Raw genomic sequence first — 72,089 nt, 5'->3', positions numbered from 1 at the left:
CCCCGAATGGGCATTCATAACTGTTTATCCACTTGCCCAACGATCGTTGAGGAGGAAGGATCCTTTTCAACACCACATCTCTTCCATGCTACCCACGAGGTCGCACTTCTCGGTTAAAAAACACGCTTCATTTACTGGGTACAACTGCCCCACGACAAGTAACTGTCGAACTCTTTTCTCAATCAGGCTCAACGCGTCATACCGAGTCCTCATCCACTCGCCCTTTTTCAAGTTCTCAACCATCAGGACTCTCCACAATGAGATCTAGCCTCCAGCAGGCAATATCACTTCCATCCCATACTGAATGAGGAAGGTGTTGCCCCAGTAGATGCACGTATCGAGGTACGACACTCAGGATACCAACTTCGTACTCAGCCACCATCGTTGGCGCTTTCAACTGTTATCGGGGAAGCACTAGCTCATTCACTTTAAACTCTCCCCATCAGACATCAGAATCCGTTCGGATTCAGGGTCAGGCCCCTCCTCCGGGATCGGTCACTCTCAATCTTTCGATTTGAGTACCTCGAGATGTCCTCATCAGGGACTTCAAACTTCCTTGGTTGAGAATCATCGATGGGTTGTTAGGCGAGATAACCATACAATACCCTCCTCTTGATTGCTTTCTGGGAGGTATACCGAATATCGTATTCGGTCGACATCATTTGCCCTCTCGCAACCCGTCCGGTCCATGCTGACTTCTCACGCACATACTTGACCAGATCCATTTTGGACATCCACAAAGTGGTATGAATCAGCATACACTGTCTCAATCGGCGAGCAGCCTATGCCAAAGTACATCAAGTTTTTTCGAACAGTGAATGTATTGTTTCATAGTCGATAAACTTTTTGCTTAGGTGAATTGCATGCTCTTTTCGACAAGACTCGTCATGCTGACACATACACACCTCGTAGACCCCTTGAGGGCTGTCAAATACCAAATCAACATTTGTTTCTTCCAAGGAAGGCATCGGAATCAGAGGTTCCCGCTACTCATTTTTTTATCTTTCCATGCCCCTTGGCAGTCACCATTCTACCTGATCATTTGATTTCTTTTCTCTCTTTTTTTTGTTTGTTTTTGGTTCAGGCGTTTCTTGCACTGTTCTTTTTTTTTTTTTTTTTTTTTTTTTTTTTGCAGGATCGACCTCGATTCCTCTTATCCGCTCATAATAAGCCTCGATAGCTTACCGGACAGCACTCCATAAGTGCACTGATTCGATCTCAACGGTCTGAGTTATCTCTACCTGTCAAACAACTGGATCAGGTCCACCGGATGCCCCTCTTCTGCTTGGGACTTTGTCATCATGTCATCAGCATGGCATTCGCTTTCACGATGAGTCATATCATGAAACAAAGTCACTGTAGACCTTCGATCCGTGGCGCCGGTTTTCTTCTTCACTAGAGGATAGTCTTCTCTCGATGGTAGCTCGTGCCCCACAACATGGGTATTCCACCCTGGTGTAGCTTGATACAACCAGGCGCACATATCAACCTGCTCTTTTAACAGGGCTACCATTATGTTCTTGACTTGCCTCTGAAGCAGCCTCAACTTTCATTTCCCTTCTGACCTCGGCGGTACTTGGGATGACAATCTTGACCCGCTTCTCGTGCGGTTGAATCACCTTCTCCTCCTGTTTCAACAACCTAGCTAATTCCAGTAGATCACAATCTTCTTCGCCTTATTCTTCGGCATGATAGCTTGGATTGTCGAAGTCATATAGAGGTGTAACCAAATTGTTATCTATGAGATCAGGAGGGTAATCACTTTTGTGGTTGGAACGAGACAAGTTCAAAAGGAAAACGAAAAACATTGCCATTTTTATTTTTTAAACTGCAAAAAATGAAAAACAGGGAACACCGCTTTTAATCACAAAAACATCCATTTATTACTGATGCATAATGTTGCAAAATGAAACATATGAGGTGGCCCTTACAATGGACCATTACGTTTCGGGCAAAACGTATGGCTTTCATGCAAACGACAATTGAAACACAGAAATACTACACTTCCGGATGAGCGACAGTGATGCTTTTGGAGGCCTTCCAGTTGCCTGGTACGCACGACTTTATCCACAGCTCTAGCTCGCGGTCGCGGTCGATCTCTTCACTCGCTGAACAAGCCTGATCAGAATTCAGCATTCCTGCACTGACGAAGATGTACGGTGGACGACGTCCTCTGTTTGGTCTAGACGACTCTTGATCTGGATAACCAATCCCGAACATGTCTGCCTTCACCACTATGTCAATGATCCTTCCCCAGCCTCGGGCCTCTTTGTTCTTCACCACCTCTAGAGCTTGTTTATAAGAAGAAATGGACAGCTTCTTCTCTTTCTCAACAACAACATTCTCCACCTTGATGGTTTCGATTGCTTGACTGGGCATTTCAAATTTTTCACTGTTCATTTCCCCTTCCTTCATCCCCTGGGTCGTGTCTCTCATCAATCCCTCTGTGGTGACAGTCGCACAACAATTATCAACAACAGGGAAAGCTCCATCCAGCATCAGAGGTTTTGAGACCACAGACGTCGGGATTTTTAGCTGTTCTTCCTCAGTCACCCCCACTTCTCTTTTGTCCTTTTTCACCACCTTCATCTTTACAGGACCCTTCCTGGGTACAAGGTTGACATCCCCTTTCATGATCTGGGCCAAGCTGATGGTCTTGGAGTCCACCATGTCCTGGACGACATGCTTGAAAGCCCTACAACCCTCAACACTGTGCCCGGGTGCCTCAGAATGGAACTCGCACCTGGCATTCTCATCATAGTATGCAGGCCTCTTCTGTTGTGCTATGGGAATCAAAATCCTTGGCCGGACTAACCCTAAATCCCTCAATCTCCTGAATAGAAAGGTGTAGGTCACAGGTGGTTCCTCGAACTGACGTTCTTCTTTATTCTTCTTCACCTGGCTCCTAGCTCTCGGTGCCTTCTGTTGAGGTGGTGGTTGTTGCGGTGGTACAAGTGGATTACCGACAGGAGCGGTTACAGCAGCAGCATAAGGATGATAACGATCCCTACTGCGTTCTTTCTTTGCTGGCACACCTCTTGAGTCAACCTCTTTTTTGAGCGGACCACTACCAGAGATTTTCTTTGCTACAGAGTCAGAGGGATTTGTCACTTCGGATGATGGAGCTTTTCCCTGAACTTTCTCCTTGATCATCCAGCCCTCAATCCTTTCCAATCTCTCGGCCATGGCTTTCTGCCCCAAGGCAAGCCCTTGCACAACACTGAACAAATCTCTCACCATCTCTTTCAGTTCGAGGATATCGGCGTTGGGAGGATCCATCAGCTCGGATTTGTTGCCCCTAGCAGGATATCTGAGCAAACAAGCTATGCGCACCGGTTGACACCTACAAAATAGCAAATGGGTTAGTATGACTCACACATGCAATGTCTGTCCGTACTAGGAATATTCTGTCCTTAGATTTTGGTTTCACAGAGACAGATAAAATTTTATCAACAATGACATCTGGATGTCTCTCAACCTGAGTTTCAATTAAAAATAATGGACCCTGAGTACGGACAGACATGAGTTGAATGCAGATGAATGCGATGCAAATGCATGAATGCAAGTTACTGTGCCACCAATTCCTCTGAAGACCCATCACTTCTCTGAACCAGTCACATCTGTGGGACAAAGTCACCATAAATCCGACTTGGGGAGTTCCGAAATAAACGGAACTGGAGATTACATCACTATCATCACAGGAACATCCACTGAACGGATGACAATCGGATCCTCTGAACAAGTACTCTCAACTCAACCCGGGGATCCGAAATAAACGGAACCCGCTGATAAACCACGGACAGAACTCCGGCATCCCAGAAATAAATGTCCATAATTCACAGTCATCATTAGTGCCAAGAGTCACCAACAAGTCACCAACAAGTCAGCAACAGTACCTGTAATAATCATCCCCTCCCACTCACGGGTGTCATCTAGGCCAGGGTAAGGTCGAGAGAAACGCAGGATAAACAACCCTTTCAAGAATATCATCCTGTGCACACCCGATGTATGCACCGATAATACCCCATCAGAGTCTGAACTGCTCGTGATATCAATGTTCCGCTAAGTGGCGTACACCACCCGCTTCCCATGAATCACTCTATTCCTAGGTTTCCTAGATTGCACTCATAGCCTGGGTATTGGGCCTTTTACCTTGAGTATCACCCACCCCCAAACAGAGAACACACAGCCAACACAGCAGATGAATATGAATGAATGCAAACATTAATGCACACAATAAATGCAAACAATAAATGCACATATATACAAATGAATGCAATAAATAAAGCAGCATATAACAACCAAGGCCCTAACCTAGAGAGCGCTAGGAGAGACTCGCTTAGGGAAGAAGGACCAGCACAGGTCAACTTCTCTATGATTGTTTTCCCCAACAGAGTCGCCAGCTGTCGCATTACGCGAAAAACCGGCGGGAAAACAAGAACAACAGAGCCGCCACCGTGCGTTATTTATCCCAAAAGAGGGAAAGGAAACGCTCGAAGTAAACCTAGGAAAGAACATGGTCTCGCGACCAAAGAGGATGGATTCGGGAGTCGGTTATGCGAAGGGAAGGTATTAGCACCCCTACGCATCCGTCGTACTCGACGGGATCCACGCACAATAGGGAGGAAAATGGTTGCTAAAACACTGCTCAAATAAACATCTATACAGGCTGAAAGAGACACAGGATTACAGACAAGACTGACTCGGCAGGACATCGCGTCCTGGGCCTACTTAGTCTATCAGGCATAGACATCAGAGTCGAAGTAGTTCGGACTGGGGAAAACGACACATGCTCGCTAGGATGTCGCATCCTATGCATACGTATCTCCTTTGGACGAAGGAGAATCAGAGCATTCGTAGCTCGGCTAACACGCACACAAACAAACACAGGCAAAGGCAAACGTGGAGCCTGAATGCCAATTGCTGGACTTACATCAGCATCCGAACCAAAACACACACAAGGAGGCAAACGTGGAGCCTGAATGCCAATCACTGGGCTTACATCAGCATCCGAACCCAACACACGCACACTGGAACCCGAATGCCACTCGATGGACTTACATCAGCTTCCAAGCACACAACAACACAAAACGAAGACACAGACAGAAGAAAGGTCTCGATTGCAACTAGGGCAAGAGAAAGGGGAGGTCTCAATCGCAACGAGGGCGAGAGAAAAGCATTAGTGTTAGTTGTTAGTCAAACTCGGCAAGACATCGTATCTCGTGCCTACGTATCTCATCTGAACATGAGAATCAGAGTTGCCGTAGTTCGGCTAAACTATTCCTGTTGGTTTGTGTTTTTTAAGTGGATAACGTCACTACGCAATCTACCGGATGCTCGACCTTTGGAGACTTACTCACCTGTAGTAGAAGGAGTGGACGTATCCTTAAGAGGGGATGATGTTTGTTTGTGTTTTAGGAAAGCTCAAGCAAGAAAGGAAGTCCTATACGAAGGAACCGTGCTACCTTAATTGACATGCAAACGAGACTACGCGGAGTCTAGCAAACCTAGGGGATACAATCACACCACACAAACATATACAGCATGAAGTAAACACACCAACAAGGGGCTCAACCATCAAGGCTAGGCTTTAGTCGAGGGGTCATATCAACCTCAACAAACAAGCCTCTGTATCGGGGTCAGGTTAGCTCTTAACCTTGCCATTGAGGGGCTAAGGTGAAGCCAGATGAAAGGTGATGAGGGGTGTGCCTCATTGCTTCTATCTCAAGTCAGAGAGAGCATCAGACAAGGGAGCGTGGGTCCAGAATGGGGGGACCCTTCTACGCTCAAGACATAGACTCGACTGTACAATGTACAAGATCTTGGGCTTGGATCTCAATGCTACAACCATGTAATGGGAGCAAGGAGAAGACTCACAGAATAGTGGGGGATAGATTGCTTATCCCTACCTTCCACCAATTGCCTCAAATGAGGACTTTCCCTGCTTAGGACAAATATAAACATACACAAGCATTGCCTCTTAAGGAGGACTTCAGACAATGTGCCCGGCCCGGTAACAGCCAGGTCTCCAGACTACATGAAGAAGAAGGTTATATACCTCAATGCCAATTGCTTATAAGCAAAGCAATGCAAGTTCTTAAGAGAACTGAGCAACTAAGCGTACCTGTACAAAAGTCAAACAGAATCAGCATCCCATTCATAATCAGACAACAATATAATGACCAATTAACAATCCCAATGATGTGCACAGCACAAGTCCATGTGGACCAACATCCTACAAAACAGCCACATTAGTTTACAAGTATCAAGCAAAACATCCCAAATGTGAAACAATACCCTTAAGCCTTAACTCCTTAACCTGAAAAGCCACAATCACATTCAAATGTAAGTAACATGACCACTAGGACTAGCCTAGGGTCCAAAAGAAGGAAAAATCCTAAAACAGCAACCAATTCATGATCAAAGTCAAGCTATTTCAATTACAAAGGGATACCAATTGGTCCCACACCCTAACTATGCACACATTTTATTTTATGCAACATGTGAGGCAAAGTGAGCAATGTTAAACCACATATGAGCAATCAGCAAGATCACATCACAAAAAATACCAAAACAGCATGGAAAATTCCACAAAAATTATATCCTAAACAGAGGACATTCAACAAGCTACATGTCAATTTTCATACAATTTGGCCTAGTGGAACTATGGGAATTAATTCAACACGACAAGGCATGCAAAAACACAATCAAATGAAGCTACAAAATGTACATTAACTTCAATTCAATGGTAAACAGTGACATTACATGGGAAATTAGTAGGACCAAAGCCAAATGAAAGCTACACATGTCAGGAACTATTCTACCAAATTTCATGGTCATATCATTCATCATGCTCATTCTATGCACAAAATAAGGCAAACTAGTTCAAAGGAAGCACTAAGCCTACAAACAGAACTATTGCATTCAAATTCACATTAAAACAATCCCAAAAATTCTCAAATAATTTAAACCTAAATAGGGGATATTCAAGGTCTACCATGTCAAATTTGAGCTCAATTGGGCAAATGGAACCATGTCAATGAAAATCAACAAAAACAGACACAATTATAGGCTCCAAATCACAACATCAATACATGCTTCCACTTCAAAAATTCATAACTCAATGAAAACAAAAAAGAAACGGTTGAGATCAAAACAGGGAGGTCCTAACAGGTGTCTACTACAAGCATGTCAAATTTCATGATCATACAGTACCATATGAGCATTTCACAATGAATCTACCAACCTATGTCACACAAGCTTGCAAATTCAATCATCAGAAATGAAAAATCATGATCAATTAGAAAACACAATGAACAATTCCACAAAAATTCACAAAGGATCCTAACATGTTAATGAGCATCCATGCCAAATTTCAATCAATTCTAACAAGGATAGGTCATGCTAAAAAATCCAACAAATTGGCATCAAGAGGTGTGACACCAATTGTCACACCTAAGTTCAAAAATTTGTAACTCAAAGACCAGGTATCAAAAAATCAAGAAGTTTACATGGAAAAAAAACCTCAGCCAGTCAAGAATCATCACAAAAATTTTCAGCCATTTATTTCACAATATAAGGATTTCATGATCAAATTAGTCTAAGGTATCAAAATATACACATGTGGAAGAAACCCTAGGTCAAATGAAAAATATTCCATGCACAACTTTGACCAATAGGTCAAAAATCATCTACACTCAAAGACAAAGTCAACAAAATTATTTTCACAATTTTCTGATTTTTCTATATTTTTCGGTGATTTATTGAACATGTTATGTATTTTTTTACAAATTTTTAGGATTAATTGAATTAAATAAGTTAAATAAAGGAAATGGCATTTTGGTAATTCTTTGCGCGGGGGCGGGTAACAGCGAATTCAAATTTTCAAAACGTTTTATGGATCAAACGACTCAATCTCATCATCTTCAACTCACAGATTTTCCAGAAATATGAACAAGGCTCAAGAACACGCATTCTCTAAATCCTAACCAAAATGAACAAGGATACATCCGTTGGAACCGCACGAGCACGTAGAACACGAATCTCAACTCCAATTAACCTAACAATCACTAAATCATGCAAATCAATCGATCTAGGGTTTTAGATTCAAACTTCGAGTTACGATTTCTAAGCCTACAATCAACCATTTGCAATTCTAAGAGTATCCTCGTGATCTACATAATATTCACTACAACACGCACATAATCATGGATCGAATGGTGAGATTCGAATCTGGAGGTACCTGGAGCTCGCAGTGATGAGATCAATGGAATTGGCGCGTGTTTTGATGAAACAGAAACAGCATGGACTCGTGGCAGCAGGATGTGAAGCTCCAACTCACTCAATTGTACTCCTAATGCTCGGATTCGCAATTCACCATGGATGAACCTTCTTTGGACAGTTGCAAATCGTGAATCTTTTGGAGCCAATTCACCAAAACAGTCGAAGAAGATGTGGAATGGAAGTTGCAGCACGAAGAATTTCTCCAATTGATGAAGAATTGAGAGAGATCCAGTCCAATTTGCAATGATGTGTTCTTGAGGAAAATTCAGAAAATGGAGAGAATTTTGATCTAGATCTGTGAAACTGTGGATTCTGTTATGTTTAGGAGATGTTTAAGCTTATATACCATGCCACTAATCCATGATTAAACAAGTGATTAACCAAATTGGTGTTTTAAGCAAATTGCATTTTTCACTCAAAATGGCCAAAACACCCTTCCTTCAAAACAGTCCATGTATCAGCTCAATTTTGGTTCAAGCAAGTCCAAAATACCACATATGATGTGTAGAAACAATTCTCCTTTCCATAGGCCATGTAATTTGCAATTTCATCATGTGGTAGAAAAATGCCTAATTATGCACTTTCATTCTTCAAGCCAAAACTCAAATTATGAGACCTAGCCATGAAATGATGGTTCAAACACATTCTAAATGCCATTCCTGAAGTGTTACAAAGAGTCCCATCTCAAAATTCCAAATATTTTGACATTTGGACAATTTTGCCCCTGATCCAATTTAACAGTCCAGTTGAAAAGTGACTTTTTGCCTTGGCCACTTTTGGAAAAATCCAATGATGCACCCTTGAAGTACATGTCAAATGGAGTTTGTGCATATAAAGAACTTGTAATTTGGACCAACCATGTGGTAGTTATGGCCTCCTGATTACGGGTCTTTTCTGAAATTCACTGAGCCATATTTTGCAAACCACACATTGGATTTTCAAGTTCTTGGACTTTTTGGAAAGGTGAGAACAAGATCTTCAACTTTCATGTTGGACAAAATTCCATTTGAAGCTTGTATGATGAAGTTATCTTGAGGAGAAAAAGTTTCCATTTTGGGCAGCTGAGATTACAGGTCCACTTGCCATTTTGGGAAACTGTCTGTCTGAGCTCAATTCCTTCAACTTTGGTCTTTGAAATGCCAAATGAAGTTTATATGGACATGAATGAGGCATTTCTAACCAATTCCAATCATCAAATCACTGATTAAATGCACAGTTGACCACAATTGACTTTTGTTGACTTCTAGGGTTTCTGGTTGACTGAACAATGACTGGTGACTTCTGAGCATCCAATCTTTGGCCAAACCACCTCAAAATGATCCTTGGACCACATGAGCTTGAAAAATCAACCCTAGGGCTTTGTCCCAATGAAAATGGCACTTGCTTGCTTGATTGACTGATTCTCCCGATCAGTTTGTCCTGATTCATCAACTGAGCTTGCACTTGGGCATAGGGACAATGCAATGTTATGCAGTGGACATTGTTAATGCTATGACCTAGTATGAAATGAATGTATTCAATGGTAGGGTGCAAATTTGAGGTGCTACAATATAGAAATGATTAAATAAGACCCAAGTAAGACAATGACCATATTCGTGAAGCTACACAAAAAACACATTCATATACCTTCCATTTCTCTCATGTTACAACAATCTAAACTCTCTCTTTTTTTCACCATTATTGAATACAAACTCACACACACCTACTGCATACAAAAGACCAATGCAAACTTATGGTGTTTGGAACATGAACAAACTTGCATCCATAATCATCAAACTTTCAAGCACAAGCTCAAACACACTCCAAATGACATCAGTTTTCAATCAGAAATAAAAAACCTTACATAACCATACAACATACAACATTCAGTGATCAAAACCATACACAAAAAAATAACAAAAAATGATTTTCAACAAGGTGCTCATGAACACCATATAGTGCTCATTTGCCCTAAACAACATTAATCAACATAATGCACAAAATGTAAAACTCAGTTTAGAAAATGCCCTAATCAAACACCTGAAAATACAAACTATTGAGAGAAATACCTTCAAGGTGACGGTAACGATGGAGAAGAAAGTGAACAGCGACGGTGGACGCAGATAACTCAGTGAACGTGAACGCAACAGCAGAAAAAGGCGACGACGACGACGACGGTGAGGGAGGGAGAACGAACGGAGGACGAGAGTAATCGCAGTAGAGAGAAAACCCAGTTACGTAAACGAAATAGCATATAGCGAGGGAAAATAAAGAGACATGCAGTATATGTTATAATTTTAATGTTTACTAAAGGGGACCTTAGAGGGCGCTTGTGTAAAAAAAGCGCCCTCTAAAGGGGGCCTAAGAGGGCGCTTCTAAAAGCGCTCTCTAAGGCTTTCCAAAAGCGCCTTATAAACTGGAAATGTACATGGACTTAGAGAGCGCTTTTTCAAAAGCGCCCTCTAAGGGTACCCTTAGAGGGCGCTTTCATAAACGCGCCCTCTATTGGTGTCCCTCCATTTCCTCATTATTTTTTGGCTTCACTTTAGAGGGCGCTTTGTTACAAAAGCGCCCTCTAAAGTGCGCTGTCTATTCCAGTTGTTCGCTCCTTATTTTTTCTCTTCACTTTAGAGTGCGCTTTTGTAATAAAACGCCCTCTAAGGTGCGCTGTCTATTCCAGTTTTTGGCGTAGTGTTTGTTTAAAAATACTCTAATAAAGACGTGTATTATTATTATTATTATTATAAATATTTATATCATTAAAAAAATAAAACTCATGAAATGATGACAATAAATATAATACACCATTTTTTAAATCATTAAAGAAAACCGATGAATGGATGGACTTGAGTTACACACTTTGGTAAATACAATAATAAAACTTTATAATGGTAAATATAATATTTTGTGTAAATACATATTAAATAATTCACTAATTCAATTTTTTCATAATTAAGAATTATTTATATTCTAATTGCATTATAATTTAGAAATAATATTTATTTATTAATATGAAAATTCTATTTTACACCTTTAATAATTAATTTTATGATAATTAATAATTAATTGAATTCCATTTTCATTATAATTTAGAATTATTAATCAATATACGTAGTTTAGTTATATATTATTATTATTATAAATACTCACATTAATTTTTTTAAAAATAAAACATAGGAAACAATCAGTATAAAAGAGACCAAATTGTACATCATTATATTCATCCTTATAATTAGTCATATTTATTATTTTTAATTATCAAAATATTATTCTTCATATTGTTTTTAAATTATATATAATAAATGAGTAATTAAATTATATTCAATCAAATGTGCATCTTTTTTATTATTAGAAGAATTATTTTTACACCTTTAAAAACCAAAGACAAGAGAAATATTTATAATTTAATATATATATATATATATATATATATATATATATATATATATATATATATATCTTAATCATTATCTTAAATATTAATAAGATTAAATATTTCTCATTAAAATTGGTATAAATAAAAACAAACATTATTAAAAATAATACTCATGATCAATTTTATTAAAATTAATCCATCATCATTTAACATATATTACAGTTGAACTTTGTTGCCCATTAATTAAAATATCAAAATAAAATTGATTTGAACCATAAAAAATTAAATTAGAATCTATAGAAAAACAATATTTATTTGTAATACTAATAAAAACCCGAATCTTGATAAAATATTTACAATAAACTATATTTAAAGTTGTTCTCAACTAAATTCAATAATATAAATAATAAATATTTAAATTTTGTATTATTACTGAAAATTTAAAATTAACAGCACATAATAAAATGTTACAAAACTAAAATATTTTCTTTTTATAAATACCGTAATAAAGACGTATATTATAATTATAAATATTTATACCATATTTTTAACAATATAAGATATGAAATAATGACAATAAAAATGTTCATTTATTACTATCACAATTGCATTCATTTAACCGCTTAAAAACTATAAACATAGACAAACAAATACATTGTGGTCATAAGAAAAGTCATAGGAACATGCTGTCCTTATAGATATCCATCGGAAATGATTTACTCATATCCATTGAAAATGATTAAAAACTAAAGGTTTATTTGCTATGACTTAGCAATTACAAGACCAACTTTATGGTACAGAAGAACTCAAGCAATAAAAACACCTTAATGTTTCAAGCCATGGTCCCTACGAGAGATAGTTTTTTCAAGCTTAATGTTTTACTTGATCATCTAGGTGTTTCTTGTCTTTTGTTTGGTAGGCTTTTAAAGTCATGTTCCCATTTTTTTTTGTTACTTGTGAAATGGGAACGTTGTTGTGGTATAAGATTATCAAGCTGTTAGCTTGATATTTTCAATTCGCTTGTGTGATCTATTTGAAAGCTCATATTGACCTTTTTTAAGGTAAGTATATTACCTAAAAGAATAATGAAGAAAATAGCATTTTTCTAGCTTGGAAATGGTAATTTGATAGGTCTATGACACAGTAATTTGATAGAAAATAGCATTTTCCGCGAAGGATCGTATTTTTTCAGATGCTACACATAGTATATGAGTCTGTTTGTTTTAGCTTTTAAAAATGCCTTTTCTTTATATTTTCAAAAATAGATTTTATAAAACCGTTTTTAAAAAAATTATAAATTTTTATATATTCATTTTTTTTAAATTGAAAGACTAATTTTGACATCCTATAATATAAACATCATTATTAAAGAACAAAACATAGTCGAAATCATAAATTTTTAAAAAAGTGATATTTCAAGAACGATTTTTATGAAAAGCTATTTGAAATAGTTTTGAAATTAAGTGATTTTTTGAAATTTTAATATCCGAAAAAAGACTAAATAAAATGATAAAATAACTAAAATAAAATTTTAAGAATAATTGTTCAAACCAAATGTTCATTTGAAACTTTTATAAAAAAATTATTTATAAATATTTTTTACACATGATTATATTACACTATAAAAATCATTTTAAAAAAAAGACAAAATAATCCGGCTCATATATATTCCATCAATAAATCTAAAGTGGATTATAATATATCACTTCTAAAACCAGCATTGTTATGAATAAATATTTGTTGGCATTTATTGGTAACACAAGAGAAACATACATATTTGCCAAGAGATACACACATATTACAAAGTGGGGATAATTAAAAAAAAGTGAGATGATGAAACCCCAGTAGCCACAATTCACATCAATATTAACCTATACTACCCCCAAGGATTAATGTCTTGATGATTTTTACTCTTAGTACGCGAGGCTAAAAAAACAAAAGGGTAGTGTGAAATGTATCGCAAAAGCTTTATAGTTGATGATGATGGAAGGAAAAGGAGTATGTATAGAAAAACGACAATGATAATAAATATCACTGTCATAACCAAAAACACATTGGCCAACCAACAAAGTTTACTGATGACAGTGTATAGACCAGCCATGAAAGCCAAAGATAATGAAATGAGAGCGATTCCAAGAAGTGGCATCACAATCTTGAGAGTGAAAGTCACCAATTCATTTAATCCAAGTGTTGCCCAAAAGAGTATGACTGTAGCACTAATAGAACTGAACAATGATATTGTGATGAAGATGATAAAAAACTGAAACATTGCATGTTTTAAGTTATGCGCTTCTCCTTCTGCTTCACCTGGAACGGCTAAACATGCTGCTACTGATGTTGTGACTATAAGGGTTGAAACAATTGTGAGGTTTTCTAATCTGTCCTTATATATTTCTGAAGCTTTTTCTTTTTCTTTACTCTCTTTCTCACTTTGTTGGTTTTCTTTAACATGGTTTAAGTTTTTGTCTTTACTTTCATCATTCTTTCTTTGTTTAGATTCAATAGTGGGTCTACCTTTCCTTGAACTTTGCTTTGCTCCCGCAGATTTGAGTGCGGTCCATGAAAGATGCTGTAAATATTACAAACATTAAAAATTGCTAAGTATTTTTATATTATAATTTGTTAGTGTTTGAGAATAATTAAATGAATGATAAAACTTGCCTGTCTCAAAGATGATTTATCAAGCTCGTAATGTGAACTAACAATGTCAAGAGCCGTTTCATTGTTTTTGTTAACCAAATCAAGATCCACCCTTTTGTTATTTTGGTTAACTAAGTAGTATACAATTGTGGGATGCAATGATCTTGCGGCCAAATGCAAAGCGGTATCTCCATTTTTATCTTTTTGATTTATTAGCTTATGATGTTGAGGAATTTCACTTTCTAATATGTAGCGTACTACCTCATATTTTCCATGCTTTGCTGCAATGTGAAGAATATTACGCTCATGTGAAGTGTCAAGCATCTCTGTTGGATCTGGACAATATTGTAACAACTTGTTTACTACTTCCACATGGTCTCCGTAAGATGCTAGATGAATTGGAAAATAGCCATATTTATCTCTTTGAATTGTGCAACATTTACATAATCCAAGTAATAAATCAACACCGTCAAGGTAACCTATAGATGCAGCATAATGAAGAGGAAACCTATCATGTTTATCCATTGAATGGATCCAAGTTGGCTTGTTTTTTATTATCATCCTCAATATTTCTGAAACATAAACATAAATATTAGCTAATATTCTCGTATATTATCATCTAGCTATGTAAATATGTAATTACATACCTTGATTATGAATCATTATTGCTGCTATCAAAGGTGATAATCCCATTCTCGTATTATCATTCCTTCCACACTTTTCTAATATTACTTCAACAACATCTGTGTTTCCATTTTCGACTGCAAGATAAAGTACTGTTTTCTTTTCATGATTAACAATATCTGTCACATATTCATAACAACTATTTGACAATGATTTCCCAGAGCAATCTTCAGTTTTATATTCTTCACAAACTTTGAAAATCATATTCCCAACAATATTTCTCTTGTCACAAAACATTATCTCATGAAACATAGTGTTGCCTTCACCATTCTCTAGTTTCACAAATTTTAATAGATCCTTCATGTTGGACTTGTCATCATAAGCATCTTCCAAACTTTCATTTTGATTGTAATTAAACCATGCTATTTTTATATCATGCCGTTCAAAATTAGTATAACCTTCAAATAGCTTTTTAATGGTTGAGATGCGTCCATTTCTTGCAGCAACATGTAATACACTATCCTTGTTTTTGTTCAATTTGAACAAAAGTTTTGGAGCACGTTCAATTAAAAGAGTAACAATCTCATCATTGCCATTCCAAGCTGCAATATGTAGCACACTGTTTTGCATAGGGGTCTCAATTTCAGTTAGATTACAAGATTCATCTAACAAATTCTTTGGACCTCCATATACCAAGTGATATGCTTCACTAATCAAATTAATTTGATTATCAAATTTGCAACATTTTTCATTGACATGAGTCACTTCAGAGGGTTCTGTTTCAATTTCCAATTCCTTTTCATCCAATGGTTCACTCATAGTCCAATCGTACGGCATTTTCAAATCCCAACCTGTTGATGAAAAGATTGTATATTGAATATTTTCAACCCAAATTTCAACATCTTAATGAATATTTTGATGCAAATTCAAATTTATCTTTTGATTTGTATGATAATACTCATTAAGTTCAACATTGTTATTTGTAAAAATAAAAACATTAAACACTTTTGTTCCGCTAAAGATATTGCCAAGTGCCAACAACACATTATTGAACATATATACTTTTTAACCTTCTTTTGAATTATGTGACTTCGATACGTATGAGGAGATGCTGTAAATTTTAAGCAACCATACAAAGAGTGTTAAAAATTATATTGATAATATTATGGAAAAAATACATTTAACTAAATAAAATCCACACTCTTAATTACTAGATCCCTTGCCTGGAAATTGGATACTTTAAGGAAAAGATAACATTTAAATATGTATTTGATTTATATTAATATACAACTTCATTTCAGTCTGTTTGTCTTGTTTGCTTTTGATTCTTACAAATATATATATGTTATGTTATTTTTAATTATAGTTTTTGTTTTATTAATTAATTGTTATAATATATAGAAGATGCATGAAAAATATAAAATAATTTTATATTGATATAGTATAAGTGAAAAGTATTCCTCTAAGACATTTTAAAATTAGTTATTGCACGACAGTATAAAGTTTTAAGACTAAGTATTGATTTTATGTGTATAACCAGATAATAAAATGCAGAAAATGTAGAGTTATAATGAATTAAAATTAAATGACAAACCAAAATATTCTCTGAACTGCTTCAAGCTCGATCGATCGCTATTGTATATTGGTTGCTACTGATGACCATCAAAAATATATCTATCTATATATACTATTGTAATTGATTCTTTAATGTTCTTTACTTGTGTATGGCCTTTTATTTACTCTCTCTTTTGTTCTAGTTAAGCTTTTCCTCTGCAATTAAAGAACAATTCTTTTCTCTTTTGGCAATAAAAGATATATATCCTCCCTTTCTTCATTAGGAAGGACGAAACAATTTTGCCAACATAATAGTCACCACTGTGACTTTCTTGTGACTGTAACAGGCCAACATCAGTAGAGTTAACAAATTATGTTCATTGCATGAACATATGGTACCCACTGTGCCGTCGTAAGTGGCGATGATGGTGAGAAGGAGGATTGGATTCTAGATAAACACTACTACAAATAATATATTTTACTATAACGATTTCATCCCATGTATTGAAAAACTAAGGTATAATTTATTGACGCGCCATATTTTTTTCTTTTAAAAATATGCTATATATTTCATCTGTTTAAGTTGAAAATCGAGGGTTAAACTAATTCAGGATATATGTTTCAAATCCGAGCAACCTCAGTTATGTTTTTATATCATTAAAAGTTCTGTCTTCCTAAATATTTTATTTTTAATCCAAAAATAAGGCACTTTTCATCTCAATTATGTTTTTCAGTTTTCGTTGATATATATATATATATATATATATATATATATATATATATATATATATATATATAATATATATATATATATATATATATATATATATATATTATATATATATATATATATATATATATATATATATATATATATATATATATATATATATATATATCATCCTCTATAACTTAGTTTGTAGCATATCATCTGTAGCGGTAAATTCATGATCATCAGGCTATGGATAAGCTAGAGATCAAACAACAAAGAATCGCCACCGCGCTTTTATTGTTTCCAAGGGAAAAGGGAAAAAGTACGAACAAAACCCAAAAGTAAGAAGTTTTCAAATCAAAACTAATAAAATGTCAGAGACTACAGGTAAGGGGGTTGGTTACACAGAGGGAAGGTGTTAGCACCCAAAGTGTCCTAGGTACTCCTAGGGAACCATTTTTGTGTGCATATGTACTTGGTATAAAGTGATGTTTACAAACAAATAGAATGGGGGATGAGAAAAGAATTCATTAATTATATTTTTGTGTTTGACAAGACCTTCGGTCTTGTGCCTACGTACCAACATAAAAATGAGGGATCAAAACCTCGTAGTTCGTGATACAAATTTCAAAGTGGATGCATTGCTTTTAACAGAAATTAAGTTTGAAAGGCACAAAGGCCAAAAAATGGTTTGAATGAGTTAGTTCTTTTTGGCTTTTCGAAAGTTTAATTCTAGTATGGTTAAGTCTATTTACAAGTTTGATTTAAGAAAAGAAGTTTGAAAATGCAATGGCATAAGGCCAAAGTTTCTATCCTTTTTGCAAAAGTGGTCAAAGTTTAGAACAAAATAAGTTCAATCAAAGAAGATTTTGAAAAGGAGAGGGAGATATTTTGAAATTAAAGAAATAGGGAGAAGATGAAGAGACTATCATATGTACAAAATTAAAAGTTTATAATTGAAAAGATCTGACCAAATGGGTAGCAATCCAATAGACAAGAATGTCAATAGAAACCCAGAATTCCCTTGGACTTTTAGAATCAAGCAACACACAAATGCACAATTATATTATCTTGAAGAGCAAATGCATCAAATAAATATAGCCACATCCAAGCTTAGCAACTCCATGATCTTCTTCAAATAAGACCCATGTGATAGATGAATTCCACAAGTCACAGGTTCAAAATAATAGATCTTCAAAGATGCCTTCAAATGAATTTTCAAATTGCAAGTACTTGGTTTCACAAAAGTTGGCATTGGCCAAGTCCTTTAGCATAGGAAGGTTTCCTAGATTCTAAGTCCATTTGTCCAAGATCAAGTCAACAGTCCACTCAAAAGTCTTTTAGGGTCTTTTATTGTTATTATGTACATTAATGATCAAAGACCACACAAACAAACAAAGTATACACAAACAAAATATATCACACAATATGGTCCAAGTGGACAAAGTGAAAATTGCATTAACATAAACAATTAGAATGGTATGAATAATGGAAAATGAAATAAAATGCTAAAAGTAAACTGCATTAAAGTAAATGGCTTGAAATTAAGTAGTTAATAGGTTAGAAGTTAGTATTGTTTTGTTTTTGCTTTTTAATTTGAAGTCATTCTTTGGAGAACACTCAACCCACTTATCACAAGCATGGATCCTTGAACCAAGACATCTTCCAAAGGAAGGAAAAAAGGCCAAGTTTCCACACAATACCATGAAAGAGGGGAGACTTACAATCTCACTAATTGGAATGTTATGCCTTTTGTGTCACAAATTTAACGCTATGTTAAGCAATCATAATTGGATTTATGTAGAAGTCACAACTATTTGAGGTCGGGCAATAGAATTTTGGTGTTAATGCATGTTAGAGACATAGTATAATAGACTATGCTCATGAAACATACCACAAAAAAAAAAAGAATATGCAAAAGAGGTGGTCTAATCTCATCCATACTTATGTTGATTTTTCAATCAACTAGCCTTAGGATTTTCAGATATCATAGACCAGATGGAATGAATGAATGAAGAAGGGGAATGAGATGAAATGGTAGGGGAATGGATCAAAACACAAATTGGTCAAAGGAGGACTTTTACCAAATTAATATCATCCATTCATTTTGGGAGATGGAATGTACATTCCATTAATCCCCTAAATCCAATGATATTAATTTGACAAAGTCAAATCAACCTTGACCAAGGCCCAACAACAATAATCAAACTCAAACAAGTCATCACAAGTGGTCAACAAATTTATTTGGCATTTATTCAAATTAAAAATACTAAAATAAGGCATTTAAATTAAATATGGTTTGTCCAATTGTCGCATCACGCGAAAAACCGGCGGGAGAACAAGAACAACAGAGCCGCCACCGTGCGTTATTTATCCCAAAAGAGGGAAAGGAAACGCTCAGAGTAAACCTGGAAAAAGCATGGTCTCGCGACCAAAGAGAATGGGATCGGGAGTCGGTTATGCGAAGGGAAGGTATTAGCACCCCTACGCATCCGTCGTACTCGACGGGATCCACGCACAATAGAAAGGAAAATGGTTGCTAAAAACACTGCTCAAACTCACACACACTGGCTGAAAGAGACACAAGAAAACAAAAGAGACTGACTCGGCAGGACATCGCCTCCTGGGCCTACTTAGTCTATCAGGCATAGACATCAGAGTCGAAGTAGTTCGGACTGGGGAAACGACACATGCTCGCTAGGATGTCGCATCCTATGCATACGTATCTCCTTGGACGAAGGAGAATCAGAGCATTCGTAGCTCGGCTGACACGCACACAAACAAACACTGGCAAAGGCAAACGTGGAGCCTGAATGCCAATCACTGGACTTACATCAGCATCCGAACCAAAACACACACAAAAAGGCAAACGTGGAGCCTGAACGCCAATCACTGGACTTACATCAGCATCCGAACCAACAAACCCACACTGGAACCCAAATGCCACTCGATGGACTCACATCAGCTTCCAAGCACACAACAAGACAAAACAAAGACATAGGCGCCCGGAGAGATCAGCTCATCTCTTGCCTACGTACCTCATCTGGTATGAGGATCAGGGCGACGTAGTTCCCCTACGGGGGATAAAGGACTAGCCTAACCAGATAACAGAGGGAGACACAACTAGGGAGACTACGACTCGAGCCTAGATGTTGTCATGCAAAATCATCCCTAAGTTAAGGTTTCTAGCTAACTTGCACAGGAAGCAAGCCTATCCTAAACATGACTTGCACAGGAAGCAAGCCACACACACACTTAACTTGCATAGGAAGCAAGCCAAGCAAAACCTAACTTGCACAGGAAGCAAGTCAAACTAAACCTAACTTGCACGGGAAGCAAGCTAAAGCAAACACACAAGCACAAGTAGCACACACTATATACAAGCAATGGGCTCAAACAAGGTCAGGTTTTAGTCGAGGGGTCATATCAACCTCAACAAACAAACCACTGGAACTGGGTAGTGTTAGCTCTTAACCTTGCCATTGAGGGGCTAAGGTGAAGCAGATGAAAGGTGAGTGAAGATGAGACTTCACAGCTCTTATCCCTGGCCTGGGAGAGCTTAAGACAAGAATGTGTAGGTTCAGAAGGTGGGAACCCTCCTACACATTTGAAACTGACTCAACTGTACAATTGTACAAGATCTTGGGTCTGTATCTGCAATGCATCAACACAGTGGTGTGAGCAAAGCAGATGACACACAGAATAGCAGGGGATAGATTGCATATCCCTTGGGTTCTGCCAATTGCCTCTTCACTTAGGAGGTCTTTGACTCCATACAAGGACAAATGTAAACAGTCACAAACATTGCCTCTTAAGGAGGACTTCAGACAGTTGCCTGGCCAAGTAACAGGCCAGGTCTTCCAGACTACATGAAGATTAGAAATATACCTCAATGCAAATTGCTTAACAAGCAAAGCAAAGCAAAAGTTCACAAGGAACTGAGCAACTAAAAGCACCTGAAATAGTCAAACAGACATTAGTATACAACTTCAAGATTAAGCAAAAGGAAACAGACATCAACAGTTAATCAGAAGCAAATGAATGTGCAAGGCACAAGGCTTAAGGCATGTGAGCCAAGCCACCTACAAAACAAACAAGTTAAACAATGATATTCAAGCAAGCTCAATCCAAAAGAATTGGTCTCATTGGTCATTTGTTGGTCAACCTGAAAACATGAACTCAAATGTGAGTAACAGGACCACTAGGACAAGCCTAGGGTCAAAAGGGAATGAAAACATTAAAACAGCAAGTGGCAAGCATCCAAAATCATGTTCAAACAATCAAGAAACAATACCAATTGGTTTCACATTCATATCAATTATCATCATCATTTCATGAACAATTTAGGTCAAGGTATAGCAAACAGAAGCTCATAGAAGTCAACAGCAAGACTTAACTCAAAAGCAATCTCAAACATTTCCAAAAATCATCAAATAAATCATGATCAATCACAACCCACAGCAAGGTAAGCATGTCAAATTTCAACTCATTTGGACAAGTAGAAGATAGTCAATGAAAATCAGAAAGGCAAGGTAATTTTGAACTTGCTCAAAGAAGTCAACCAAACATGCATCAACTTGAAAAATTCATAAATCAGAGATGGCATATGATAAATGAATGGGACTAAAACCATGGCAAAGCTTAGGATGTCTAGTTATCTCATGTAAAATTTCATGTCCATCTAATAAAGTATGAGCATTTCACAAAACAAATGGGCACATGCATCACATAAGGTCAACATTTTGGTCAAACAGGGGAGAAAATCTCAAACAAATGGAAAATGCCATAAACAAATCCACAAAAAATCATATGCAAACTAGACATATTCAAGCTCAATCATACAAAAAATCAATCCATTTGGAGGTCAATAGGCATGGCTATAAAAATCAACAAGTTGCACATCGATGGTGTGACACAAATTGTCACACCCTACTTCAAAAATTCATAGCTCACAAACCAGATAAGATAAATTCATGATCTTTACACCAAAATCACCATAGAGAGGTCTAGTTTGTGCACAAAAAGTTTCAAGGTCAAAGGTTGAATCATGACTATTTCACAAATGATTTGGTGAGACATACATAAAATAGGCCACATGAACAAAACCATAGTACATTTAATTTTTCACATGTTCACAATTTGAATAAAAATGCTCATAAAAAACTAGATGAAAAAAGGAGATCAATGCAACAAATCCCATCTTAATTGGATCATCCTTTAATTATTTATGAATTTTTGAAGATTGTAAATAAAATGAAATAAAAAAAAAGAAATGAATGGAAATGCTATTTAATAATTATTGAGTAATTATTTAAATTGGAATGGCATTTGAGGAGCAATGGAACGCTGCCGTTCCACTTAAATGGGACTTCAACGCCCAGTCAACAGGAAATACTAGCCAATGAAACAAAGGCACGGCAATGCATCGCAGTAAAGCAGGCATCAAAAAGGGAAAGGCGCCTGCTGAGTATAGAGTTTCAGCGCTTTATTGGGTTAGTGGGGGCAATGCCCGGTCAGCAAAACCATGGGCCAATAGCGCGCAAGCAAGGTAACGCGCTGGGCCAATCAGAGTGTTTCTTCAAGAAACACCATGCACAGCAAACACACGAACCCTTATGGATCTAATGGCTTGGCAGCAGAAAAGAAAATAACACAGTAACACGCGTTCCTCTTGTAATCTCCAGCAGAAAAAAAAATTGCAACCAAAATCAAAAACAAATATACCAAAATGTTCATCTAAACATGCTCAAACGTAAATCAACTTCCATTAATCTCAACTCATGCTAAAATGGACAAATCATGTAAAAATGTAAATGAACATCAAATTTGGATTTCAAATTTCTCTCTCAATTCCTAACCGTTTCCTTCGATTCAAAGCTCAGTAAGCTCATGGCAAAAAGATCTACAAGGCGTAGTTCATGATTTTAGAAATGGAGAGATTTGATACCTGACCAATCTTGGAGCACAGAGCTGGAACAGTGGTTGTTTCCTTGTGTATTGTTGAAACAGATGTACTATGGTGTTGGTATTGATGAATGGTCGAGTATGGAATGCTCATATGCCTTGCTTCTAGCTCCAAACAAATTCTTCCATGGGAGAGCTTCTTTAGAACAGTAGAGAAACAAGCTTCATAGTTGAGATATCCAGCCTTCAAAGGGTTCAAAAACAGTAGCATATGATGCAGCAACTAAGGTTGGCTCGAGGGTTTTGAGGTTTTGTCAAGAAAAATCCAAAATGCAAAATGAGGGTTCTTGAGAGAATGCAACTTTTTCTGTTTTTCAAAGTGGCTGCTAGGGTTTCCTTCAGAGAGAAAATGATGAATATATACTCTGTTCAATGGTACTGATCAAGGTTCATGAAAAAGTGGAATGGAGTTGGTGAAAAGTGTCCTTTTGCCAATTTTCAAGCAAGTTGGTGATGGGTGTGTGTACTGCACGAAAATGGGCCTTGAACATGTCCAAAATATGATTTCTGAACATATTTGATTGGTAGAATTGGTTGGAAGTGGTTAATTTTGAAACTCATTTTTCAACCTCACTTGAAATTAATTCATGCAAGTCCAAAAATGCCATTTTGATTGGTAATGTTTTGGTGAATGATGGTTGCATATTTGGAAAGAGGGGATCAAATGTGACTTGTAGGAAAAAACCCCACCCAATTTGGCCAAATGGTTTGAGAGATATGGCCTTTTGAAGTTCAAAACTTTTGGAGAATGAATTGATCATAACTTGCCAACCATACATGGGAATTGAGTGTTCTTGGACTTTTTGGAAATGGGAGAACAAGTTATTCAACTTTCATGTTGGGCAAAAATTCATTTGAAGCTTGTATCATGATGTAAGTTTAGGCTCAAGAAGTTTCCATTTTTGGCAAGTTTCAATTACAGGTCCAGTTTCTATTTTTGGAAATTTCTGATCTGGCTTCAAATTCTTCCATGATGGTGTTTGACATGATATATGAGGCCTATTTGGACATGAATGAGCCCTCTCAAACAAAATCCAACCATCAAATCACTGATTAAATGCACAGTTGACCAACAGTTGACTTTTAGGGTTTCTGGTGAACTGAGCCATGACTGATGACTTCTGAACATCCAATCCTTGACCAAAACACTCCAAAAGGACCCCTAGGTCATGTGAACATGTTGGACAAACCCTAGGGCCTTGGCTCAATGAGAATTGCACTTGCTTGTTTGATTGACTGATCTCCTGACCAGTTTGACCTAATTCTTCTGATGACTTGCACTTGAGGCAAAGGGACAATGCAATGTTATGCAGTGGACCATGTTATGTTATGACCTAATATGAGAATGTATGTACAAGAAGTAGGTGCAAATTTGAGGTGCTACAGCTGCCCCTATTCAATCAGTTGGGAACCCGAACGGATGATAGCGACGGCTGTCAAACTTCCAGGGTAAACAGGGATTGAATACCAAGAACCGTAGAAATTTGCACTCTGCCGGATATGATACAAGGAGAACCACGTCATTTACCGATGACGCCTGCAATTGACAACTTCAGAAAGGCGAAACCATTTACCGATGTTTAGAAACTGGAAACTTGATATTTACCGATATCAACTTCAGCTCGACCATTTACCGACGGCTGCTGGGAAACAACTCTGATGTAAAAGGAAGCAAGACCATTTACCGATGGCGGCTTCAAAGAAAACTTGACATTTACCGATATCAACTTCAACTCGACCATTTACCGATGGCTACTGCAACTGGGGATCCGATATTTACCAATATCGAAGAAAACGGGGCCATTTACCGATGGCGGATAAAACTGGGCATTCAATATTTACCGATATCGAAGCATACAGGGCCATTTACCGATGGCGTCTCCACTTGGGGAGGAACAAAATCTTTGTGGTGTAATCAGACAAGACGTTTACCGACGACTTCTGGGGATCTTGATTTTATCAACAAGGAAACAAAGCATGACCAGACATTTACCGATGACTGGGATGAGACTCGACGTTTACCGACATCGAAAGATGATGTTTACCGACATCCAAAAACGACCAGACATTTACCGATGACTGGGGAACACTTCACTAAGGGAAAAAACAAATATTTGCAACTAGAAACCAGATAGGACATTTACCGATGACTCTACTGGGGATCTCTAGCTGGGGATTATCAGACATTTATCGATGACTGTAGAAAAGACTCGATGTTTACCGACATCGAAAGATGATGTTTACCGACATCAAAAAATGACCAGACATTTACCGATGACTGGGGAGAAAACCCGATGTTTACAGACACCGAAACAATGGTGTTTACCGACACCAAAAATGATGACCAGACATTTACTGATGACTGGGGAGAAAACCCGATGTTTACAGACACCGAAACAATGGTGTTACCGACACCAAAAATGATGACCAGACATTTACTGATGACTGGGGAGAATACCTGATGTTTACAGACACCGAAACAATGGTGTTTACCGACACCAAACAAAGAAACACACGCGGGCGCTGGCATGACACTTACCGGTATCACAAGAACAACATCTTAGATATGTCAAGGCAAGGTTGACCACTTGCTGGGGATCTCACTGGGGAGAAACAAACTTTCCGTCCTCGGACGGGTGAGGAAATAAACCTCTCTGGGGAATATCAATCCTGAGTGCTGTCAGTAGCCACTGTAGCAGGCGTGTTACACCGATGTTGAACAAAATGATCCGCCTCTTCCGGGGATATTGTCTGATTGGGTTAACACATGAATGCATATGTTTGAATTTTTCTATGGCGTAATGCTCCATATTGAATGGGAATGCTACGCAGTTTGAGGATACAATGATCACTAAAATGCAAAAATGCAAAAATGATGAAAAACTCCGGCTGGGGAGCCAAAACTGATCGGGTACTCCAACTCTGCGGGGAGACTCTGCAGGGAGAGCAACGACTTCTCACTCATGTTGGAGAATAGCACTGCTGCTGGGGGGAAGGTAAACTCCGCTGGGGATATCCTTCAGTCCACAAATAGGATAAATGTTGGAGATAAATTTCAATGAACCTGCCTCACTCGGGGAGGAAATCGGCAAATACAGGCCTGCTGGGGATAGGCAATCCTTAGATCTGTTGGGGAATAGAAGGCACTATCCACAGACGTCTCCGCAGGGGAACATAGCTCTGATAGCTTCCAAACTTGCTTGGGGAAAATATCTGCTGAGGAAACGTCCTCACAGATGCCAATCCTGAAAAACAGCACAACAAAATGCCCCCACGGGATACATGGACAAGATACGCTCAAGTGTCCTCAACATTCAAAATGATTTTCAAATGTTTTGTCTTTTTGCACGTTATTGTGTAGCCTTCATGTTCTTATATGCAATGCTTATCAAAAATTCGGACATTTTTGCAAACAAAACAGTAAAAATAAAAACAAAAGAGCCATTTATCTGAATAACGACTTTTATTGATTGAAAATGTGCCTGAAGAGGCAAATACATTGGGAAGCAATTCCTAGAAAGAGGTAATTGTGCATAAAAGGAAAAATCTATCCTAATGGCAATGTGAACACGGCATCCACTATTTCCCAATTCTGTTATAACTCACAGATCATCAGTTTTCCTCCCAACTCCTTGCTTTCTGAGAAGAATGACTGGACGGATCACATCTTTCGAGATGGCAGACGACAAAGCTCGATGAAGTACAGACAACTCAGACTGTAGTCTTCGCTTTAATCCCTCTTTTGGCTGGATCGCCCTTTCGGGTTTTCAATCCACCGGGATACCCATTTTTGCCTAAGCCGCCCTTGCGGGTTTTCGACTTACCGGGTGTACAAATTCTTTTCATTTTATCTCTAATTTTTGCCCGAACCTTTTCTTTCTGTTTTTTTGGTTCGCTGGGATGCCCATTTTTGCCTGGACTCTTTTTTCTTTTTGTCCAGCGGGTCAATTTATGCGAAGTATTTTTTGACTACATCTGAGTTAACAGGAGACGGAAAGTCTTCACCATCCATAGTTGTAAGCATCAAGGCTCCACCGGAGAAGACCTTCTTCACAACATACGGACCTTCATAATTAGGAGTCCACTTGCCCCTGTTATCTGCACCGGGAGGGAGGATCCTCTTCAAAACTAGATCACCGATCTGATAGCTTCGAGGACGCACTTTCTGATCAAAGGCTCGCTTCATCCTTCGCTGATACAACTGTCCATGGCATACAGCTGCTAGCCGTCTCTCTTCGATAAGGCTCAACTCGTTAAACCTTGTTCGAATCCACTCGGCTTCGTCCAGCTTGACATCCAATAAAACTCTCAGAGAAGGAATCTCCACTTCAACAGGTAGGACAGCTTCCATACCATACACAAGGGAGTAAGGGGTTGCCCCGGTCGACGTACGTACTGAGGTACGGTACCCATGCAAAGCGAAAGGCAGCATCTCATGCCAATCCTTGTACGTAACGACCATCTTCTGCACAATCTTCTTGATATTCTTGTTCGCCGCTTCTACAGCACCATTCATCTTCGGTCTGTAAGGAGAAGAATTGTGATGTTCAATCTTGAAATCTTTACAAAGCTCTTTCATCATCTTGTTATTGAGATTCGAACCATTGTCAGTGATGATTCTCTCCGGAACTCCATAACGACAGATGATTTCTTTCTTGATGAACCGGGTAACCACTTGTTTGGTAACGTTAGCATAGGAAGCTGCTTCCACCCATTTGGTGAAATAGTCAATCGCAACCAAGATGAAGCGATGTCCATTCGAAGCAGTAGGCTCAATCTTCCCAATCATATCAATGCCCCACATGGCAAACGGCCAAGGCGAATTCATGACATTCAGAGGGCTTGGTGGTACATGCACCTTATCAGCATAAATTTGACACTTATGGCACTTCCGAGCATACTTGAAACAATCGGATTCCATAGTCATCCAGTAATAACCCGCTCTCAACAATTTCTTAGCCATTGCATGTCCGCCGGCATGAGTACCGAAGGAACCTTCATGAACTTCCTGCATTAACATGTCCGCCTCGGGTCTGTCCACGCATCTGAGCAAGACCATGTCAAAGTTTCTCTTATACAACACATCATCCTGATTCAAATAGAAGCTTCCAGCTAGCCTTCTCAGGGTTTTCTTGTCATTCTTCGACGCACCTTCAGGATACTCCTGAGTCTTGAGGAAGTTCTTGATGTCATAATACCACGGCTTCTCATCAATCACAACAGACTCGGCTGCAAACACATACGCAGGCCTCTCGAGTCGATTCACCGCAACATGTGGCACATGATTCCACCAATGAACTTTGATCATAGACGACAAAGTTGCCAAAGCATCAGCCATCTGATTCTCATCCCGGGGGACATGATACAACTTCACCTTCTTGAAGAACGTCAGTATTCTTCTGGTGTAATCTCTATACGGAATCAAATGCGGCTGATTCGTATTCCAATCTCCATTGACTTGATTGACCACTAGAGCGGAATCTCCATAAATGTCAAGCGTTTTGATCCTCAGATCAATGGCTTCTTCTATCCCCATGATACAAGCCTCATACTCAGCTTCGTTGTTGGTGACGTCAAACGTCAATCTGGCAGAAAAAGGTATATGAGCACCTTTAGGATTGATCAATACTGCCCCAACACCGTTACCGTTCATATTCACAGCCCCATCAAACATCAGTGTCCATTTGTCATCAGGATCCGGTCCTTCCTCGACAAGAGGCTCTTCGCAATCTTTCATCTTAAGATACATGATGTCTTCATCAGGGAATTCAAACATCATAGGCTGATAATCTTCAATCGGTTGCTCGGCGAGGTAGTCTGACAGAATACTACCTTTGATGGCCTTTTGTGACGTGTACTGAATATCATATTCTGTTAGAATCATCTGCCAACGAGCAACGCGTCCGGTGAGAGCCGGTTTCTCAAAGATGTACTTCACTGGATCCATCTTAGAAATCAATAAGGTAGTATGGTTCAACATATACTGCCTCAGTCGGCGAGCAGCCCAGGCCAAAGCACAGCAAGTTTTCTCGAGCAGTGAATATCTTGTTTCACAGTCGGTAAACTTTTTGCTAAGGTAGTATATGGCATGCTCTTTTCGACCAGACTCGTCATGCTGTCCCAATACACACCCCATCGAGTTCTCAGTCACTGACAGGTACATTATCAGAGGTCTCCCTGGAACTGGAGGTATAAGGATTGGAGGTTTCTGTAAATACTCCTTTATCTTGTCAAAAGCTTTCTGACAGTCATCATTCCACCTGATCGCTTGATTCTTTCTAAGCAGTTTGAAAATTGGTTCGCACGTGGCTGTTAGATGAGATATGAACCTTGCAATGTAGTTCAACCTCCCTAAAAACCCACGGACTTGCTTCTCCGTTTTCGGTTCAGGCATCTCTTGAATAGCTTTGACTTTTGCTGGATCAACCTCAATCCCTTTCTCACTGACAATGAAGCCTAAAAGCTTCCCTGATCTCACCCCAAACGTACACTTGTTCGGATTCAACCTCAGCTTGAACTTTCTCAACCGATCAAACAGCTTCTGCAAATTAACCAAGTGCTCCTCTTCTGTCTGCGACTTCGCAATCATATCATCTACGTACACTTCAATTTCTTTGTGCATCATGTCATGAAAGAGAGTCGTCATTGCCCTCTGATAGGTAGCACCAGCATTCTTTAGCCCAAATGGCATCACCTTATAGCAGAACGTGCCCCAAGGTGTAATGAATGTCGTCTTTTCCATGTCCTCTGGCGCCATCTTGATCTGATTATATCCAGAGAAACCATCCATGAAAGAGAATACCGAGGATTGAGCCGTATTATCAACCAATACATCAATGTGAGGTAATGGGAAATCATCTTTCGGACTCGCTCTATTCAAATCCCGGTAATCGACACACATTCTGACTTTGCCATCCTTCTTCGGCACAGGAACGATGTTGGCCACCCATGGGGGATAACTTGTAACAGCCAAAAAACCTGCATCCCACTGCTTCTGAACCTCTTCCTTGATCTTAGTTGCCATGTCAGGACTCGTTCTACGAAGCTTCTGCTTGACCGAAGGACATCCTTCTCTAAGAGGTAATCGATGCACCACAATGTCTGTATCCAACCCAGGCATATCTTGATATGACCAGGCGAATATCTCCACATATTCTCTCAGCATCTCAATCAGCCTCCTCTTGACAGAGTCCTCTAAAGCAGCCCCAATCTTGATTTCTCTTTTGGCGTCCTCAGTACCCAAATTAACAACCTCCAACTCCTCCTGATGAGGTTGGATGACCCTTTCCTCCTGCTTCAGCAATCTGACCAATTCTGCAGGAAGTTCACAGTCTTCCTCACTCTCCTCTTCAGCTTGGTAGATGGGATTGTCGAAATCATACTGAGCCATAACAGAACTGTTCATAGTGAATGCCATAAGATCGCTTCTGCATGTTTAATGCTTTGTTTTAGAAAAAGAGTTCAATAAAGTCACAAAAAACAAAAACATTGCCATTTTTATTGTTTTTGAAAAAAAGATGAAAAAAAAAAAAAAAGAAAGACAGGGATCACAAAGTTTGATTGCAAAAAATGTCCTTCATTAATGATAATCATTAAAACATGATGAGGCCCTACAATGAATCACTACGCCTTGGGCAGATCGTAGGATTTTCATGCAAAATGAAAAAACAACAGAAAATTACTCTGTCAGAAGAGTAACTTGAACCACTTCTTCAGCCGTCCAGTTGTTGATAGACCCCCCTGGTGCACACGGGCGAACCCAGTTGTCCAAATCACAATCACTGTCACAGTCTTCACTACCGGTTGCAGAGACGTCGCCATGATTCATCAGCCCAGCGCTGGTAAAGGTACTCGGACCCGCTTGACCATTCTGCTCTGCTTGGAGAGGCTCATAACCAACGCCAAATTTGTCTTCTTTGACAGGCAAGTCCACCATCTTGCCCCAGCCTTCAGCTTTGCCAGAATCAACAACCTCCTTAGCCTGCTTGTAAGAAGTAATTGAAGCACCTGGCTTCCTCTGCTCAGCGTACGCCACTTTCTCAAGAGCCACAGTCTCAAACGCCTGGCATAAAGTTTCGTGGATCTCGCCATCCACCTCAACATATTTGAACGAGGATAGATGACTCACCAGAATCTCTTCTTCACCGCACACGGTCACAATCTGACCGTTCCAGACATACTTGAGCTTTTGATGGAGAGTCGACGAGACTGCCCCTGCTGCATGAATCCATGGACGCCCCAATAAACAACTATAGGCGGGCTGGATGTCCATAACATAGAAGATGATATCGAATACCTCAGGACCTATCTTCACAGGCAAGGTAACTTCCCCACACACAGAACGTTTGGATCCGTCGAAAGCACGAACGATCAGGTCACTGGGAGTAAGCACAAACCCTTCCACATCAATCTTCTTCAGAATCTGCTTAGGCAACACATTCAGCGACGACCCGGTGTCTACCAATACGTGAGACAACACTGCCCCCTTGCACTCCATGGTGATGTGCAAGGCTTTGTTATGGTTTCGCCCTTCAGGCGGTAAGTCCAGGTTGGTGAATCCTACACCATGCCTGGTGCTCACATTGGCCATCACACCCTCCAGTTGATTGACAGAAATCTCCTGAGGCACGTAAGCCAGATTTAACATCTTCAGCAAGGCATTACGGTGTGCCTCAGAGCACAACAACAGTGAAAGTATAGAAATCTTGGACGGAGTTTGATTCAACTGATCTACAATCTTGTAGTCACTCTTCTTGATTATCTTCATAAACTCCTCCACGTCTTTCTCAAATGAGCCCTCGGGCGCTTCCTTCTGGACAGGCTCTTCCTCAACCACAGCTTGCTTACCCTTTGCTTTGGCGAGAGCCTCAGCATTATTGTCCCTCAAAGGCTGCGGTGCGAACAGACGACCGCTTCTGGTAAAACCTCCTGGACCCCCTACATTATCCACAGCCGGACCAACAGTTGCAGGAACTCTATTCGGTAAACCAATTGTCACTGGAGCTTGATTCACTGGTCTCGTCTGACTTTCAGCCCTTCTGTTACTGCGGTAAGCATTATCATACTTCCACGGCACGGCTCTACTATTCTCAACAGCCCTTCTTCCAGACGCAACGATAGTAGTTGGAGCACTGATGGTTACAGGCACGGAAATGGTAACTGGGGTACCATTTGTTGCAGGTGCACTAACGACCCTTTGTCCACGTCCTTCAGACGGTTTAAAGTAAATGGTGATAGTTGACACTGTCCCACGATCTTTTACAGCCCTACTGAATTGCAAACAACCCTCATCCATCATACCCTGGATACCGGCCCTTAACTGGTCGCAACCATTCTCAGATTCTGCACAGCCCAAACAATCCTCATCACAGCCCGAGTAGACACCCCCATTCAGCAGACGGCCCTTCACAACTAGCAGAGAAGTCTGAACATCATCAACATTAACAACCAGATCTTCAGCTTCTTTCCCCTCAATATTGTTCACTCTATGCCCACCATGCTGAGGCATAGGGTTGTTTACGACGTTAGGCACTGGAGCGAAGTTGATCGCCTTGGCATCGATCAAATCTTGGACCTTGTGCTGGAAGCCCGACACTTCTCAGTATGATGCCCTGGTGCCCCAGAGTGAAAGTCACAACGGACGTTGGCGTCGTACCCAGGAGGCAATACTGTAGGCGGAGCCATTGTACGCAACTCAACCAACCCCAACCTGAGTAGTTCGGGCAGCAGTTCGGCGTACGACATGGGTAGCGAATCAAAACGTCGATCAGGCATCCTTTGTCTGGGCTGATACGGACGTTGCTGTTGTTGTTGTTGCGGTTGTTGAACTCTTTGTTGTTGTTGTTGACGAGGTTGAGGTGCCGGAATGGTCACTGCAGCAACCTGACAGCGTTGACTTCTGTTCTGATCTCTGCGGTATTGAACAGCATTAGTTTCACCCTCTCTTCGACGAGGTGCCCCAGCAAATGGCTTCTTAGAAGAAGAGGAACCAGCATCTTGGATCTTCCCAGTTTTAATCAAGCTCTCAGTCCTCTCTCCACAAATGACAACATCAGAAAAACTACCGAATGGGCAGCTCCCCATCCGGTCCATAAACACACCCTGAAGAGTACCGATAAACATGTCTGTCAACTCCCTCTCCAGCATAGGGGGTTGAACTCTAGCAGCCAGTTCACGCCACCTCTGGGCGTACTCCTTGAAGCTCTCTCCGGATTTCTGACATAGACTCTGCAGCTGAGTCCGGCTAGGCGCCATGTCCATGTTATGTTTATATTGCCTCAAGAAGGCCTCACCCAGATCCCTCCAGCATCGGATCGAATCTCTCTTTAATTCCATGTACCAGTCTAAAGAAACCCCAGATAGACTATCTTGGAAAAAATACATCCACATCTTTTCATCATCGGTATACGCAGAGATTTTTCGATAATAAGCCTGCACATGGGTGCGAGGGCAAGAAGTACCGTTGTATTTATCGAAGGACGGTGCTTTGAACTTGTAAGGAATTCTCAAGCCTTCCACCAACCCCATATTGGTAACATCAAAACCGAGAGAATTCTGACATTCCATAGCTCTAATTTTCTCAGCAAGGGCATCAACTTTACGATCCCTCTCATCAACCCTTCCCAGAACGTCTTCGTCTTCACTGAGCAGAGTGAACATATCCTCTTGTCTGTCAACAATCGGAGCAGGATTACGGGCCGGGGCACGGACTGCTCTGGCATTAGCGGCATCTGGAGCAATAGGTTGACCGTTGATTCGAATACCCCCCAACTCATCACCTACAGCATAGTTGTTGATGGGTACAGCAGCAGCAACATTATTATCATTGACTGGGCCTCCCTCTGGCGGAGCATGGTTGACCGGTGGAATTGCAGCCTCTTGTCTCTGAACCATGGCTCGAAGTTCTTCTTGACCTTGTGCAACCCCTTGCATCATATTCATAAACTGGGCCATGTTAGCCTTCATCTCAGCCAACTCAGCTTGAACTTGATCCATACCTCTCTGTTGATTCAGTCTTGTTGAGTAGCGGTGCGGACGTTGATCAGCTATCCTGCCTGAACAGGAACCAAGAGTGAGAAGTCACGACCAAGAACACCTGTTATGCAAAATGATATGAGTATGGTGCTAATGATGCGTATGATGCACATGATATGTTCATTCCTCAGGCATTCAAAGAGCCTGAGTCATCCTCGAAAGATGGCAACCTGCAGCAAGAACAACACAGAAGCACAGAAACAACATACACAAGAGTGATGCGTACAAGGTGAAACCAACAACCTCATCTATATGAGTAACAGGATCATACAACAAAGTCGACAAAGAAAATCCAAACAATCGGAGTACAACAATGAATCCTATCCAACAAGCCTGGAGGTGATTCTCAACATACATATCAAAGATACAAGCTAAGACAAACGGCCTCCCGGAATGAGAGTCTTCAAGTACTGACACTGGTCTATCAACAGGTCACATTCTGAACATTCTGGCAAAAGAGTGATCTTCTCCTTCAGTTGTCGTCTAAGCTCTACCACTTCTCCTCCAAGGTGGTTCTCTGATGCCTGTCTCAAGTCTACTTCCTTCTTCAACTGGATGTCTTTATCTCTGAGTTGCTTCTCCAAGTCTCTGATCTTCTTCTGATAGCTGGCCTCAACCCTCTGCAGCCTCAAGCACTCCCGGTGTTCTGCATCTAACATGCTCTCCATCTCCTCGTAGGATCTCTTCTTGCTTCTCAGTCTGCTAGCATCTTCTTCTCGCACTCCTCTGAGTTGATGAGCCAAGTTCAAACTATCAGCTTTGGCTTTGTACAGCTCCATCTGGGTATCTTGCTCCTTCTCTCTCAAACGGCGATTCTCCATCAAGGCTTGCTTGTAGTGCTCCGCAGGCACACTCTCAGCAAGGATCAAAGGTGGTTGCTCCTGCAACGGCTCCATCCTATCGTAGGGTAACAACAAAGTTTCTACTCTCTCCTTGACCCAATCAGTGTAATCAGGCATAGCAACGGCAAACTTCTTCCCTAAGACAGATCCATCCTTCATACCAATAGACTTCCAAGCTCTTCCTATCTGCTCCAATCTATCCGGGTCACTCTGCTTCTCAAAATACACACTTTCTGCTACCTCAGCCTCAAGTGGTCTTCCCTTCATCACAAACCCCAACTGGCGAAGAGAAAGAACCGGGTTGTAATTGATGCAACCCCTAGTCCCTACGAGTGGCACATTACGGAATCCTCCACAGCTCATAATGACGTTACGCACATCCATCCGGTAAGATTGCCATCTGATATCATAGGAGGTAAGAGACATAACCCTCTGAGTCCACTTATGCGTGCTCTGAGCATCCACAAAAGGTCCACTGACTGGCAGGAGAGACAAGGACCATCTGAGCAAAAGCGGGAGACAACACCTGATAGCCCCACCCTTACCATGCCTACTGTGAACAACATAGTAAGTGTCAGCTAACAGAGTAGGAACTGGATTTCCTCCAATGAAAATACTGACTGCAGCATAGTCAACAAAATTGGGCATACTCGGAAACAGGACGATCCCATAGATCATGACGGCCAACTGAGCATGAAAGGCTTCCCAACTTCCCTTCTCTGCTTCTTCTCTAGCTACCCTTAACAGAAACTTCAAAGGCAATCCTACAACATCCCCACTGGACTTCCAACTATCACTGACTTCCTTGATACCCAAATGGAGAGCTCTGGCAACAACTCTGAAATCAACCTCCTTGGGCACATCCAAGAAAGGAACCTGATACCGGACCGGGACACTCAGCAGAATGGAGTACTCCTCAAGAGTAGGCGCCAACTGATAATCTTGAAAGGTGAAACAATGAAGCTCTGGGTCGTAGAACTGTAGAAGAGTCTGCAACGGCACCGGATCGACTACCATCTTCAACAGTGTCAGAATATCTCCATACTGGTCAACAAACCCCTTCTGGTTACCACTGGTCATAAGGTTGCTCAACTCAATCAGAGACGTCAAAGGTTCACGGTGAAAGCTGTAGGAACAAGTCTTTCGCTTCAACTCTGGGACTGTTGCCATCTCTATCAGTGAACAAGCTCTGGAATGTACCTGAGAAGTGATATGCATGTAGGGATTAGTTTTTTTTTCTCTTTTTCTTTCTTTTTTTTTTGTATCTTTTTTTTTTATTGCGTATTTTTTTGAAAATAAACATGCTATGATGCAAATGATGCAGACACGACTGGTTGGCTGTGTCTCTCAGAACACAGGATCAAAGCTTCGGCTTGAACTCGGAACCACATATTCATCTGAAACCCAAAGTCATCTGAGACCCCAAAATTTTGAACCAGTAGTCACCAACAGGATCACAAGTCACCAACAAGTCACCAACTGTACCTGTAATAATGATCATTCCCTCCCCACTCACGGGTGTCATCTAGGCCAGGGTAAGGTCGAGAGAAACGCAGCATAAATAACCTTTCGCAGAATATCATCATATACACACCCGAAGTATGTAACGATAATATCCCACCAGGGTCTGAACTGCTCGTGATATCAATGTTCCGCTAAGTGGCGCAATACCACCCGCTTCCCATGAATCACTCTATTCCTAAGTATCCTAGATTTCACCCATGGCCTGGGTATTGGGCCTTTTACCTCATGTAACTCCCACCCCAACAGAGAGAAACAGACAACCCGCCAGATGAATAATGAATGTGAATGAATGCAAACATAAGTGCAAACATGAATACAAACAATAAATAAATGAATGCAATAAATAACAGCAAAAGCAACCAAACCCTATCCTAGAGAGCGCTAGGAGAGACTCGCTTAGGGAAGATGGACCAGCATAGGTCAACTTCTCTTATGTCCCCAGCAGAGTCGCCAGCTGTCGCATCACGCGAAAAACCGGCGGGAGAACAAGAACAACAGAGCCGCCACCGTGCGTTATTTATCCCAAAAGAGGGAAAGGAAACGCTCAGAGTAAACCTGGAAAAAGCATGGTCTCGCGACCAAAGAGAATGGGATCGAGAGTCGGTTATGCGAAGGGAAGGTATTAGCACCCCTACGCATCCGTCGTACTCGACGGGATCCACGCACAATAGAAAGGAAAATGGTTGCTAAAAACACTGCTCAAACTCACACACACTGGCTGAAAGAGACACAAGAAAACAAAAGAGACTGACTCGGCAGGACATCGCCTCCTGGGCCTACTTAGTCTATCAGGCATAGACATCAGAGTCGAAGTAGTTCGGACTGGGGAAACGACACATGCTCGCTAGGATGTCGCATCCTATGCATACGTATCTCCTTGGACGAAGGAGAATCAGAGCATTCGTAGCTCGGCTGACACGCACACAAACAAACACTGGCAAAGGCAAACGTGGAGTCTGAATGCCAATCACTGGACTTACATCAGCATCCGAACCAAAACACACACAAAGAGGCAAACGTGGAGCCTGAACGCCAATCACTGGACTTACATCAGCATCCGAACCAACAAACCCACACTGGAACCCAAATGCCACTCGATGGACACACATCAGCTTCCAAGCACACAACAAGACAAAACAAAGACACAGGCGCCCGAAGAGATCAGCTCATCTCCTGCCTACGTACCTCATCTGGTATGAGGATCAGGGCGACGTAGTTCCCCTACGGGGGATAAAGGACTAGCCTAACCAGATAACAGAGGGAGACACAACTAGGGAGACTACGACTCGAGCCTAGATGTTGTCATGCAAAATCATCCCTAAGTTAAGGTTTCTAGCTAACTTGCACAGGAAGCAAGCCTATCCTAAACATGACTTGCACAGGAAGCAAGCCACACACACACTTAACTTGCACAGGAAGCAAGCCAAGCAAAACCTAACTTGCACAGGAAGCAAGTCAAACTAAACCTAACTTGCACGGGAAGCAAGCTAAAGCAAACACACAAGCACAAGTAGCACACACTATATACAAGCAATGGGCTCAAACAAGGTCAGGTTTTAGTCGAGGGGTCATATCAACCTCAACAAACAAACCACTGGAACTGGGTAGTGTTAGCTCTTAACCTTGCCATTGAGGGGCTAAGGTGAAGCAGATGAAAGGTGAGTGAAGATGAGACTTCACAGCTCTTATCCCTGGCCTGGGAGAGCTTAAGACAAGAATGTGTGGGTTCAGAAGGTGGGAACCCTCCTACACATTTGAAACTGACTCAACTGTACAATTGTACAAGATCTTGGGTCTGTATCTGCAATGCATCAACACAGTGGTGTGAGCAAAGCAGATGACACACAAAATAGCAGGGGATAGATTGCATATCCCTTGGGTTCTGCCAATTGCCTCTTCACTTAGGAGGTCTTTGACTCCATACAAGGACAAATGTAAACAGTCACAAACATTGCCTCTTAAGGAGGACTTCAGACAGTTGCCTGGCCAAGTAACAGGCCAGGTCTTCCAGACTACATGAAGATTAGAAATATACCTCAATGCAAATTGCTTAACAAGCAAAGCAAAGCAAAAGTTCACAAGGAACTGAGCAACTAAAAGCACCTGAAATAGTCAAACAGACATTAGTATACAACTTCAAGATTAAGCAAAAGGAAACAGACATCAACAGTTAATCAGAAGCAAATGAATGTGCAAGGCACAAGGCTTAAGGCATGTGAGCCAAGCCACCTACAAAACAAACAAGTTAAACAATGATATTCAAGCAAGCTCAATCCAAAAGAATTGGTCTCATTGGTCATTTGTTGGTCAACCTGAAAACATGAACTCAAATGTGAGTAACAGGACCACTAGGACAAGCCTAGGGTCAAAAGGGAATGAAAACATTAAAACAGCAAGTGGCAAGCATCCAAAATCATGTTCAAACAATCAAGAAACAATACCAATTGGTTTCACATTCATATCAATTATCATCATCATTTCATGAACAATTTAGGTCAAGGTATAGCAAACAGAAGCTCATAGAAGTCAACAGCAAGACTTAACTCAAAAGCAATCTCAAACATTTCCAAAAATCATCAAATAAATCATGATCGATCACAACCCACAGCAAGGTAAGCATGTCAAATTTCAACTCATTTGGACAAGTAGAAGATAGTCAATGAAAATCAGAAAGGCAAGGTAATTTTGAACATGCTCAAAGAAGTCAACCAAACATGCATCAACTTGAAAAATTCATAAATCAGAGATGGCATATGATAAATGAATGGGACTAAAACCATGGCAAAGCTTAGGATGTCTAGTTATCTCATGTAAAATTTCATGTCCATCTAATAAAGTATGAGCATTTCACAAAACAAATGGGCACATGCATCACATAAGGTCAACATTTTGGTCAAACAGGGGAGAAAATCTCAAACAAATGGAAAATGCCATAAACAAATCCACAAAAAATCATATGCAAACTAGACATATTCAAGCTCAATCATACAAAAAATCAATCCATTTGGAGGTCAATAGGCATGGCTATAAAAATCAACAAGTTGCACATCGATGGTGTGACACAAATTGTCACACCCTACTTCAAAAATTCATAGCTCACAAACCAGATAAGATAAATTCATGATCTTTACACCAAAATCACCATAGAGAGGTCTAGTTTGTGCACAAAAAGTTTCAAGGTCAAAGGTTGAATCATGACTATTTCACAAATGATTTGGTGAGACATACATAAAATAGGCCACATGAACAAAACCATAGTACATTTAATTTTTCACATGTTCACAATTTGAATAAAAATGCTCATAAAAAACTAGATGAAAAAAGGAGATCAATGCAACAAATCCCATCTCAATTGGATCATCCTTTAATTATTTATGAATTTTTGAAGATTGTAAATAAAATGAAATAAAAAAAAAGAAATGAATGGAAATGCTATTTAATAATTATTGAGTAATTATTTAAATTGGAATGGCATTTGAGGAGCAATGGAACGCTGCCGTTCCACTTAAATGGGACTTCAACGCCCAGTCAACAGGAAATACTAGCCAATGAAACAAAGGCACGGCAATGCATCGTAGTAAAGCAGGCATCAAAAAGGGAAAGGCGCCTGCTGAGTATAGAGTTTCAGCGCTTTATTGGGTTAGTGGGGGCAATGCCCGGTCAGCAAAACCATGGGCCAATAGCGCGCAAGCAAGGTAACGCGCTGGGCCAATCAGAGTGTTTCTTCAAGAAACACCATGCACAGCAAACACACGAACCCTTATGGATCTAATGGCTTGGCAGCAGAAAAGAAAATAACACAGTAACACGCGTTCCTCTTGTAATCTCCAGCAGAAAAAAAAATTGCAACCAAAATCAAAAACAAATATACCAAAATGTTCATCTAAACATGCTCAAACGTAAATCAACTTCCATTAATCTCAACTCATGCTAAAATGGACAAATCATGTAAAAATGTAAATGAACATCAAATTTGGATTTCAAATTTCTCTCTCAATTCCTAACCGTTTCCTTCGATTCAAAGCTCAGTAAGCTCATGGCAAAAAGATCTACAAGGCGTAGTTCATGATTTTAGAAATGGAGAGATTTGATACCTGACCAATCTTGGAGCACAGAGCTGGAACAGTGGTTGTTTCCTTGTGTATTGTTGAAACAGATGTACTATGGTGTTGGTATTGATGAATGGTCGAGTATGGAATGCTCATATGCCTTGCTTCTAGCTCCAAACAAATTCTGCCATGGGAGAGCTTCTTTAGAACAGTAGAGAAACAAGCTTCATAGTTGAGATATCCAGCCTTCAAAGGGTTCAAAAACAGTAGCATATGATGCAGCAACTAAGGTTGGCTCGAGGGTTTTGAGGTTTTGTCAAGAAAAATCCAAAATGCAAAATGAGGGTTCTTGAGAGAATGCAACTTTTTCTGTTTTTCAAAGTGGCTGCTAGGGTTTCCTTCAGAGAGAAAATGATGAATATATACTCTGTTCAATGGTACTGATCAAGGTTCATGAAAAAGTGGAATGGAGTTGGTGAAAAGTGTCCTTTTGCCAATTTTCAAGCAAGTTGGTGATGGGTGTGTGTACTGCACGAAAATGGGCCTTGAACATGTCCAAAATATGATTTCTGAACATATTTGATTGGTAGAATTGGTTGGAAGTGGTTAATTTTGAAACTCATTTTTCAACCTCACTTGAAATTAATTCATGCAAGTCCAAAAATGCCATTTTGATTGGTAATGTTTTGGTGAATGATGGTTGCATATTTGGAAAGAGGGGATCAAATGTGACTTGTAGGAAAAAACCCCACCCAATTTGGCCAAATGGTTTGAGAGATATGGCCTTTTGAAGTTCAAAACTTTTGGAGAATGAATTGATCATAACTTGCCAACCATACATGGGAATTGAGTGTTCTTGGACTTTTTGGAAATGGGAGAACAAGTTATTCAACTTTCATGTTGGGCAAAAATTCATTTGAAGCTTGTATCATGATGTAAGTTTAGGCTCAAGAAGTTTCCATTTTTGGCAAGTTTCAATTACAGGTCCAGTTTCTATTTTTGGAAATTTCTGATCTGGCTTCAAATTCTTCCATGATGGTGTTTGACATGATATATGAGGCCTATTTGGACATGAATGAGCCCTCTCAAACCAAATCCAACCATCAAATCACTGATTAAATGCACAGTTGACCAACAGTTGACTTTTAGGGTTTCTGGTGAACTGAGCCATGACTGATGACTTCTGAACATCCAATCCTTGACCAAAACACTCCAAAAGGACCCCTAGGTCATGTGAACATGTTGGACAAACCCTAGGGCCTTGGCTCAATGAGAATTGCACTTGCTTGCTTGATTGACTGATCTCCTGACCAGTTTGACCTAATTCTTCTGATGACTTGCACTTGAGGCAAAGGGACAATGCAATGTTATGCAGTGGACCATGTTATGTTATGACCTAATATGAGAATGTATGTACAAGAAGTAGGTGCAAATTTGAGGTGCTACACCAATTCCTAAAACTTCATCAAAACACCAAAGAAATGGCCATGAGATTTATCATAGGTCAAACAAGGTCAAAGGACCTTGGAGAAAAAATTCATAATTTTTGGATATTTAAATTTATTTTTAAACAATTAAAAACAAATGAAAAATCAATTAAATCATGAAAAATATTAATAATGATCCAAAGAATAATTTTAGTTCAGAATATGAAAGAGGAAATTATTTGAAAAGTTTTGGTGAAACTCCCATATTTTTTGGATCAATATTGAAATTAATATGAATTAATGAAAATAAAAGGATTAAAATGAAAATTAAATGATCAGAAAAAATGTGGACCACTTGATCTCCCTCATTAATTGAGTTGGTAGATCAAGTGGTCACAATCACGCAATCCACGATACGCCTGAGTCAGCGCGCCACAGGAAAGGTAATTCAAGCCAATGTACGAGATTATTTCATTTCAAAAGGATCATGTGGCTCTGAACACGCCAACTCGCCACCGGAGCTACATCTCCGGTCTCCTTCTCAGGCGAGCCTCGTCGGACTGGTTCAGTCATAACCATCACCAAAATTAAAAAGAAGGACATGATTTCAAAGTAAAAATGGCACTGAGCACGAATCTGACCTCAATTTATCCTAACTCCAAGTATATTGAGAGATACATGGAGTTGAAATTTGAGGTACATGAACTGAGTTGCTTCGATTTAGCCTCAAAGCAACTCAATCGTCTTGCCTACATTGGTAGGACTTCAGACAACCAAGGAATCAAGAGAATTGAGCAAGATTGAGAGAGAATCAAAGAGATTAAAGTTTATGGAAAATACCTTCAATGTAGGTCTAGATTCAGCTGTTCTTGCCTTGGCTCATGCTTGATCTCACTCCAAATGCTTGCAGAAGAAGAATTGAATGCTCAAAAGGTCTTGGATCCCTGGAGTTTTGAATCTCAAAACAGTGAGAATTCAAACTCAATTTCAAGTGAAATTCTCAGGATTATCCTTTGGAATGTGAGGGTTAGAGGTTGGGGATCAAAGCTAGCGCGAATGTGTGTGAAATTCTGAGCATATGGAGCTCTATTTATAGCCAATTCAATTGATATTTGCACACTTGAAGTGAACTTCAAAAATTAGCAATGTGTGATGCATGAGTGAATGGGCGTGTGCAGGCCCATGAAATTACTCCATCTGATCCATAATTGAGTGTAAGCCAGGATGAAGTCATGTTGGATTGCAAGGCAAGTGTGCATGGATGTTTGAAGTTCAATCTTGCCAAATGATGATACCATGTTCAAGCCATGTGCAGCCTATTCATTTCATGTCCAAAATGGATGAACTTGGACTTTTTGGAAAGGTTAGATCAAGAGGAACAACTTTCATGTTCAAGAATTTTTCATTTGGAGCTTGGAACTTGAAGAACTTTGAGGTGGAAGTTTGTAAATTTTAACATCTTGAAATTTTTTCTAAGTGTCAAGCCACATGTCTCAATATTCCACCTTACTTAACTTTTTATGTGAGCTTCAAATGAGAAAAGTATCTTCATAAAAGTTATATCTCTCTCAAATAACTTCAAAATGGTAAACAATTTCATGTCATTTGGATTTGAAATGATAGGGTTATGCATTTTTGAAGTTTGGAAAAATCACTTGATAAATGGTATAGGTCAAAAGTGACCTATAATGTAGCCTCATATCACATGCTCATAAAAGTTGAATTAGCTCTCACTCCAAACATCAAAGTTGAAGTAGACCTCTTGAATTTGATTGTGCAACTTGGAAATCTTTCATATAATAAAAATTGAGAAAGTTATGGCCTTGGGAAGTTGACTTTCAAATTAGGGTTAAGACAAAATGACCTATAATGTCTCAACATAGAAAATGATTTTCCAAGCAAAACTAGCTCTAGGTATAAACATGAAAGTTGTTTATAATGTCCTTTAGAGTAAGTTTTGTCTTGGAATCATTTTCATATGGTGAAAATTTAGGAGATAGGGTCTAGGGAGACCCAGTTTTGATCAGATGAATTCATCTGGTCAACCACCATCAACCAACTTGCTAACTTCGAATTCTCTTGACTTTATAGTCTTATGGTAGATCATATATGCATAAGATGATGAATTTTGAAGTGTCCCTTGAGAAATTTTATCAATTGGTAAGATAGCTTGTTGGAAAAGATAACATTTAAATATGTATTTGATTTATATTAATATACAACTTCATTTCAGTCTGTTTGTCTTGTTTGCTTTTGATTCTTACAAATATATATATGTTATGTTATTTTTAATTATAGTTTTTGTTTTATTAATTAATTGTTATAATATATAGAAGATGCATGAAAAATATAAAATAATTTTATATTGATATAGTATAAGTGAAAAGTATTCCTCTAAGACATTTTAAAATTAGTTATTGCACGACAGTATAAAGTTTTAAGACTAAGTATTGATTTTATGTGTATAACCAGATAATAAAATGCAGAAAATGTAGAGTTATAATGAATTAAAATTAAATGACAAACCAAAATATTCTCTGAACTGCTTCAAGCTCGATCGATCGCTATTGCGTATTGGTTGCTACTGATGACCATCAAAAATATATCTATCTATATATACTATTGTAATTGATTCTTTAATGTTCTTTACTTGTGTATGGCCTTTTATTTACTCTCTCTTTTGTTCTAGTTAAGCTTTTCCTCTGCAATTAAAGAACAATTCTTTTCTCTTTTGGCAATAAAAGATATATATCCTCCCTTTCTTCATTAGGAAGGACGAAACAATTTTGCCAAAACTCAGATCCCATACTTTTGCTTTCATCTTGTAGAGTTAAGGCTAATATTTTATGATTATTATTTAAACATGTTTATTTGAGAATTAAATTACACAATTAAAAAGAATAAATAATTAAGAGATTAATTACTATGCACTATCAGTGTAAAAAGATTTGTACGGTCGATTCATCACCATCTGTATGCATTATTTTATAAATTTTTAAAATAAAAATCAAATTTATTTTAATATCCAACATATAGGATTAATTGACAGTGTAAAATTTACACTGTCAGTATATTTCAATTAAATCCAATAATTAATCTATCAGGATCCGTATATATTATATAACTTTCAATATAATAATACAATATAAAAAGGAGTCATAGTCATCCGAGAGGGACACACTTTAATTATCCAACATAATAGTCACCACTGTGACTTTCTTGTGACTGTAACAGGCCAACATCAGTAGAGTTAACAAATTATGTTCATTGCATGAACATATGGTACCCACCGTGCCGCCGTAAGTGGCGATGATGGTGAGAAGGAGGATTGGATTCTAGATAAACACTAATATAAATAATACATCATCCCATGTATTGAAAAACCAAGGTATAATTTATTGACGCGCCATATTTTTTTTTTTAAAATATGCTATATATTTCATCTATTTAAGTTGAAAATCGAAGGTTAAACTAAAGTGTTAAGCACATATCATCCTTAATACGAAGATAATACGTGTTTAGAGCTCTCGTCCGATACTTGCAAAAATAAAAGACCAAAATAATTTCTTTAACTTCTTCTTCATATATTTGGTACGTCAAACATCACTACTCAAATTATATTAATATTGTTGTTGTTGTCGTTGTTTGTTGTCGTGGTTGTTGTTCTTGTTATAATTGTTGTTGTTATTGTTGTTGTTGTTAAGACCCGAACCCTAGAGGTTTAATCTTGTTGTTGTTGTTGTTAAGACCCGAAACCCTAGAGGTTTAATCTTCTTGTTGTTGTTTAAACTGAGATTGATGTTATAGGGGAAATTTTGTTCTAGCGCATGAACAAATGTTGCTCATGATGTTTTATATAATATGTTCAACATCTTAAACCAGAATTAACATACAATAGAAACCAAATGATAAATCATTATGTTATTGAAGAACACAAGAGAATTGGTAACCCAATTTTTGTGCAACGTCACCTACATCTGGAGGCTTCAAACATAAGAAAAGAAATTCACTCTTAAAAGTATTAGTACAAAGTGTCTTAGATGAACAACTTCCAGTTGAATGCTTCTCATCCTAATACAACTCATGTCTTTCTATTTAGGACCCCCGCCGCCTAAATATGAGAACACATCTCACTTTCTCTCAATCACTAAACCTAGTGATCAATACAATAACCAGTTTAAGGATTGTTCAATACAACTCAACTAACAAACTAACCTATATGCCTTTAGATATATAACTTAGACACTAGAGAGGTGCACATATAACAACACAAACAAAGACTCAAAATAGAAACCTTAACACAAAGATCTTCAACTCTTGCACATACCTTCAAACGTTAGGTTTGATTCTTCTTAAACAATAATGCATATGCTGTGATTTTCTCTAATGGACATATGATTTGATATCAGCTGAATTGAAGGAGATTCAATTAAGATTTGTATTTCAAAATCCTTCACCAAAAAGATTTGATTTGAATTTTAATATCCATATAATTAGATTTGATTTTATTAAATCTTTCAAACAAATCTCACTAATATCTTGCTAACAAATCTTTTTAGAAGGTCAAGAAACTCACTAAAAAATAATAGAAACATGCACCGATCACGCACAAATTATGGCCAGCAAACGTGGCTACTAGTACATAAATAACATTAGAATTATTGATATAATACATATTTTTATTAAAAATAGATATAAAATTTCTATACATTGGCAATTTGGTAATTAAAATGAAAATTCTAATTTTAATGTTAATTACTAATACTCCATTTTTAAAAAACCTAGTGTGTAATGTACATTACTTTTATTACAAATAAATTTTTTAATGTAACATACGTGCTTTTAAGAAAAATAAGTATAAAATAATAAAATGATATATATATATATATATATATATATATATATATATATAGATATATATATATATATATATATATATATATATATATATATATATATATATATATATAAATCATACCTATTTTTAAAAATATTAATGTGACATCAAAATTTAAGTATGTACCTAATTTGATTTGGAAAAAATATATACACAATAAATAAATAATTATAATTTCTGCTAAAATTTAGAAAAGTCCGCTTGTAAAATATATTAGGATTTCACGACCATTGCGTCTTCTCTTTCAATTCTTCTCTCAATCAATCAAACTTGAAAAATTATCTCAAAAAAATTTCAAAATCAAAAACTTTTTCTAAATCAATTTTGAAAAATCACAAACGTAATTTCTTTCTTTTAGGATTCAATCGAATTAGAATCGGTGTTCCCTTCCGCTTGCCACACGCCGTCGTGTCAAGATCCTTGTGGTATGTCCTTTGACTTATAATTATTTTTCTTAAACCCTCACTCAAATTTAGTTAGTTTTGTTTAATTTGTGTTCTTTGGAAATAAAATTTCATATCACTTTGATTCAAAGTTATAAATCTATTATTTGATATTGAATATGTTATTTGATAATTGATTTGTAGTTATTGTTTGTTATGATTAGTTCTTAAGCAATGATAACATATTAAGTGTTTTACTAATTTGAAATTCATTTGTCATGGATTGTGATAATTATTTTATTTTGATTTGTTTTTGTAATGCAGCTTCATTTCATTTGCCACATATCTAACGTATGTAGTATTCTAACGAAACCGAAGAAACAAATTATCAATTGGAACCAACACGCGAGATATTAATTTTAAATTTGGTTATACAAAATATTCAAGTTTAGACCTCCTTTTTGAATTGACATATGATATATAATAATTTGTTTTCTTTATTGGGTCAAAAATAATTTATGTTCAATCATTTTATATTTGTAGCAAAAAATTGTATATATAAATTTTTTACAAAATTCCTCATCCTCTCATGTTGATCTTTTAAACATGGTTATGCTTTTTTAAAATAAAACTATCAATTCGTACAGAAAAAGTTATCATTATCAATTTGTTTAATATTTAATTGATAATAAAATCAATCAATTTCATCTTTTTGAAAAATTATTACTGTTAAATAAATTTTAATTTACTTTAATTGTTATAAAATAACATTAACGGGGAGATAATATTATTCTATCAATAATATTTAAAATTCTTATTAATGGGAAGATAATATAATTCTTACTAATAAGCTACCATTTAGATTTTCATTATTATCTAAATTTTTAACACAGTCTTCAATTTCTACTAATAAATTATTGTTTTTATTTTAATTTGTATATATATTTGTTACTTTCTATAAGATGTTATAACACCTGAGAGGCTATATTATGAATAAAAAGCTTAATTTTATATCTATCAAGGTAGGTTAATTGTCTTAAATTTATTGATATTTCATATGAATCATATATATATATATATATATATATATATATATATATATATATATATATATATATATATATATATATATATATATATAATTCATATGAAATATCAAATTGTACCCCTAAGACACAAGTTAGCATTACCCAAATAATAAACATACATCATCATTAATTACCATAGACTTTATTTCCAACAAAATTTAATAACGGTTTAGAAAATAGGACCATTGAATCTCACAATAATATATATATATATATATATATATATATATATATATATATATATATATATATATATATATATATATATATATATATATATATATATATATATATATATATATATATATATATATATAATTCATATGAAATATCAAATTGTACCCCTAAGACACAAGTTATCATTACCCAAATAATAAACATACATCATCATTAATTACCATAGACTTTATTTCCAACAAAATTTAATAACGGTTTAGAAAATGGGACCATTGAATCTCACAATAAATCTTGTTTAACTAATGTGTAATAAAAACACAAATGGTAAGTCACACATAAAATTGATTCAATTAATGAAGTAATTGGAAAACTTAAAAGACATAAACAGTTAATATCATATTTTCGCAATACACTTTGTTTCAAACAAAATTTAATAAAAATATGGAAGCTAGGGTCATTGGATATTGCAATATCTATTGTTCTTAAATTCATAATAATGAAATATTAAATGTTTTTCCTTTATGAATATTTGAAAAACTATACAGACGCCAATATTAATTTCCATACATTTTGTTTCTAACAAAATTTGATAAATGTATGTTGTTCTTAAATTCATAATGATGAAATATTAAGTGTATACTCTTGATGAAGTTATTGAAAAACTAAACAAATGCGAACATTAATTATCATACACTTCGTTTCCAACTAAATTTAATAATGATTTGGAAAATGTGATCATTAATCTCGCAATACCCATTTTTCATAAATTTGATAATGATGAGATATTAAGTGTATATTATAAGATCCTAAATCCCGCATATAATTTAATTTGGAATTTAATTAAACAGAATACAATCATTCATGATGTCACGCAAAATCAAAATATAGCTTACTCCGTAACACGAGTTATAACATAACTGTAACAGGGTATTCGTTACCATTAGAGATATTGACTAAATTCCTGGTAAATTATACAAGTCCATTCGCCACCACACATCTATTTATCCAAAGGAATGGTTAGAAAGCTAACAAAAACATAAAAGTTTTATCGAATCAAAAACTAGTAAAAATGTCAGAGATCAGGGTAAGGGGGTTGGTTATGCAATGAGAAGGTTTTAAGCACCCAAAACATCCTAGGTACTCCTAGGGAACCCTTTTCACATTTGTTGTAAGGTTGGTATTTTGTGAAAAATTGTTTGTGCAAACATGATTGAAGAGATGAGAAGAGAATATACAAGTTATTTACATTTTGTGTTTGAATGGATAAACCCATTGCCTACGTACCATCTTAAAAAGATTAGGATCAAAACCTTGTAGTTCGGGGTAAAAATATCAAAATGAGTTGGTGAATTGATTGGTCCAAAAGCCTTAAGGTCTTTTGTTATCCAAGGGAGAAAACTCAACCTAAAACCACAAATCCACCATGTAAGGATAGCTTCAACATGCTAGTGAGGGGTTAACCCTATTATAAGCGTGGAAGACTCATTGTCCATCACTAAGGATATAGGTGAGTATTACATCTACCTCAAGGATAACTCAAACCTAATAGCTAAAGGTTATAAATGTTTTGATTAAGGAAGTGGCCATTGAAACCACAAAAGCATTTGAATGAGTTATATTAACCAATGAAAAGTATTTACAAAATATGGTCAAAGTAGATTTAAGGATTCCATTCAAAATAAGTGTTATGAAAAGGTTGTAAAATCAAAAGCATAAGGCTTAGGTTTCTAATGTTTGAAAACAAGTGTTAAATGTTTGCACAAAAGTTTTGGCTTGGGTTAGAGTGGAGGGAAGAAGAAGAATGGCTAAAGTCCTAATCATACAAGAGATAAGGGAGAAGAAATAAGACCAAAAATGGAGTTCCTCTCTTGAGATCATATTGATGATCCAAGTAGCTCACATCCTTTGGAATAAGCAATCACATAAAGCATAAACTCAAGCAATCAATCAATTAACCAAGCTCTTGGAAAGTTCCTCAATGGCTCTTAGATCTCTCTCTCTTAGAAGCTCATGGCAATGGTTCCTCACTTAGGCTCAATGTTGGAATCCCTAGCACAAGAACACACATATTAAAAAGTTCTATCAAACAAACCAAGAATGAATAAGAAGGAGTTTAGAAAGTGGTCTTTTCAAAGTTCTCTTTAGCATTTATAGCATTCTAAAGGCCCAATGCCTAGTTGCTCTTTGACTTTTATATCACTCTAAAGGCTCAATGCCTAGTTGCTCTTTGACTCCAATTTTGCATAGGGAAAGTCCTAAAGTCTAAGTCCATTTTTTCACTTTGCATTTGGCTCACATCAATCAAACAAAACACAAGCACAAAAGTATATACACAATTATGTGCTCAAGTGAGCAACAGGCAAATTGCATTAACATAAACATGTACTCAAATGAGCAAAGGAAAAAGCAAATGAATAATATGTATAAGAATAGTAAATTGCATAAATGTAAAGTGCAAGAATTAAATGTTAATAGTTAATAGTTAGTGTGCCCTAAGGCAATTTAGCGCTATGTTAAGCAATCGTAATTGGACTTATGTAGAAGTCACAACTATCTGAGGCCGGTCAATAATAATGTAGGCAACAACATAAGTTAGAGGTCTTGATTAGTGAATCAAACTCCAACAACTTGCCATGTCAAAAAGAAGATGAGAAATGATCTTGTATTGATTTAGGTTCTTTGCATGATTTAGGAAGCAATCTATCCTTAATGCAAAGTCATTCACTTGATCCATGATCAAGATGAATTAGATTTAAATCAAGGAAGATTAAACATCCATGTATCAGTGCTAACCATCAACCTTTAACTCATTGATCAAAAAAAGAAAAGAAGAAGAAGAAGAAGATGAAGAATTAAAGTGCATTAATGGAAATGGTATGTATTAATCAACAAGTGTTGGCCAAAGATAGAGGAGATCAAGGTCAAACAATAGAAAACAGAAGCAAAATGAGAATTAGAAGTCAAGAAACAAATAAAATATTTTTGGTATTTTTTAATATTTAAAATAAAAATTGAATTAAAATAATAAAGAAAGGTTAAACTTCAAATTCATTTCAAATCAACTTTGAAAAGTCCGAGTGAATTATCCCAAGTTCAACATGGTCAAACAAAGTTTGACAAAAAAATTTCAGCATTTTTAGAAGTCAGAAACTATTTTAAATCAATTAAAAATGCATAAAAATAACCTAATAATGAGCAGAAAAGAGAAAATTACTAAAAAATAGCAAATGATAAAATAAAAAAAATAAAAAATCATTTTTAGAAACTAGAAATTAAAAGAGAAATAATGCAATTGGTCTCACATTTTTTGGACCAATAATGAGAGAGATATGAATTTTAGAAATAAAATGGAATTAAAAGAAATAAAAGAAAATAAAATTAGAAATTAGAAAATAGGAAAAAGCGTGAGCCATTGGATCTGAGCTCATTAATTGAGCTGGCAGATCAGAGAGTCCACACGCGCGCGCTCACCAAACACCAAGGTCAATGAGTCACATGGAACCTCAAAAAAAGTCATAACAAGGCATGGTTGAGATTCAATCTGGAAAAGGAGATGGACGCTCCTGATTGAATCTGGAGACCAGACGGTGGCCAATGCCACCGTCTTCTCCGGCCAGCTCCGGCGAAGTCCAAAATTTGCAGAGATTCAAAAGGCAACCAAAATGCATGATCCATGCATCATTCGAAAGCTAGGGTGATGTACATCACCCCTGTGCCACTCAATTCCACTCTAGATCTCTAGATTGAGAGAAATCAGAGGTGGAAATTCTGTGGTGTTCAAGTGAACTCAATGATTTTCAAAAATTGAAAGCACAATAATGTTGCCTCTATGCAGAGGACTTCAGATCACACAATAACAAAGCAAATGGAACAATATACAAGTTGGTTTGAAGCAAAATTCAGTTGAAGAAAAACTTTGAATTGTGAGGATTTGAGTCAAGATCTTTGGATTCTTTTGCAAACAGTAAGCACTATGGATCAAGTAGAGAAGGTTTAGGAACTTTAAGATCTGATGATTGATCAATGAAATTAAAATTCAGATCTGAAAAATTTGAAGAGAAATGCAATAGTTTCTTTAGTGAGGGTTGAGTTTTCAGTTGAGCAGCAATTGGGGCGCCTTTAGATTGAGAAATTATGAAGCCAAGGCCTTGTATTTATAGATGAAGGAAGCTGCAAGCATGAGCAAAGTGTGTGCCTGGGTGAAGAGAGCCTCCATGCATGGGTCTGTACAGGCGCATGGATGGCCTAATTCTGATTGGAGTGGCAAGCTAAACATCACCAAATATGTTTTGGACGTGCAGATGAGGTGTATTGGGATCATGTATGGCAATTGAAATGATTTTCACAAAATGCACTATTACATTGAAGTCTTCGAAAATGCCATGTCCAAAATTTAAATGCAACCTTATGAGTAATGGTTGGAAAGCTTTTTGCATAAGGAACAAATGTCATGTTTATCAAAACTCCATTTAGGCCTTGGAAATTAATGAAAATTGAACTTGAAGTGTAGGGTGCAAAACATGCATATGTGGAATTTTCAAAATTGGCCAAAGTTCAAGCCCTTCTGTCTCAGTGATGCAAGCTCCAAATGATAAAACCTTCAACATGAAAGTTGTATATCTTTTCAATACAATCAATTTGGACTTAAATTTTGCATCATTTGGATTTTTGATGAAGAAGTTATGGGCACTTGAAGTTGGACTTTTTCACATTTCAATGCATTTGGTCCAAAGTGACCTATAATATTTTGCATTATCACATGTATTTATTTTGAGATTTTGAAATCTTTCTCAACATAACATTTGAAGTAGACATAGTAAGCTTTCCAATGCATTAAGTATCTCCTCAAAATCATGAAAAATGAAGGAGTTATGTCCTTGGGAAGTTGACCCAAAATTAGGGTTTTAGTCAAAATGACCTATAATGTCTTGGAATGGATGATGACTTTCCAATCTTCAAATCAAATCTTGATGAACATGAAAGTTGTTCATATGGTCCTTAAGAAAATATTTTCTCTTGGGGTCATCTCCATTTGACCAACACATAAAAAGTTAGGTCTCAGTGTATTTCCAAATAGTCAGATGAATTGACTGATCAACTTCTCAAGTCCAAAACTCATATCTTGATGAATGGATGATTGAGGGTACTAAATAAGTTCAAATATGCATGAAATTATGAATTAAAGAACTTCCCTTGATTGTATTTGACCATGGGTTGAGGTTGCTTCATGAGCAAGGCACAATTGATGAATAGATGAATTAGGGTTTCCTTGGGAAACAAACCTCAAACCCTTTGATTTGCTTTGATCAAAATGATGAATTAATATACTTGGGAGGCATATTTGATGGATGAGAGATTTGAGAACCATAGCCATGCTTTCTTTCATCTTCTCTTGGCCATATCAATGCATATAGGATCTACTATAAGCTTTTGACCTTGTGACTGCTCAAGCTACAAACAAGAGATGTTAGTGACATATTTTTGTGCTTTTGGTTAGTGAATAAAAGTGAGAAAAGCAATGATATATAATTCAAGCATGCTTGGTGGTCTCAAACCAATTCACAAGAGACCCCACCCCAAAGGGTAAGGAGCCAAGATGCTTGTGATCCTTGAGGCAATGTAAATGCCACGTTATGATGCCATGAGGGATCTTAGGGTCAAAATTAGGGTCTTACAGATGCCCCTATTTAAGGTCATTCTAGCCGGAGAAGTGAAGGTTAAAATCTTCGTCTCGACGAGGTAGAATGGGCTTAAATAATAACAAAGAGACGGATTTTGGTCCCTAAGAGACCTCATGATGCAAATGTATGCATGCAAAAGGTAATACTCTGTGGAGATATGTGTCCACAAAGGGGAAAAGAAATCAGAAGAACTGAAAATCTACATGAGTAATACACTCAATGGGATAGAGACTCTGAGGACTCTAATGAGGATAAGAAAGGGAATAAATTGCGTGAGCAGGCCACAACTTAAAACTTGGTGAGAAACACGAGCATAATTCCATGAAAATAAATAAATGGAAGGACTCAAGCTGACTCAAAGATGCATGTATTGGGGAATATGTGTAATACCCCAAAATTTACCCTTTATTTTTCCTGGAAGCATACGCTTTACACCTCATGCATGCATTCATTTTTAGGTCATTTAACATTAGATACATTGCATTTCATCATGTCAATCAGAATCAGATCCAAGAAGCTTTATTTAAAAAATAAAAATAAAAAAAATAAAAAAAATAAAAAACGAAAATTAAAATGAAAAAAAAATAATAAAAAAAAACAAAAAAAAAATAATAAATAAAAAAAATTAATTAAATAAATAAATAAATAAAATAAAAGAAAAAATCTCAGACTTGGACCTCTCTCAAAAGCCCACTAAGCTACCAATATTAGGCTATAAATACTAGAGTTTCAGTGAAACAAAAAAATTCTATTCCTATTACCTTGGGGAAAAAGATAGTGAGAGAAGAGCTAACAGAGTTCAGAGCAGCCTCCAAACCCTGAAGGGAACTCAACTGCACAGAATCACCTCTACCTCACATAAACCCTAAAGATTGTTTTGTAAACCTCACGGGTGCAACTCAATTTCAATCAAGCTCTCCAATCAGGTTTGCCCTTATTCCCATTACCTTTAAGCTTTGAATTTGAATACTCTGAATGTTTGAGGTATTATGGGTGAATTTGATACCCTTTTGATGCATGTCTTTTTTGTGAATTTTAATGGCATGATTCATGTGGTTACATTTTGATTTGGGGGGCAACCCTTGATTACCCTATTTTTTTGTCTCTAACCTGTTTGTTGAGTTTTTGTGAGGGCTCACATGACTTTTGTAGGGATAACTTGCGTGGTTTTCCACTTTATTTATGGGATACCCCCTGGAGGTTTCATTCTGATTACCTGTACTGACTCACTTTCTTTGATGGTGTTTAGCTGGGAAGGATCCCTGGGTTTCCCATTCCTCTAATTGATGTTACTTCGGATCTTTATCCGCGTGGTACTTTTACATTTTTCCCGCATTTTACTGATTTCCTAGTTGGAAGACCTCGATAGGAGGCAATGTTTTTTTGTGTGTTTATTTTTTTTACAGGTTCCTTCGTCAAGGACTGCCTTTTTGCATGAGCATCCCAAACCCTAACCCTTCATTGATTTTTCTTCTCCTAAACACATGTTTACTCCTTCTACTACAGGTGAGTAAGTCTCCAAAGGTCGAGCATCCGGTAGATTGCATAGTAACGTCGTTCGTTCAAAACCCAATCCATAACCCCGTAGTTAGCCGAACTACGGCTTGCTCTGATTCTCATTCCAAATGAGATACGTAGGCATAAGACGCGATGTCTTAGCGAGCACCCATCCCCCCAACCCATAGGTCAGCCGAGCTACGAAGACTCTGATTCTCATATTCAGATGAGATACGTATGCAGTGGATGCGACATCCGCGTGAGTCATTTTCATTTAACCCCTTTTTTTGGTAAACAACACAAGATAAACTCACACCCTTTAGACAAGAACTACAAAAGTGGATCCCGTAGAGTACTACGGATGCGTAGGGGTGCTAATACCTTCCCTTCGCATAATGGACTCCCGAACCCAAGATTTGGTTGCGAGACCCCGTCTTGTCCTTTCCTTTTTCCAGGTTTACTTCGAGCGTTTCCTTTCCATCCTTTGGGATAAATAACGCACGGTGGCGACTCTTCTGTCATTTTCTTTCGCCGGTTGTTTTTTTCGCACATTGTTTTTTTCAGGTTGCGACAGCTGGCGACTCTGCTGGGGACCCAGTTTCCCTAAGCGAGTCCCTACTAGCTTTTGTAGTTTGTTTGTTTATTGGGTGTTCATGCTTTTGTACAGTTTATTATTTACCTGCTTTACCTTATTGCATTGTGTATATATGACTGCCGTATCTGCTGGTTCTGTTTGTGAGATGAGTTCTATACCCGAACTCGAGTGCACTTAGGATAGGAGAATGGCATAGTCTTGTCGACTTGTGTGGAGTTATTCCTTAGCAAGTTGACTTACAAGCCCATTCACTTGGTGGAGGTCATGTTGAGATCAATAATGTCACACAAGTAAGTTGTGGTTAGACATTACTTGTTCCAATATAGACCTTAGAAGCCGAGGACCTTAGTTTACCAAACCCATCTTGGCCTATTCGTAGGACGCAGTGCGAAAGTTGTTCAAGTGTAAGATTTGGTACGATTGTTACGCGATACTACACTTATAAGAGTCTCTCTTGAGAATATTTTTGGAATACGAGTAGTCGTTCCTCCGATAACATCCGAAAGATGGGATTATGACTATGGGAACCTTTTGTAGAACATGTTTGGTAGGTTTAAACCTTAGTACACTCCTTTTGGGTGGTTCTTAACCTAAACTCCATGCTCCTGACTTGCAACAAACCCTTGATTCATGGTTGATCCGATCAGGTATCCTTAATATCAATGAAACTTGGGTGTTGATAAGGTGTAAACCATAATCCACCAAAATGGGTGGTTGATATTAAGGATAACATGATCCATCCCATGACCTTTGTTTGGTGTGCTCTTAATTTCTCTCCAGACAGTGCAACCTGACAGATGTTCAAGAAGATACAACGATCCTGATTCCCATGCCACTGCACTACATTCACATCATTTTACATCACATCATTTTGCTTTCATAATCATTCACACATGTTTATCCATTTCTGTGGGGTTTACATCTTCTACTTGATTCTAGTCGGAATTTTCTTGGTTCTCATCAACGGCTTAGTCTTTTTTTTTACATCGTTTATCTATTGAGAGACTGGAATCAAGGGGGTAGAATACCTTTGGAATTGATAAACATGTCATTGCATTTACATATTCATTAGCATGTCTTGCATAACAGGTACCGCCACAGTGTTCTCAGTTTGTTTGGTGTTCAATCATCAGGATAGCTGACCCAGGCATTCACCGGTACGGTACCCGCAGAAACCAACAGAGAGTAATGGAAAGCCTACAGGCAGAGTTCGCCGAGATGAAAATCCGCATGAATCAATTCATGGATGTGGTTCAAGGGGTGGCTCAGGGACAGCAAGAGCTCAGGCAAATGATACAGAGGAATCCCCCTGCTCAACCAGAGACGGTGACTGATCCTCCAGATGGAGAGGCTAATGGACCCAATGGACCGGGGCCTATCCCAATCCTACATGTCACCTCCGGTCCACAACCCGTTCATGATGATCAGGACGATCAGTTCCCCCTGCTGCAGGAAGACTTTGGTATCGGTCATGGTGTGGACCCCATGTTTAGAAGATTGGAAGAGAGGTTGAAGGCAGTGGAAGGACAGAATCCTCTGGGAGTAGATGTTGCTGACTTGGGGATGGTCCCAGGTGTGAGAGTGCCACCGAAATTCAAGGTCCCGATATTTGACAAATACAATGGCAACTCTTGCCCGAAGACCCATGTGCAAGCCTATTTCCGTAAAATGGTTGCATACTCCGATGACGAAAAGTTGCTTATGTACTTTTTCCAGGACAACCTAACTGGGGCATCCCTGGAATGGTATATGAGGCTGGACAGAGCCCACATCCGTTGCTGGAGGGATTTGGCTGAGGCTTTCATGAAGAAGTATCAGTATAATGCAGACATGGCTCCGGACAAAACTCAACTTCAAAATCTGTCTCTTAAAAGCAATGAGTGCTTCAGAGAATACGCTCAACGCTGGAGAGAAACAGCTTCCCGTGTTCAACCTCCTATGTTGGAGAAGGAAATGGCTAACATGCTCATGAACACTCTGCCAGGACCTTATTTGGAGCGCTTGGTGGGTTACAATGCCTCCAATTTTGCTGATGTAGTCTCTACCGGAGAGAGGGTGGAGAATTACCTGAGGACATACAAGACCCAGAGTGGAGGTGGATCCTCATCAGGGGTGAAGAAGCCATTCATTCAGGGACAGAAGAGGATAGAAGGGGATACAAGTGCCATATCTTCTTATCAGAACAGGGGTAACCGGAGGAATAACTTTCAGAACTATCATCAGCAACCGTATGTTGCGGCTGTGACCATTCCAGCTGCAGCACCACTACAACAACAACAACCACAGCGCCAACCAGCTCAGTACCAACCACAACAACCAGGTAACAGACCCACCTATCAACCGAGGCCAAGGACGATGGATCAGCGTTTCGACACTCTTCCAATGTCGTACGCTCAGTTGCTTTCTAGTCTTCAACAACTACAAGTTGTGCAGTTGTGCACTCTGGCTCCTCCCGTTGGTAGGCTTCCGGTGGGTTATGACGCCAACGCTAGGTGTAGCTTCCACTCTGGGGCACCTGGCCACAATATTGAGAACTGCAAAGATTTTAAGCATGTAGTTCAGGACCTCATTGATTCAAAGGCCGTTAACTTTGCACCAGCTCCTAATATCGTCAACAATCCCATGCCCCAACATGGTGGAGCCGACGTTAACATGGTTGAAGGAGAAGTCAAATTAGTCTTTGCGGTCAACAATGAAGATGGGGATAGTGATTGCGACATCGATAACTGGGTGCGTCCGAGGATCCCGGGTGAAGTTCTCAACAATTGGTCTTCTGAGGAGATTGTCCAAGCCACTTGTCTGGAGGAGTAATTTTCTTTGTTTATTCATGCATATCCAAGTCTTACGTTCCGCCAGGGCGTAATGACTCATTGTAGGGCTCATCTATGTGACACTTGCATTTTTTATCATAAATAAAGGACGTCTTTTTGCATTCAAATATTTTGTTCCCTGTCTTTCTATTTTTGCAGTTTTTAAAAAAAAAATGGCAATGTTTTGTTTAGCTTCCATTTTTTTTTCTTTCTTTCACACTCATAAGCACATACCATCACTCATGCAGATGCACATCACCGGATCCTATTGATAACGGTTCTGCTATGGCTCGCTTCGACTTTGAAAATCCAATCTTTCAAGCTGAAGAAGAGGGTGATAAAGACTGTGAACTCCCTGAAGAACTTACCAGGTTATTAAAACAAGAGGAAAGGGTCATTCAACCGCATCAAGAGTCTGTTGAAGTGATTAATCTCGGCACCGAGGACGCCAACAGAGAAATCAAGATAGGGGCTGCTTTGGAAGACAATGTGAAGAAAGGGTTGATTGAATTGCTGCAAGAGTATGTTGACATCTTCGCTTGGTCTTATCAGGACATGTCAGGGCTTGACACAGACATCGTGGTACATCGCTTGTCGCTCAAAGAAGGTTGTCCTCCGGTCAAGCAGAAGCTCAGAAGAACAAGACCAGAGATGGCTGTCAAGATAAAGGAAGAAGTGCAAAAACAATTGGATGCAGGGTTTCTAGCAGTCACAAATTATCCTCCATGGGTTGCAAATATCGTTCCGGTACCTAAGAAGGATGGAAAGGTACGGATGTGTGTTGACTACCGGGATCTGAACAGGGCTATTCCTAAAGATGATTTCCCCTTACCTCACATTGACGTTTTGGTGGATAACACGGCTCAGTTCTCGGTATTCTCCTTCATGGATGGCTTTTCTGGCTATAATCAAATTAAGATGGCACCAGAAGACATGGAGAAGACAACATTCATAACCCCATGGGGAACCTTCTGTTACAAGGTGATGTCGTTTGGTCTGAAAAATGCCGGAGCAACATATCAGCGAGCGATGGTGACTCTGTTCCATGATATGATTCATCATGAAATCGAGGTTTATGTTGATGATATGATTGCCAAATCTCAGACAGAAGAAGAACATTTGGTGAATTTACAGAAATTGTTTGAGCGTTTGAGGAAATTCAAGCTGAGGCTTAATCCGAACAAGTGTACTTTTGGGGTGAGATCTGGAAAACTACTGGATTTTGTTGTTAGCGGAAAAGGGATTGAGGTGGATCCGGCCAAAGTGAAAGCGATACAGGAAATGCCTGAGCCAAGAACATAGAAACAAGTTCGTGTTTTCTTAGGGAGGTTGAACTACATTGCAAGGTTCATCTCTCACCTAACAGCCACGTGTGAGCCAATATTCAAGTTGTTGAGGAAAGATCAGGCTATCAGGTGGAATGAAGATTGTCAAAGGGCTTTCGAGAAGATAAAAGAGTATTTGCAGAATCCTCCTATCCTTGTGCCTCCGGTCCCAAGGAGACCGCTGATTATGTATTTGACAGTACTAGACAATTCCATGGGTTGTGTTCTCGGTCAACACGACGAGACAGGTAGGAAAGAGCATGCCATCTACTACTTGAGTAAGAAATTCACAGATTGCGAGTCGAGATACTCAATGCTTGAAAAAACATGTTGTGCACTTGCATGGGCTGCTAAGCGATTGAGACAATACATGCTGTCTCACACAACCTTACTAATCTCCAAAATGGATCCAGTCAAGTATATATTTGAGAAGCCAGCTCTCACCGGAGGAGTTGCTCGTTGGCAAATGGTACTGACAGAGTACGATATCCAGTATACTTCCCAGAAAGCCATCAAGGGGAGTATTCTGTCAGACTATCTTGCTCAACAGCCGGTTAAAGATTATGAGCCGATGAAGTTTGATTTTCCAGATGAAGACATCATGTTTCTCAAGATGAAAGACTGTGAAGAGCCAGTTATTAAAGAGGGACCTGATCCAGACGAAAAGTGGACTTTAATGTTTGATGGGGCCGTCAACGCCAGAGGAAGTGGAATTGGTGCTGTCATTACAACTCCGAGAGGTGCCCACATGCCTTTCACCGCTCGTCTGACTTTCGAGTGCACCAATAATGAAGCTGAGTATGAAGCCTGTATCTTGGGTATTGAGAAAGCCATTGATTTGAGAATCAAGATTTTGGACATCTTCGGAGATTCAGCTTTGGTAATCAATCAAGTGAATGGTGATTGGAACACTCTCCAGCCTACTCTGGTCCCCTACAGAGATTACACGAGAAGACTGTTGACTTTCTTCACAACTGTAAAGCTGTACCATATACCTCGTGATGAGAACCAGATGGCAGATGCTCTTGCTACTCTATCCTCCATGATCACGGTGATTCGTTGGAACCATGCTCCCAGGATCGATGTGATGCGCCTTGATAGGGCCGCGTATGTGTTTGCTGCTGAACTGGTAGTTGATGACAAGCCCTGGTATCACGACATCAAGTGCTTTCTGAAGAATCAAGAGTACCCTGCAGGGGCATCCAACAATGATAGAAAGACTTTGAGAAGATTGGCAGACAGTTTCTTCTTGAACAAAGACGATGTGCTGTATAAGAGGAACTTCGACATGGTTTTGCTCAGATGCGTGGATAGACACGAAGCAAACATGTTGATGCAGGAAGTTCATGAAGGCTCCTTCGGTACTCATGCCGGCGTACATGTAATGGCTAAGAAATTGTTGAGAGCAGGATATTACTGGATGACCATGGAATCTGATTGTTTCAAGTATGCTCAGAAGTGTCATAAATGCCAGATTTATGCTGATAAGGTGCATGTGCCGCCGAATCCATTGAATGTGATGTCTTCGCCATGGCCCTTTGCTATGTGGGGCATTGATATGATTGGAAAGATTGAGCCGACTGCCTCCAATGGGCATCGCTTCATCCTTGTTGCCATCGACTATTTCACCAAGTGGGTCGAAGCAGCGTCATTTGCGAAGGTCACCAGACATGTGGTTGCCCGTTTCATCAAGAAAGAAATCATTTGTCGCTATGGGATTCCCGAAAGAATCATTACTGATAATGGTTCTAATCTCAACAACAAAATGATGAAGGAGTTGTGCCAGAACTTCAACATTCAGCATCACAATTCTTCACCTTACCACCCTAAGATGAACGGTGTTGTTGAAGCGGCAAATAAGAACATAAAGAAGATTGTGCAGAAGATGGTCGTTACGTACAGAGATTGGCATGAGATGCTACCCTTCGCCTTGCATGGGTACCGTACTTCAGTACGTACATTGACCGGGGCAACCCCTTACTCCCTTGTGTATGGTATGGAAGCAGTCCTACCGGTTGAAGTGGAGATTCCTTCTCTAAGAGTCCCGTTGGATGTCAAGTTAGACGAAACTGAATGGATTCGGACAAGGTTCAATGAGTTGAGTCTTATCGAAGAGAAGCGAATGGCAGCCATTTGTCATGGGCAGTTGTATCAAAGTCGGATGAAGAGAGCCTTTGATCAGAAAGTGCGTCCTCGATGCTTCCAGGTCGGAGATTTGGTGTTGAAAAGGATCCTTCCTCCTTAGACAGATCACAGGGGCAAGTGGACTCCTAACTATGATGGACCGTATATTGTCACCAAGGTTTTTGATGGTGGGGCCTTAATGCTTGCAACGATGGATGGTGAAAACTTCACTTCCCCGGTGAACTCAGACGCAGTTAAAAAATACTTCGCATGAAATAGACCCGCTGGATAATAAAAAGAGTAATCCAGGCAAAAATGGGCATCCCGGCGAACCAAGAAAATGAAAAAGGTTCGGGCAAAAATTAGGGATTAAAAGTGAAAAAATTGTACACCCGATAAGTTGAAAACCTGAAAAGGCAACTTAGGCAAAAAATGGGTATCCCGGTGGATTGAAAACCCGAAAAGGGCGATCCAGGCAAAAATTACGGATTAAGCGAATGACTGCATTCTGAGTAGTTCTGAATCTCATCTCGTGTCAATGACTGGAAACTTTTGAAGGATAGGAAACAGTCCAATCACTCTTTTAGAAAGCTGATCATCTGGAGGATCTTGAAGACGAGAAAGTCATAGCAGAATTGGAACCCAATAGAAATCCATTTCACATTGCCATTAGATTAATGTCTGTTTTTATCTGTTGTGCGATTACCTCTTTCCAGGGATTGCTTCCTGATGTAAATGCCTATTCAGAGGCCGTTCAATCAATAAAATCATGTTATTCAGTATATCTCTGTTTTCATTTTCATTTTTCTGTTTTGTTTGCAAAAATGACGTCCGAATTTTTTTGATAAACATTGCATCATGACACATAAGAGCTTTACATGTACATGCTTAATAAACATTTAAAATTGCTGTAAATTTTAAGTGCTTTGGATCGTCTATTCAGAACAGGTACCCTCGGGGCATTTCCTTAAAATCCCCTGCAGATGATCGAGAATGTTTTGCCCCAACAGACGAATTCGGTATCTTATCCCTGCAGAGCTGATCAGAGTGTTGGATTCTTCAATCCCCAGCAGGTTCTCACCACCGTACTCTCCCCAAGCGGTGGTCTCAGATTATACACTCCCCAGTAGAGTTGACAGTGTCAGACTATATACCCCTAACGGAGTTGACAGTGCCAGACTGAATCTTCCCAGTACAAGCGGTTGCTCCTCAGAGTTCGAGGCCAAATCGATAATCCTAATGCCAGATCCATGGTTTCTTTCCTTGAAGCAGAACCTCGGTACCGTATCGGTGTTTGCTTCCCCTGCTGAGTCATCTCTCGCAGATCGTGGTTGCCAGAACCACTATCACTTTCCCCAACAGCAGGTTTTCAGTTCCGTTCTCTCCCCAGTCAGAATCTCGGTATTTTGTCGTTGCTAGAACACCGTGTGGTGAGTTATTTCTCCATAGAATTCGTTGCGCTGCGCATCTCCAGCAGCCTTGCCAGGGTCCAGAAGATGGTGATCATTTCCCCAGCAGATCCCCTTGCCTCAGCTTGGCATTCTACCCAGCATTTCGCATCCCTGCATGTAGAATCATATTGCATTGCAAATCGCGTAGCATTTCCATTTTCATGGAGCATTACGCCATTGAAAAATTCAAACAGACGCATGTAAGCATAAAACATTCTCGGTATCCGAAGTGATAAGCCAGAAGTTGTTTCCAGTACTCAGACTGAAGATTGTTCATGACTTACCTTTGTTATCCCCAGCAAGTGTCATTGGCCCATGCGCCGCCTCTATTATCGTTCCCCATATCTGCCGATGCTGACAGGCATGAAGTTTCCGGTATTCAGACCGAAGTGGCGTTCAGGCCAGTTTTCCGATGTTCAGATTGAAGAAGTTTCCGACGTTCAGGTCGATGCAACTTGTGGCGTTCAGGCCAGTTTTCCGATGTTCAGATCGAAGAAGTTTTTGACATTCAGGTCGATGCAACTTGTGGCGTTCAGGCCAGTTTTCCGATGTTCAGATCGAAGAAGTCTTCCGACGTTCAGGTCGATGCAACTTGTGGCGTTCAGGCCAGTTTTCCGATGTTCAGATCGAAGAAGTTTTCGATGTTCAGGTCGACGCAACTTGTGGCATCCAGGCCAGCCTCTCGGTGTTCAAACCGATATTAATAATCTCATATCTTCCGATGTTCAGATCGAAGTCATTTCCAGTATTCAGACTGATGAACGGCATTCAGGCCATGGTTATTTCTGTGTTACCATTTATTTTGGTATCCAGGTTAACATTCTTTTTCGGTATTTAGACTTACTCTCACCGTACCAGACGGATTCTTCTTTCAAGACCACCTCTTTGCCGATTCTGACAGGCATTGTTACTTCACTTCACTTCAGTGCAAATTTTCGGGCTTTTATTGTATTCAATCCCTTGATACCTCGAAAGCACGAAAGCCGCGTCTATCTTCTTTCTAGGTCTCCAGTTGATTGAATAGGGGCAGCTGTAATACCCCAAAATTTACCCTTTATTTTTCCTAGAAGCATACGCTTTACACCTCATGCATGCATTCATTTTTAGGTCATTTAACATTAGATACATTGCATTTCATCATGTCAATCAGAATCAGATCCAAGAAGCTTTATATTAAAAAAAAAAAAAAAAAAAAAAAAAGAAAAAAAAAAGAAAAAAAAATATAAAAAAAAATTATTAAATAAATAAATAAATAAAAAAAAAAGAAAAAATCTCAGACTTGGACCTCTCTCAAAAGCCCACTAAGCTACCAATATTAGGCTATAAATACTAGAGTTTCAGTGAAATAAAAAAATTCTATTCCTATTACCCTGGGGAAAAAGATAGTGAGAGAAGAGCTAACAGAGTTCAGAGCAGCCTCCAAACCCTGAAGGGAACTCAACTGCACAGAATCACCTCTGCCTCACATAAACCCTAAAGATTGTTTTGTAAATCTCACGGGTGCAACTCAATTTCAATCAAGCTCTCCAATCAGGTTTGCCCTTATTCCCATTACCTTTAAGCTTTGAATTTGAATACTCTGAATACTTGAGGTATTATGGGTGAATTTGATACCCTTTTGATGCATGTCTTTTTTGTGAATTTTAATGGCATGATTCATGTGGTTCCATTTTGATTTGGGGGGCAACCCTTGATTACCCTATTTTTTTGTCTCTAACCTGTTTGTTGAGTTTTTGTGAGGGCTCACATGAATTTTGCAGGGATAACTTGCGTGGTTTTCCACTTTATTTGTGGGATACCCCCTGGAGGTTTCATTCCGATTACCTGTACTGACTCACTTTCTTTGATGGTGTTTAGCTGGGAAGGATCCCTGGGTTTCCCATTCCTCTAATTGCTGTTACTTCCGATCTTTATCCGTGTGGTACTTTTACATTTTTCCCGCATTTTACTGCTTTCCTAGCTGGAAGACCTCGATAGGAGGCAATGTTTTTTTGTGTGTTTATTTTTTTTACAGGTTCCTTCGTCAAGGGCTGACTTTTTGCATGAGCATCCCAAACCCTAACCCTTCATTGATTTTTCTTCTCTTAAACACATGTTTACTCCTTCTACTACAGGTGAGTAAGTCTCCAAAGGTCGAGCATTCGATAGATTGCGTAGTAACGTCGTTCGTCCAAAACCCAATCCATAACCCCGTAGTTAGCCGAACTACGACTTGCTCTGATTCTCATTCCAAATGAGATACGTAGGCATAAGACGCGATGTCTTAGCGAGCACCCATCCCCCAACCCATAGGTCAGCCGAGCTACGAAGACTCTGATTCTCATATTCAGATGAGATACGTATGCAGTGGATGCGACATCTGCGCGAGTCATTTTCATTTAACCCCTTTTTTTGGTAAACAGCACAAGATAAACTCACACCCTTTAGACAAGAACTACAAAAGTGGATCCCGTAGAGTACTACGGATGCGTAGGGGTGCTAATACCTTCCCTTCGCATAATCGACTCCCGAACCCAAGATTTGGTTGCGAGACCCCGTCTTGTCCTTTCCTTTTTCCATGTTTACTTCGAGCGTTTCCTTTCCCTCCTTTGGGATAAATAAAGCACGGTGGCGACTCTTCTGTCATTTTCTTTCGCCGGTTGTTTTTTTCGCACACTATATTTTTCAGGTTGCGAGATATGTGTCCACAAAGGGGAAAAGAAATCAGAAGAGACTGAAAATCTACATGAGTAATACACTCAATGGGATAGAGACTCTAAGGACTCTAATGGGGATAAGAAAGGGAATAAATTGCGTGAGCAGGCCACGACTTATAACTTGGTGAGAAACACGAGCAGAATTCCATGAAAATAAATAAATGGAAGGACTCAGGCTGACTCAAAGATGCATGTATTGGGGAATATGCCAATACAACAAAACTATCCAGAAAGGATACTTCAGATGAAAATCCGGACTCAGATGGGGAAAAATCTAATGAGGAACCTTGTTGGGGAATATCCAAACAGGACTCATCTGAGGAAACAACAAGATGAGGTATTACCGGTTACTGGGTAATAAGCTCAAGGAGACATGTGATCGAAACACTAGTATAAGGGTGAGAGAGCAACACACTCAGGGAGAATGAGTATCTAATATCGGTATAAGGGTGAGAGATATCAAACATCCAAAATCATCTGAGGAGGACCTAAAAAGGTATGTCTCAACTCAGGAAATCTGACTCCACAGAGGACAAAAAGTCATAATAGGGAGTAGAAGGGAAGGAACACCAGGGATACCGGTTACTGGGCATATAATAGGTGACCGACCAAGCGCGAATTAGGGAATATTCCTAAGACACTCATCATTCAAGAGAGGGCTAAAAAGCAAACTCCATTACGGGATGGGCATTCGACTCCGCAAAAGGGAATACGAACCTTACTCGACTGGGGAATGACAAAAGACTTCAACCAAAGAGCGCATGAAATATATTATCTATTACCGTCAGAACGTAGATAATATACTCGCATGGAAGATTATCCATAACCGGTTACTTGGTTAATGAAGGATAAATCGACCAAAAGAAAAAAGGCATCAGGATACCAAATACTGGGTAAAAAAATGATGACCAAATCAAAGGGAGAAACAATCATTACCGACAATCGGCAAATGATAGATGACTCACTGGGGGATACATTGACAAAGGCAATGATCTGAGAGATATGTCACCGGTTACTGGGAGACATACTCAAAAAGGGGAAGGACTATCAATACCGAATGTTGGATAAAGATAACCGTCGAAGAGGGGATTACATCTACTGGATACTGGGTAGAAAACCAAGGAAGAGTAACCGTCATCGGTTAGGATGAACAAAAATAAGGTTAACTCTGCAAGGGGATAGAAATAGGGTTTATAGCTATCGGTATGCGGGTAGAAAAACACAGACTTTGCCGGGGAAAAGATGGACAATTATTGGTTACTGAGCAATCATTAATCTAAACTACGGGGAAATGTAGGGAAAATCTCAAGAAACCAATCTAGGAACAAACTAGATAGGCACAATGAAACAAAACTTCATCCCTATGAGGGTATAACTCAGGGGAAACTCTATCCCAATATATGTGTTGGGAGGAAACAAAAACAACAATCATCCACGAGGACATAACTCAGTGGGGAATACGGAAGAAAGGATAAATGCTTTCTGCTTATGGGGCTGATTCTACATGGGGAGATCAGACACCAACAGCTGCTTGGTGAAAAATGTATCCCCGAATAGCAAGAGACAACGAAACAAAGGTATTTATGACAAATAATGCGACATGAATATTTGAATGTTGAAATTATATGCATATATGCATGGTTTATGTATGATGAATGCTGACAAAACAGACATATCTAACACAAACAGGTCCAAAGATTGATGGACAAACATCCGGTACTACATCTCGAGAGAGCAAGCCAGGTCCACTAGGGAACATCCTATCTGATGGGGACCAGAGATACCAGGAAACAAAGATCTCTGTAGGGGAATGAGCATCAGTCATCCCGGTCGGGGACAATATCAGCATACAAATAAAATCCGCCGCGGAAGCACTCTACTGGGGGAATTACCAGAGGGGATAATGGAACTCTATGGGGAACAACCACCAATCAGAAGTCTCCAGGGTCACCACTATATCGTACCATTGAGAAATCACATCTGCCTAGAAGGAAGGATCATCACTCCGCTGAAGGAAAGAAATATGAATACCTTTACCAACCATTTTGCCTGGGAGAAGAAAATACAAACCGGCTCCGACAAAAGAGGATACAAACATGTTGGCAATAGGACCCAATGTCTTACTCTGTTGGGAATCATACCATCTTTGGGAGAGCACTGAAGACATCCCAAGTATCCTTTCATCATTGTGAATGTTCACTTTGTTTAAAACATATTATGAAAAATGTATTTTTTAACAATGATATTTCTCTATTAAAACATGCAAAACATTTGTTGAATAGAAACAAATAAGAGTGCAAAATAATTGGATAAAGGCTCAAATTTATTTGATGGAATGGTAGTCTGCAAATGGCGAGAGTCCCTAGATCTTTACAAATTTGAAATTGGTGATATATATTGGAAAAGGCTACATTGAACATAATGACCATTTCTCCACCAACTCTGAATCTGATGTATTTGACGCTTCAGTTGACGATGACTGAGCGAGAATCTCTGACAGATGACAATTTGTAGAACAAAGTTTTGTCAGGATGCAGTTACTTGCCAAAACCCTAATTTTTGCCTAGATTTCCCCAGGGTGAGGTACTCAATCTAGCGGGATACATATTCATTTTTTATGTCTCTAACTTTTGCCTGGATCGCCCTTTCGGGTTTTCAATCCACCGAGACACTCATTTTTGCCTAAGCCGCCCTTTCGGGTTTTCAACTTAGCGAGCTATTCTATTTTTATTTTAGGCGAAGTATTTCTTGACTGCATCTGAGTTCACAGGGCGAGTGAAATCCTCCCCATCCATGGTTGTAAGTATCAAAGCACCGCCTAAAAGGCTTTCTTAACAACATATGGACCTTCATAGTTTGGAGTCCACTTTCCCCTGGAATCGGGCGCGAAAGACAAAACTTTCTTGAGCACAAGGTCACCTTCTCGGAACACACGAGGTTTGACCTTCTTATCAAAGGCTTTCTTCATCCTTTGCTGATATAACTGACCATGGCACATGGCAGTCAATCTCTTCTCTTCTATCAAATTCAACTGGTCATAACGACTCTGAACCCATTCAGCATCAGTCAACTTGGCTTCCATCAAGACTCTCATTGATGGGATCTCCACCTCTACTGGAAGCACATCCTCCATGCCATAAACAAGAGAGAAAGGGGTTTCCCCTCTTAAAGTGCGGACAGATGTACGATATCCATGCAAAGTAAATGGTAGCATCTCATGCCAATCTTTGTACGTGACAACCATCTTCTGGATAATCTTCTTGATATTCTTATTAGTAGCTTCAATAGCCCCATTCATCTTGGGTCTGTAAGGAGAAGAATTATGATGTGCTATCTTGAACTCACTACACAGCTCTTTCATCATCTTGTTGTTCGAGTTAGATCCATTGTCAGTAATGATCTTATCCGGCACACCATAACGATATATGAGTTGATTCTTGATAAACTTCACAACCACCTGCCTGGTCACATTTGCGTATGATGTCGCTTCAATCCACTTGGTGAAGTAATCAATTGCTACGAGAATAAATCTGTGACCATTAGACGCTTTCGGTTCTATCATGCCAATCATGTCAATTCCCCACATAGAGAAACGCCATGGTGATGAAATCACATTCAGAAGTGTCGGGGGAATATGAATCTTATCCGCATAAATCTGACACTTATGGCATTTCTTCACATATTTGCAGCAATCAGACTCCATTTTCAGCCAATAGTAGCCTGCTCTCAACATCTTTCTAGCCACGGCATGTTCATTGGAATGAGTACCAAACGAACCCTCATGGACCTCGGTCATTAACAGGCCTGCTTCGTGTCTATCCACGCATCTGAGCAGAACCATGTCGAAATTTCTTTTATAAAGCACATCGCCATTGAGGTAGAAACTGCCAGATAATCTTCTCAAAGTCTTTCTATCTTTCATAGATGCCCCAGGCGGGTAAATCTGGCTTTGAAGAAAGCACTTGATGTCATAATACCATGGCTTATCATCTTGCAACTCCTCTACTGCAAATACATGAGTTGGTCTGTCTAAGCGCATCACAGTGATATTGGGAACTTCATTCCAAAGTCTAACCACAATCATCGAAGCCAGTGTAGCAAGAGCATCTGCCATCTGATTCTCATCTCGAGGAATATGGTGGAAGTCAACCTCAGTAAAGAATGTGGAAATCCTCCTCGCATAATCTCTATATGGGATGAGGCCAGGCTGATTCGTCTCCCATTCACCCTTAATCTGATTAACAACGAGGGCCGAATCACCATAAACATCAAGATGTTTGATCCTAATATCAATACATTCTTCCAATCCCATAATACAAGCCTCATACTCAGCCATATTATTCGTGCATTTGAAAGTTAGCCTTGTTGTAAAAGGAAAATGTGTGCCCTGAGGAGTAATAATCACTGCCCCAATACCATTTCCATATTAATTCACAGCGCCATCAAACACCATGCTCCATCGGGAGCCAGGCTCTGGTCCTTCATCGAGCGTAGGCTCGTCACAATCTTTCATTTTCAAATATAGAATCTCCTCATCTGGGAAGTCATACTAAACTGACTGGTAATCCTCAATCAGTTGATGTGCCAAGTGGTCACCCAAGATACTACCTTTAATAGCCTTCTAAACTCGATACTCAATATCATACTCAAACAACAACATCTGCCAACGGTCAATCCTCCCAGTTAAAGCAGGTTTCTCAAAGATATACTTAATTGGATTCATTTTGGATATCAACCAAGTTGTATGATTCAACATATACTGGCATAATCGCTTAGCGGCCCAAGCCAAAGCACAACATGTTTTCTCAAGCATCGAGTATCGCGACTCACACTCAGTGAACTTCTTACTCAGGTAGTAAATAGCATACTCTTTCTTCCCTGATTCGTCTTGCTGACCAAGGACACAACCCATTGAGTCTTCAAGAACTGTCAGATACATAATCAATGGTCTCCCTTCCACAGGTGGAGACAGAATCGACGGCTCAGACAGATACTCTTTAATACTGTCAAACGCCTTTTGGCAATCCTCGGTCTAATCATGAGACTGATCTTTTCGGAGGAGCTTGAATATCGGTGCACATGTGGCAGTCATGTGGGATATGAATCCAGAAATATAATTTAACCGGCCAAGAAAACCTCAGACTTGTTTCTCAGTTTTGGGTGCAGGCATCTCTTGTATTGCTTTGACCTTTGCAGGATCAACCTCAATACCTCTCTTGCTGACAATAAAGCCCAATAACTTTCCGGAACGGACTCCAAATGTACACTTGTTCGGATTCAGACGAAGCTTATACTTCCTCAGACGCTGAAAAAGATTCAACAAGTGCTCTACATGTTCAACTTCCGTTCTTGACTTT

The 72,089-nt window shown here is 38.8% G+C and overlaps 1 protein-coding gene across 2 annotated transcripts; it reads right to left on the bottom strand.

The window, feature by feature from the left end:
- Positions 1-13,358: 13,358 nt before the first annotated feature.
- Positions 13,359-44,587, bottom strand: LOC127118004 (protein ACCELERATED CELL DEATH 6). Of its 2 annotated transcripts, none has more exons than XM_051048137.1 (4): positions 44,535-44,587; positions 14,926-15,753; positions 14,300-14,850; positions 13,359-14,207 (listed from the first exon to the last, which is right to left on the bottom strand). In XM_051048137.1, exons 2-4 carry the CDS (start codon positions 15,737-15,739, stop codon positions 13,515-13,517), a joined length of 2,058 nt encoding a protein of 685 aa, XP_050904094.1. In that variant the 5' UTR covers positions 15,740-15,753; positions 44,535-44,587; the 3' UTR covers positions 13,359-13,514. The 2 variants fall into 2 exon arrangements, with proteins under 2 accessions (XP_050904094.1, XP_050904093.1); XM_051048136.1 differs by lacking the exon at positions 44,535-44,587 and adding an exon at positions 16,497-16,544.
- Between the last annotated feature and the right edge of the window lie 27,502 nt (positions 44,588-72,089).

This window comes from Lathyrus oleraceus, chromosome 2, assembly GCF_024323335.1.
Source record: "Lathyrus oleraceus cultivar Zhongwan6 chromosome 2, CAAS_Psat_ZW6_1.0, whole genome shotgun sequence".
In the NCBI taxonomy this organism is placed as follows: domain Eukaryota; kingdom Viridiplantae; phylum Streptophyta; class Magnoliopsida; order Fabales; family Fabaceae; genus Lathyrus; species Lathyrus oleraceus.
This window is presented reverse-complemented; position numbering and strand designations above follow the sequence as displayed.

Coding starts and splice junctions, on each gene's coding strand:
- LOC127118004 (XM_051048137.1), bottom strand. CDS start 15,739: ATGCCGTACGATTGGACTATGAGTGAACCATTGGATGAAAAGGAATTG. Junction 14,851..14,925: donor AATAATGATTCATAATCAAG/GTATGTAATTAC, acceptor TTTATGTTTCAG/AAATATTGAGGATGATAATA. Junction 14,208..14,299: donor ATAAATCATCTTTGAGACAG/GCAAGTTTTATC, acceptor TAATATTTACAG/CATCTTTCATGGACCGCACT.